The 71,514-nt window shown below is 46.8% G+C and overlaps 1 protein-coding gene and 2 pseudogenes across 4 annotated transcripts; 1 reads left to right on the top strand and 2 right to left on the bottom strand.

Moving 5' to 3' along the window:
* Positions 1–29,536: 29,536 nt before the first annotated feature.
* On the bottom strand, positions 29,537–32,764 carry LOC129053095 (large ribosomal subunit protein eL19-like; annotated as a pseudogene).
* A 96-nt stretch (positions 32,765–32,860) lies between these two features.
* HMGB3 (high mobility group box 3) lies at positions 32,861–43,106 on the bottom strand. Of its 4 annotated transcripts, none has more exons than XM_054545197.2 (5): positions 42,946–43,106; positions 37,822–37,976; positions 37,381–37,520; positions 36,330–36,504; positions 32,861–35,854 (listed from the first exon to the last, which is right to left on the bottom strand). In XM_054545197.2, exons 1-5 carry the CDS (start codon positions 42,998–43,000, stop codon positions 35,717–35,719), a joined length of 663 nt encoding a protein of 220 aa, XP_054401172.1. In that variant the 5' UTR covers positions 43,001–43,106; the 3' UTR covers positions 32,861–35,716. The 4 variants fall into 4 exon arrangements, with proteins under 4 accessions (XP_054401172.1, XP_024096701.1, XP_024096700.1 ...); XM_024240933.3 differs by lacking the exon at positions 42,946–43,106 and adding an exon at positions 40,213–40,319; XM_024240932.3 differs by lacking the exon at positions 42,946–43,106 and adding an exon at positions 40,010–40,279.
* A 24,024-nt stretch (positions 43,107–67,130) lies between these two features.
* LOC112131125 (U6 spliceosomal RNA) lies at positions 67,131–67,224 on the top strand (annotated as a pseudogene).
* The last annotated feature ends 4,290 nt before the right edge of the window (positions 67,225–71,514 follow it).

The following is a 71,514-nucleotide window of genomic DNA, read 5'->3' as shown; positions in this document are numbered from 1 at the left end:
GTGGAATGCCCAGCCAGTTAAGCCCAAAGGAAAATATTTCAATAAAGGATCATTTGACAAAAAAAAAAAAAAGAGAGAATTGACAGTATCATTAACAGCTTTCAAAGATGGCTTTTAGAATTTATTGTTAGCTTCTGCTAAATCACTTGCTTCTGGTAATGAGAATTGTAAAACTAATTGGCTTTCCCATTTTGCTTCGGCAGCCTGGAAATTCAGAGCCAACAACAATCCTTACTCTTAACTGTAGCTCTGATGTTCTTCATATTCATACAGTTCTTTACCTGGTCTTGATTTTCCACTGCTGTTTCTATTTTCTTTAGGCCTGATTCTCTTTTCCTCTTTTATTAAATTGTGTTTTATTGTAAGCAGCCTCAAATCCATTGTGGAATGAGGCCAGGTGTCAATCAATGAAATAAAGGCAGCTGTATACTATAGGGGTTTCATCAGACAGACCAGGATTCAGACCCTAGCTCTGCCACTTCCTAGTATGTTACTTTGGGCATTCATGTTCCCTTGGTAGGCCTCAGCAGGCATCAGTAAAATGGGGATAATAATACCACATTCACAGGGTTGTTTGAATAATTCAATAAAATACCATATCATATATACATCAAAACACCAAGCCCCATTCCTGAAATATAGCACGCAGTCAATAAAGATTTATATTCCTTTAAAGGAGGTATTTCATTTAGAAAAAACTGGTTGCCATGAGCTGCATACTTGAGTGGAAGAAAGAAGATTCTGGGGGAGAGGGCAAAGGTTGAGGCTGATTTGTGATTCCAAGTGTATTAGACAGGGTTCCCCGTAGAAATGGAATAGAATATGTATACATACAAATACATATCTATATATGTGTATATATACACACACATACATACAGTCATGCATCACTTAGCAACAGAGATATGTGCTGAGAAATGCATCATTAGGTGATTTTGTTGTTGCAAAACATCCTAGGGTGCACTTACACAAACCTAAATGATATAGCTTGCCACATGCCTAGGGTGTATGGTACAGCCCATTGCTCCTAGGCTACAGACCTGTACAGCATGTTACTGTGCTGAGTACTGTAGGCAACTATAACATAATGGTGAGTATTTGTGTACCTAAACATATCTAAACATAGAAAAGGTATAGTTAGAAAAACAGTATTATAATCTTAAGGGACCACTATTCCGTATGCAATCTGTCATTGTCATTCTGTGGTATGTATTTCTATAATAAATCTCATTTTATATATGTATATGTGTATGTATATATTATGAGATTTATTATACAAAATTGACTCACAGGATTATGAAGGCAGAGAAGTTCTAATATCTGCCATATGCCTGCTGGAGACCCACAAAGCCAGTGGTATAAATTCCCATCCAAGTCCAAAGGCCTGAGAACCAGGAACACCAATGATGTAAGTCTCAGTCCCAGGGCAGGAAAAAATCAATGTCTCAGCTCAAGCAGTCAGGCAGAGAGGAAATTCCTCCTCCTTCTGCCTTTTTGTTCTATTCAGGCCCTCAACAGATTGGATGATGTTCACCCGCATCTGCATTACCCAGTCCACCAATTCAACTTCTAATCTCTTCCACAAACACCCTCACAAAGACAACAAGAAAGAAGTGATCACAGCTCACTGCAGGCTCGGACTCCTCAACTCAAGTGATCCCCTTTCCTCAGCCTCCCAAGTAGCGGGGACTACAGGCACATGCCACCATATCTGGCTAATTTTTTTTAAGACAGAGTTTCGTTCTTGTCACCCAGGCTGGAGTGCAGTGGTATTATCGTGGCTCACTGCAACCTCTGCCTCCTGGGTTCAAGCGATTCTCCTGCCTCAGCCTCCCGAGTAGCTGGGTCTACAGGCACACACTACCATGCCCAGCTAATTTTTGTATTTTTAGTAGAGACGGGGTTTCACCACGTTGGTCAGGCTGGTCTTGAATTCTTGACCTCAGGTGATCCACCCACCTCAGCCTCCCAAAGTGCTGGGATTACAGGCATGAGCCACTGAGCCCGGCCACACCTGGCTAATTTAAAAAAATACATATTGTCAATGCCAACAATGCAGTCAGTGTATAAAAAGCAAAGCCAGCTAGGTGCAGTGGCTCATGCCTGTAATCCCAGCACCTTGGGAGGCTGAGGCAGGAGGATCACCTGGGTCAGGAGTTCGAGAACAGTCTGATCAACATGGAGAAATCCCGTCTCTACTGAAAATACAAAAATTAGCCGGGCATGGTGGCACATGCCTATAATCCCAGCTTCTTGGGAGGCTGAGGCAGGAGAATCACTTGAACCCAGGAGGCTAAGGTTGCGGTGAGCCAAGATCACACCATTGCACTCCAGCCTGGGCAACAAGAGCAAAACTCCATCTCAAAAAAAAAAAAAAATTGTAGAGACAGGTCTTGCTGTGAGGACATAGGCTGGTCTTGAACTTCTGGGTTCAAGCGATCCTCCTGCCTCGGCCTCCCACAGTGCTGGGATTACAGGTATGGGCCACCTCACCTGGCCTTCTTTTTTTCTTAATACTACAAGAAGAAACACATATTTGGCCAGGTGCGGTAGCTCACATCTGTAATCCCAGCACTTTGGGAGGCCGAGGCAGGTGGTTCATGAGGTCAGGAGATCAAGACCATCCTGGCCAACGTGGTGAAACCCCGTCTCTACTAAAAATACAAAAAAATTAGCTGGGCGTGGTGGCGCATGCCTATAGTCCCAGCTACTCAGGAAGCTGAGGCAGCAGAATCGCTTGAACCTGGAAGGCGGACGTTGCAGTGAGCCGAGATCGCACCACTGCACTCCAGCCTGGGCAACAGAGCGAGACTCCGTCTCAAAAAAAAACAAGAAGAAATACATATTTGATGTACAAGATTTAGAGAATGCAGATGAACAACAACAACAACAAAAGTGCTTATTACTCACCAACCAAACAGAGCCACAGTTAACATTTTCAATATGTCAATATGTACTAGTTAAATCACAGGAAATAGCTGTTTTGGGAAGTCAAAAATGATTGAATATGGCTCATGCTAATCACACATTTAGATATAAATATAAATACATATATATTAAAATCTTCTAAAATGGGATTATTTATAAATATTTATAACATTTTGTTACTTGAAATATATATGAACATAATTCCTTGTTAATATGTATAGAATCTACATCAGCATTTTTGGTGGCATCTTAGTATTTCAACGTATAGATATCCAATAATTTCTTTAACCAATTGTCTATTTTTGATCACTTACTGTTTCAGGTACCTATTTGTGCTAACAAACCACTTCACACCCCAATGCCTTAAAAGAATAATGATATATTCTGTGTCATGATTTTGCAGGTTGACTGGCTGTCCTGCTGGGCTTTGCTGGGCTCACTCACACAGCTGCTGACATCCCACAGCTGCTGACATCCTACAGCTTGAGTGGGGCTCGAGGGCCCCAGATGTTCTCATTCACATGTCTGCCAGTCAGTGCTGGCTGCGAGCTAGGGCTCCTCAGTTCTCTACATGCCTCTGTGTCAGCGGTCTGAAAGATTACCCTCAGGCTTGATGATTCACTAGAAAGACTCACAGGACCCAGAAAAGCTGTTATATTCATGGTTAGGGTTTATCATAGTGAAAGGATACTGATCAAAATCAGCAAATGAAAAAGGCCCATGGGACAAAGTGCAAGAGAAACCACCAATCACAAGCTTCCAGGCATCTCCTCACAGTGGAATCTCATGGAGACACGCTTAATTCTCCCAGCAGCAATGTGTGAGAACACATGCAAAGTATTACCAAACAGGAAAGCTCACTTGAACCTTAGTGTCCAGGGTTTTTGTTGGGCATTGGTCTTATAGGCATGCAGTGCCCATGTTATAGACCTCAGTTACTCAGACTCCAACCCCCCAGAAGTCAAACTGATACAGCACAGCCCAAAGCATCAGGCATATATAAACACTCTCAGGCAGAAGATTTATATCAAGCAGGCTATTCCAAAGTCTCAGAGGTTGTCTTCCCCAGAGCCAAAGGCCAGCCCTTTCTTTGGAGTATGCAGGTTTTGTGCAACTCAAGCCTGATAAATTAATCCTTTACTGAACATTTCTCATCTTCCAGTACTGGGTCTCTTCACAGCATAATCGTCTGGAGATCCCAAGAGGGTAAAAATTGAGACTGCAAGGTTTCTTAAGACCTAATCTTGGAAGTCACACAATATCACTTCTGATACATTCCATTGGCCAAAGCAAGTCACAAGGGCAATCCAGAGTCAAAGAGGAAGGAGCAGCAGTGTTACATTGCAAAAATAAGACCAACGCGGGGTGGTATAATTTACTGGAGACATTATTATAACAATCTACCGCACATACAATTTTTAGAATTATTTACTGCTATAAGCAAGGCCATGATAATCATCCTTGTTCAATAGTTTTTCCAGTTTATAATACATTTACCTTCTTTTTTTTGTCTTTTTTTCTTATTTATTTATTTTTGAGACAGGAGCTCACTTTTCACCCAGGCTGCAGTGCAGTGGCATGCCCACAGCTCATTGCAGCATCAACCTCCTGGACTCGGGTCATCCTCCCACATCAGCCTCCTGGGTACCTGGGACTACAGGTGTGCGCCACCATGCCCAGCTAGTTTTTTGTATTTTTGGTAGAGACAGGGTTTCACCATGCTGCCCAGGCTGGTCTCAAACTCCTGAGCTCAAGCAATCCCCCAACCTCGGCCTCCCAAAGTACTGGGATTACAAGTATGAGCCACAGTGCCTGGCCTGATTTTCTTTTTTTTAATGTATTATGAAGTATTCCATATACACAAAAAGTATTAAAACAATATAAAAAGCAGGTCAGTGTAACAGGTTTAAAGATGTGTAGTCTTATAACTGTGTAGACTTTTACTTTGCAATTATAGGTTTTACATATATAGGATATAGAGCAAATGTATTTATTCTCTATAGAACTGTCCATTTCTGCCACTTAATATACTTAATATGTAATTTGTATATTTCTACACTCCACAGTAAGGAAATATAAAATGGAAAACCTGTAAATGTTTTACTTGAATAAGTAGTCAGAAGATAAATTAGAAAGAAAATTTTTAACATTAATATAAATGTATTTTTGAATTGGTATATATATATTTTGAGACGGAGTCTCACGCTGTCACCCAGGGTGGAGTGCATTGGCATGATATCGGCTCACTGCAACCTCTGCCATCTGGGTCCACACGATCCTCCTGCCTCAGGCTCCCAAGTAGCTGGGATTATAGGCACATGCCACTACACCGGCTTGATTTTTTTGTATTTTTAGCAGCGATGGGGTTTCACCATGTTAGCCAGGCTGGTCTCGAACTCCTGACCACAGGTGATCCACCTGCCTCTGCCTCCCAAAGTGCTGGGATTACAGGCATGAGCCGCTGTGCCTGGCCTGAATTGGTATATTTTTGAAAGCACTATGGAAGTTTGCTTTTAATTAAAATTACCATCTGAATTTTAAAAATTTTTTAAAAGAAAAATATGATGGTATGCACTTATATTTTTGCACATATATGAGTGGTTTTCTTAAGGTACACTCCAAGAGTAAAATATATACACTTTTTTCTTTTTTTTCTTTTCTTTTTTTTTTTAGACAGTCTCACTCTGTCACCCAGGCTGGAGTACAATAGTGCAATCTCAGCTCACTGCAACCTTTGCCTTACAGGTTCAAGCGATTCTCCTGCCTCAGCCTCCCAAGTAGCTGGGATTACAGGCGCGTGCCATCACACCCAGCTAATTTTTGTATTTTTAGTAGGGACGGGGTTTCGCCATGTTGGCCAGGCTGGTCTCAAATTCCTGACCTCAGGTGATCCACCTGCCTTGGCCTCCCAAAGAGCTGGGATTATAGGCATGAGCCACGGATGCCCAGCCGTATATACGCTTTTTGAAAATTTTATACAAGTTGTTAAACTGCCCCCCAAACACACTATCATAATTTAATGTTGTGCATCCTTCTCAACATTGAGTATCATCATTCTTTTTAACTATTGCTGCCTTGATAAGTGAAAATATCTTTTTGTTTTAATTTGTATTTCTTTGAATATTAGGTTAAGTTTTTTTCATTTATTTAATAATCATCTGTATTCCTTATTTTTGTTAACTTTCTTTAATATAAGTTTTTCCCAATTTTATTTCTGCACTTGATCTTTTTCCCATTGCATTTGTTTGTTTGTTTTTTGAGACAGTTTCACTCTTGTAGCCCAGGCTGGGGTGCAATGGCACAATCTCGGCTCACTGCAACCTCCGCCTCCCAGGTTCAAGCGATTCTCCTGCCTCAGCCTCCCGAGTAGCTGGGATTACAGGCATGTGCCACTGTGCCCAGCTAATTTTGTATTTTTAGTAGAGACAGGGTTTCTCCATATTGGTCAGACTGGTCTCGAACTCCCGACCTCAGGTGATCCACCTGCCTTGGCCTCCCAAAGTGCTGGGATTACAGGCATGAGCCACCGTGCCTGTCTTCTATTGCTATTAATAGTTCTTTTTATACCAGGATATTACCTGGTTATCTGCCCATTCAGAACCTTAAAACTACTTTTTCCATGTAGGCTGATGAAAAGAGAAAAGGAAAAACAAGAACTTTAAAAGTACAGTGAGATGCATGATCTGATATTATCTTCACAAGGCTCCCATGAGAAAGGCATGAAGACGGTTATTCTTAACTCCATTTTATAAATGTGGAAACTGAGGCTTAGAAAAATATGTGCCGAGAATTGCTTAAACCCGGGAGGCAGAGGTTGCAGTGAGCTGAGATCACACCACTGCACTCCAACGTGGGCAACAGAGCGAGACTTTGTTAAAAAAAAAAAAAAAAAAGAAAGAAAGAAAGAAAGAAAAGAAAAAGAAAACAAAAGAGAGAAAGAAATAGAGAGAGAAGAAAGAAAGAAGAAAGAAAGAAAGAAAGAAAGAAAGAAAGAAAGAAAGAAAGAAAGAAAGAAAGAAAGAAAGAAAGAAAGAAAGAGAAAGAAAGAAAGAAAAAAGTACGTGCCCATAGTGACGGAGTGAGTTTGTGGAGAAGTTGAGGGCAGAACCCAGGCTTCCGTCTCCTAGCCCAGAGTGCTTTCTCAACGCCACTACAACACTGGGACTGAAGGAGGTGGTTTCCCTAGACCTTCTTGCACCAATGACATTCTAGAAGCAGGGGTGACCTTTTGGGACAATGATTTGCAGCTTTTAGCCCCAACAGGCCCAGTCCTCTAAGTAGAATATGAACAACATCACTGGGAGGGGGCCACCAGATACTGGCTTTCCCCTCCTGCTGGCCATAGTGAGAGATTGACTTTGAGGAAACAAGTGGACTGGCTGAAGGTCAAAGCTTGTAAAACTGAAAAAGAAAAGACCTAACATTTCTTCCCTCCCCCTAGCAACTCCGTTGAGTCTAAGCATGCTTTGCAGCTGGCTTGCAGAGGTCAAAGGGTTTGGAGAAGAGATCCATTTATCTTTACCTTTCTCAAGTGACTGTGGTTAACCTATCACCAGGGCAGAAGACCTTGCGCTCCTCAATCAGGACACCCACAACGTGGGAGTGGGGCAGTGGCGGCGGGGGGGTTGGGGTGTCAAATCCAGCTTTCAGCAGCTGCAACCTGTTTACCCATCAACACCCCACCAGTGTGTACGGGAGCGTGGCTCTGGTCTCCTTCTTGCCTGAGCAGCAGCCAGCAAACATTTGCCCTTCCTCGTCAAGACAGCCTTTGCCACATGCTTCCTTGCATGAGAAGAGTGTAAAGGGAAGAATGTTCTTCTGTTTTCTCCATTGTGTGGACAGCAGGACGAGCTCTGCCCTGCCCCCAACTCCACCACTAACATTCTGTGAGACTTCAGGAAGTTCCTGGCATTCCCTGAACCTTAGTTTTCACCTCTGAATGTTAAAGGTTTGGACTGGATACTCTCACAGGACTCTGTCAGTCGTGACATTCTGGGATTCTCTATCTGTTTGCTAACCTGGGTATCTGAGTATCAGATTTGGGTAAAGCCAAGATCCCCTCTGTAGAAAAGTCGTGGGTATCAAGAAGGCCTCAGATGGAACAAACAGGGGACAAACACTGTGAGGCGATGCCAGAGGACCCAGTAAGATTTCAGGGATTTGGTAGCAGCAAAGAAACTGACCCAGACAAACCAATAGGCCCAAGGTAGGGACAAAGCGGGTTCCCAAGGGGCCTGGTGGCTGGAATCAAGAACTAGGGCTGAGTTTCATGCTTATCTGCTGAGAGGCTCCTGCCTTCCAGGGAGGTAGCAGAGGTGTATTAGAAGGAAAAAGGAATATTGGACCGTGTAATGTGGAACAAGTCACTTACCTTCTCTGAGCCTCGATTTCCTTATCAGTAAAACGGAGTCAACAGTCCTAGCCAACAAGTGCATAAAAAGATGCTCAGGGGGCCAGGCATGGTGGCTTAAGCCTATGATCCCAGCACTTTGGGAGGCTAAGGCAGGAGGATCACTTGAGCCCAGGAGTTTGAGATCAGCCTAGGCAATAGAGACCCTATCTACACACACACACACACACACACACACAGAGAGAGAGAGAGAGAGAGAGAGAATTAGAAGGATCACTTTTTTAAAATTTTTTGTTTAAAAAAATTGTAAAAAGTGATTCTCCTGCCTCAGCTTCCTAAATGGTGACATGTACCTGTAGTCCCAGCTACTCAAGAGGCTGTGGCAGGATGATCACTTGAGCCCAGGATGTTGAGGCTGCAGTGCACTCCAGTCTGGGCAACAGAGTGACACCCTGTCTCAAAAAAAAAGAAAAGAAAAGAAAAAGAAAAACCTCAACATCATTGGTCATTAGGAACATGCAAATTAAAGCCACAATGAGATATCACCTAATACCCAGTAGGATTTTAAAAATAACAAGTGTTGGCAAGAATGTGGAGAAATTGTAACCATCATACATTGCTGATGGGAATATAAAATTATACAACCTTTGTGGAAAACAGTTTGGTGGTTCTTCAATAAGTTAAACACAGAATTACCATATGACCCAGCAATTGTAACCTTAGGTATATATACAAGACAATTGAAAACATTTGTCTACACAAAAGCTTGTAGACGAATGCTCATAGCAGCACTATTCATAATAGCCCTGATATGGTTTGGCTGTGTGTCTCCAACCAAATCTCACTTTGAATTGTAATAATCCCCACGTGTCAAGGGTGGGACCAGGTGGAGGTTAAGTGGATGATGGGAGTGGTTTCCCCCATGCTGTTCTTGTGATAGTGAGTCTCATGAGATCTGATAGTTTTAAAAGCATCTGGCATTTCCCCTGCTTGCACTCATTGTCTCTCATATGGCCCTATTGTAAGTTTCCTGAGGCCCCCCAGCCATGCAGAACTGTGAGCCAATTAAACCTCTTTTCTTTATAAATTACCCAGCCTCGGGTTATTTCTTCATAGCAGCATGAGAATGGACTAATACAGTAAATTGGTACCAGAAGTGGAGTGCTGCTATAAAAATACCCAAAAATGTGGAAGTGACTTTGGAACTGGGTAACAGGCAGAGATTGGAACAGTTTGGAGGGCTCAGAAGACAAGAAAATGTGGGAAAGTGTGGAACTTCCTAGAGACTTGTTGAATGGCTTTGACCAAAATACTGATAGTGATAAGGACAATTAAGTCCAAGCTGAGGTGTCTCAGATGGAGATGAGAAACTTATTAAGAACTGGAGTAAAGGTCACTTTTACTATGCTTTTGCAAAGAGACTGGCAGCTTTTTGCCCCTGCCCTAGAGTTCTGTGAAACTTTGAACTTGAGAGAGATGATTTAGGTTATCTAGCAGAAGAAATTTCTAAGAAGCAAAGCATTCAAGAGGTGATAGAGCACAAAAGTTTGAAAAATTTGCAGCCTGACAACACAGTAGAAAAGGAAAACCCATTTTCTGGAAAGAAACTCATAGGGGCTGCAGAAATTTGCATAAGTAACAAGGAGCCACATGCTAATCGCCAAGACAGTGGGGAAAATGTCTCCAGGGCATGTCAGAGACCTTCGCAGCAGCCCCTACCATCACAGGCCTGGAGGCCTAGGATGGAAAAATGATTTCCTGGGCTGGGCCCAGGGGCCCCCTGCTGTTTACAGCCTTGAGACTTGGTGCCCTGCACCCCAGCTGCTCCAGCCTTGGCTAAAAGGGGTCAAGGTACAGCTCAGGCCATTGCTTCAGAGGGTGCAAGTCCAAAGCCTTGGAAGTTTCCACGTGGTGTTGGTCCTGCAGGTGTGCGGGAGAAAAGAATTGAGGTTTGGGAACCTCTGCCTAGATTTCACAGCACATATGGAAATGCCTAGATGTCTAGGCAGAAGTCTGCTGCAGGGGCAGAGCCCTCATGGAGAACTTCTGCTTGGGCAGTGTGGAAGGGAAATGTGAGGTTGGAGCACCCACACAGAGTCCCCACTGGGGCACTGCCTAGTGAAGCTGTGAAAAGAGGGCCACCATCCTTTAGACCCCAGAATGGTAGATCCACCAACAACTTGCACTGTGTGCCTAGAAAAGCCACAGACACTCAATGTCAGATGTGAATGCAGCTGGGAGGGGGGCACTGTACCCTGCAAAGCCACAGGGGTGGAGCTGCCCAAGGAGGTGAGAGCCCTCCTCTTGCCTCAGCATGACCTGGATATGAGACATAGAGTCAAAGGAGACCATCTTGGAACTTGACTGCCCTATTGGATTTCAGACTTGCATGGAGCCAGTAGCCCCTTTGTTTTGGCCAATTTCTCCCACTTGGAGTGAGTGTATCTACCTAACACGTGTACCCCATTGCATCTAGGAAGTAACTACTTGCTTTTGATTTTACAGGCTCCCAGGTGGAAGGGACTTGCCTTGTCTCAGATGAGACTTTGGACTTGGACTTTTGGGTTAATGCTGGAATGAGTTAAGATTTTGCGGGACTGTTGGAAGGACATGATTGTGTTTTGAAATGTGAGAACATAAGATTTGGGAGGGGCCAGGCTCAGAATGATATGGTTTGGCTCTGTGTCCCCACTCAAATCTTGCTTCGAATTGTAATAATCCTTGTGTATCAAGGGTGGAACCAGGTGGAGGTAATTGAATGATAAGAGCAGTTTTCCCCATGCTGTTTTTGTGATAGTGAGTGAGCCTCACAAAATATGATAGTTTTATAAGCGTCTGGCATTTCCCCTGCTTGTACTCATTCTCTCTCCTGCGGCCCTGTGAAGAGGTGCCTTCCACCATGATTGTAAGTTTCCTGAGGTCTCCCCAGCCATGCAGAACTATGAGTCAATTAAACCTCTTTTATTTATAAATTACCCAGTCTTGAGTATTTCTTCATAGCAGCATGAAAATGGACAAGACCCAAAGTGGAAATAGCCCAAATGTCCATCAACTGATGAACAGAAACATGATATGGTAAATCCACAATCATAAAAAGAAATGAAGTACAGATACATGCTATAACATGGATGAACCTTGAAAACATGATGTTATGTGAAAGAAGCCAGACAGAAAAGACCACATACTGTATGATACCATTGATATGAAATGTCCAGAATAGGTAGATCCATAGAGAAAGAAGTCAATTTTTGGTTGCTAGGAGCTGGGGTAAATGGGGGTTTAGGTGAACGACAGCTGAATGACAGCTAAAAGATACAGGGTTTCTTTTTCTTTTTTTTTCTCTTTTTTTTTTTTTTTTTTTTTTGAGATGGAGTCTCTCTCTGTCACCCAAGCTGGAGTGCAGTGGCACAATCTCAGCTCAGTGCAACCTCCGTCTCCCAAGTTCAAGCGATTCTCCTGCCTCAGCCTCCTGAGTAGCTGGGATTACAGGGCTGCACCATCACACCCAGCTAATTTTTTTGGTATTTTTAGTAGAGACAGGATTTCACCATGTCGGCCAGTCTGGTCTTGAACTCCTGACCTTGAGTGATCCACCTGCCTCAGCCTCCCAAAGTGCTGAGATTACAGGCGTGAGCCACCGCGCTTGGCCAGGGTTTCTTTTTGAGATGATGAAAATGTTCCAAAATTGACTACAGTGATGATTGCACAACTCTTCATACACCAGAAACTATTCAGTTGTAAACTTTAAATGGGTGAATCGAATGATATGCAAATTATATCTCAATAAAGCTGTTTTCTAAGACAAAAGAGTCCTTGCCAAGTCATTCTTACAGGATTGGTGAAGGACTCAATGAAAGTAAAATCTTTTTTCCGTGCCCAGACCAAACCATACTTTTTTAGTTTGCTTTTTTATTATGAAATATAACACTTGTACAGAAAAGCAAATAAAGCTGAAATGTACAATTTAACAATTTATGTTAAAGCAAATGCCACCCTATTCAAGAAATACAAAATTGGAAGCATCCAGAAGCTTTTCCAAATGGTATTAGTTTTCTCGTACTTCGATAACAAAGTATTACAGGCTGGGGGGCTTCAACAACAAAAATGCATCATCTCCCAATTCTGGAGACTTGAAGTCCAAGATTAAGGTGTAGGCAGGGTTGGTTCCTCCTGGGTCCTCTCTCCTTGGTTTGTAGATGGTGTCTTCTCCATGTGTCTTCTCTTGGTCTTCTCTCTTAGTGTGTGTGTCCTAATCTCCTTTTCTTTCATAAGGACATCAGTCACCCTAATGACCTCATTTTAATTTAATCAATTCTTTAAAGGCTCTCTCTCCAAATACATTCATATTCTGAGGTACTGGGGATTAGGACTTCAACATATAAATTTGGGGGGGATATGATACAGCTCATAACACCTCCCATGGTAATAACCTCCCTCATCCCCTGCCAGGAGTGAACACTACTGTGACTTTTAAAGTAACCACTACTTGCCTTTCTTTATAGTTGAGCCATCTCTGTGTGCATCTCTATACAACAGAGTTTAATTTTGCCTGTTTATGAACTTTGTATGAACAGAATCATCTGGCTTCTTTCACTTAACATGATGCTTGTGAGATTCATCCATGTTGCTGTGGGTATCTGAAGTTATTCGTTTCCACTGTATGAACACACTACAAATTACTTATTTATTCTCTTGTCGATAGACATCTGGATTCTTTCCAGTTTGGGCCCGTAACAAACAGTGCTGCTGTGAAGATGTCTCCTGGACATCACGTGCCTACCCCTCTGTAAGGTGCACACTTAACTTGCTAAGTAATGCTAGGCTGTGTTTCAAAGTAGTCATACCAATGTAAATTCCCACGAATTTAAGAAGAGCAGCCTGCAAGCTCTCTTTGCTCCTTGTCTTCATCAATGCTTAGAAATGTCAAACTTGTTAATTTTGGTCCTTCTGATGGGTAGCTGATGGTATCTCATTGTGATTAAGTTTCATATTTGTCATTACTAATGAGATTGGACACATTTTCATATGCTTATTGGCCATTAGGTATCCTCTTTTGTGAAGTAATTGTTCAAACCTTTTGCCCATTTTTCTACAGGGTTGTCTTTTTCTTATTAATTCTTAGGCATTCTTTATATATTCTGGATGCAAGCTCTTTGCAGTTATACGTTACAAATTTCTCCCACTCGAGGTTGCCTATCACTCTCTTAATGATGTCTTTTAATGAACAGAAGTTCTTAATGTTGATGTAGTGTAATTTACCAGTCTTCCATGGTTAGTACTTGTTTGTGTGTCTTGATTACAAAGTCTTTCCCTACCTTATTTTAGGAAGATATTATCCCAATATTACCTTCTAAAAGTGTTCTTGTTTTATCTTTAGTGTTGCCTTAGTCTATAATCCACCTGCAATTTGTTTTTGTGTGTGGTGCCAGGCAGGGCTTTAATTTTTTTTATATGACTCTTTAATTGTCCTAGTACTGTTAAAGATTTGTCTGAGCACAGTGACACATTTGTCACATGTCAAGTATCTATGCATGCTCTTGGTGGACTCTGCACTGTGACTCTTTGTCCTAACCCCTGGAGGCAGCCACAAGTGAAGCTCAGCCCCTCAGCTGCTTCTTCTCGGGTCAGCAAACCCCAAACCACTCAGGGAAAAGGCATTTCCACTGCCAGGCTCACCTTTCAGGATTCCCTTTTTCTCTCAGATCTTGGTTCGTTATATTTTTGTAACTATCTAGTTAGCTCACTAATGTTTTTAAGGTGATTTTCCCCAGGTTTTTTTAAAACAGGAGGGTTGGTCCAAATTATCTAGTCTACTATTATCAGAAATTAAAGTATAGAACATGTACATCCTTTTCAATAAAATACATAACATTTTATTAAGGGATAACGTACACATAGTAATGTATTAGTCCATTCTCACAGTGCTATAAAATATCTGAGATTGGGTAATTTATAAAGAAAGGAGATTTAATTGACTCACAGTTCTGCATGGCTGAGGAGACCTCAGGAAACTTACAATCATGGCAGAAGGGGAAGCAAGGCACCTATTACATGGTGGCAGGAGAGAGCAAGAGGGCGGGGGAAGTGCCACACTTTTAAACCATCAGATCATGCTAGAACTGACTCACTATCATGAGAACAGCATGGGAGGAACCGCCCCATGATCCAATCATCTCCCACCAGGTCCCTCCCTTGATAGGTGGGGATTACAATTTGAGATGAGATTTGGGTGGGGACACAGAGCCAAACCATATCAAGCAAGGTGCAGAAAGTTTACTAATCTTAACTGTACACCTAGATGCATTTTATATATGCATACACCCATGTATCCTCTGTTCAGATAAAGACAAAAAAATGTTTCAAGCACCCCAAAAGATTTCCTCATTCCTTTTCCCAGTCACGACACCACTCCCAGGAATAGCCACTATTGCTATCAATATTTGTTTGTGTTTTGAGCTTCATATAAATGGAATCATATGTACTCTTTTTTTAACTTTCATTTAATTTTTTGAGATAGGGTCTCACTCTGTCTCCTAGGCTGGAGTGCAGTTGTGTGTTCATGGCTCATTGCAGCCTCAACCTCCCAGGCTCAAATGATCCTCCTGCCTCAGCCTCCCAAGTAGCTGGGACAACAGGTGCATGCCACAATGTTCAGCAAGTTTTCTTTTTTTTTCTTTTTTGTAGAGATAGGGTCATGCTATGTTGCCTAGGCTGGTCTCAAACTCCTCAGCTCAAGTGATCCTCCCACCTTGGCCTCCAAAATTGCTGGAATTACAGGCGTGAGCCACCATACATGGGCCAGTATGTACTCTTTTTTATTTTTTGAGACAGTTTCTCACTTTGTTGTCCAGGCTGGAGTGCATTGGAACGGTCATGGCTCACTACAGCCTTGACCTCCCAGGCTCAGTTGATCCTCCCACCTCAGCCTCCTGAGTAGCTTAGACTACAGGCCCATTCCACCACACCTGGCTAATATTTTGTATTTTTTTTTTAGAGATGGGGTTTCACCACATCCTCAAGCTGGTCTCAAACTCCTGGCCTCAAGCAATCCATCCTCCTCAGCCTCCCAAAGTGCTGGGATTACAGGTCTGAGCCGCCATGCCCAGCCATGTACTCTTTGTGTCTAGCTTTTTTCATTCAACTTTGTGTCTGCAAGATCCACCCATGTTATTGCATATACCTGTATCACATAATCTTTCACTGTTGCACTGTTTTCCACTGTATGAATATACCACAATTTATTTACACTTTATATCATTGATTAGCATTTGTATTATTTGTAGTTTTGGGCTATTACAAATGTGCCCATTATGATGGTCTTGTTCATGTCTTGTGAGTGTGTACCCAATTTCTCTTGGACATAAACACCTAGGAATGCAATTGCTGCATTATAGGAAATGTAAATGTTGAGTTTTAATAAACACTACCAAGCAGTTTTTCAAAACGAATCTACAATTTTATACCCTCACCAGCATTGTATGAGAGAGCGCCCCACTTGCTCTACATCCTCACCAACAGTTTTAAAATACATTTTCCTATCAGCTAATGAGCATATTTTCATGTGCTTATTGGCCACCCTGGTTTCTTTAATGGTAGACCTTTAATTTCCTTTCTAATCTGCTAATAATTATTTCTGTCCTCAAGTTTTCTAGTTTTTCTTGGGTCCATATAAATATTTTATATTTTACTAAGAAATCATACTTCATCTTCTATATTTTAGAATTCATTGCCAAGGAGTTTATAACAGTGTTATTGAGATATAATACACATACTATAAAATTCACCCATTTTAAATGCATAATTTGATGGTTTTTAGTGTACAGAGTTGTGCAACTATCACCACTATCTGTTTTTAGAACATTTTAATCACCTCCCCAAGAAAAACCTGTACCCATTAGTAGTCACTTTCCATTTTCTCCCCAACTTCAGCACCCTTCAGCTTTAGGCAACTCAAATGCTCATCAGAAAATAAATAATCTATGGTATATATGCACAATGGAATATTATACAGCAGTTAAAATGAATGAACTAAATCAATTCCTACAACATGAATAAATCTTTGTGATGTAATTTTATGTGAAAAAATAAACTTTAAAAGGTTGCATATATATATATATATATATATATATATATATAGACACACACACACACACACATTGGAATATTATTATTCAGTCTTAAAAACAGGGGAAATCCTGTCATTTGCAACAACAGGGATGAATCTGGAGGACATTATGCTAAATGAAATAAGGGAGGTACAAAAAAGCCAAATACCACATGATATCAATTATATGTGAAATCTAATAAAGTTGATCTCACAGGGGCAGAGAGGAGAAGGGTTGTTGCCAGTGGTGCGAGGAATGGGCAGGGAAGGAGGAAACGGAGGTAATCAAAGGGTACAAAGTTTCAGATAGACAGGGGAAATGGATTCTGAGATCTATTGCATCACAGGGTGACTATAGTCAATAATAGGGCATTTTACACTTAAAAATAACTAAGATAGTAAATTTCAAATGTCTCATCATAAAAAATAATAGATGGCTAGGTGTGGTAGCTCACGCCTGTAATCCCAGTATTTTGGGAGTCCAAGGTGGGAGGATGGCTTGAAACCAGGAGTTTGAGGCTGCAGTGAGCTATGATTGCAACACTGCACCCCAGCCTGGAGACAGAGCCTTGCTCTGACACCCAGCCTGGAATGCAGTGGCATGATCTTGGCTCATTGCAACCTACGCCTCCTGGGTTCAAGCAATTCTCATGCCTCAGCCTCCCAAGAAGCTGGGATTACAGGTGCATGCCACCATGCCTGCCTAATTTTTATATTTTTAGTAGAAACAGAGTTTCCCCATGTTGGCCAGGCTGGTCTCAAACTCCTGGCCTCAAGCAATCTGCCTGCCTTGGCCTCCCAAAGTATGGGATTACAGGAGTGGACCACTGCACCCAGCCAGACCCTGTCTCTTAAAAAATAAAAGATAGGCCGGGCGTGGTGGCTCACGCCTGTAATCCCAGCACTTTGGGAGGCTGAGGGGGGTGGATCACAAGGTCAGGAGTTCAAGACCAGCCTGGCCAGTATGGTGAAACCCCGTCTCTACTAAAAATACAAAAATTAGCTGAGCATGGTGGTACACACCTATAGTCCCAGCTCCTAGGGAGGCTGAGGCAGAAGAATCGCTTAAACCCAGGAGGCCAAGGTTGCAATGAGCGGAGACCACGCCACTGCACTCCAGCCTGGGTGACAGAGCGAGACTCCATCTCAAAAATAATAATAATAAAATAAAATAAAAAATAAAAAAGATAAATAAGCGAGGCGATGGAGATGATGTGTATATTAATTGGCTTGATTTAATCATGCCACATTGTAAACTATATCAAAATATAACATTGTATCCTATAAATGTATACAATTATGACTTGCCAGTCAAAAATAATATTAATAATACATTTATTTTTTTTAAATTCAAAGATTGTATATGGAATGGTGCCTTTTAATAAAGTTAATGCAACAAAAATTGTAAAATGTAGTACTTCGGAAAGTATACAAATATGTGTATACAATACATTTGATAATATTATATGGAAAGAAAGCAAGAGAATAATAAAGAATTTAGGATGATGCTTCCCTTGAGTAGAGGCAAATAGGAGGATAGACTGGCGGGGGAATATCATGTAGGTTATTGTCAAGATCATAGCTTTCCATTTGGTGTGGTAGGGTCATGAGTGCCAATTACATTACTAAAAATACATACATACGTAAGTTGTTCATTTATAGCCTAATGTTGAGTGTTTCATGAACCAAAAATTATAAGTAATTCAATTCTGTGTGCTTGAGACTCAATAAAACATAAAATAAAATAGGGAGGATTAAATAAGGTTATGTATGTAAAGCACTTACAACCAGGTGTGGCATATAATTAGTGTTCAAAAAAGTGTTTGCTATTGTAAATTTACCTTCTAAAAGCACTTACAAGTACACAAAGATATATGAACAAGGATGTTCCCTGAAGAATGTTTAATACATAGTTTTAAAATTTGATACAATCACTGGGCATGGTGGCTCACGCCTGTAATCCCAGCATTTTGGGAGGCCGAGGCGGGTGGATCACGAGGTCAGGAATTTGAGACCAGCATGGCCAACATGGTAAAACACCCTCTCTACTAAAAATACAAAAATTAGCCAGGTGTGGTGGTGCGTGCCTGTAGTCCCAGCTACCCGGCAGGCTGAGACAGGAGAATCACTTAAACCCAGGAGGCAGAGGTTGCAGTGACCCGAGATCACATCATTGCACTCCAGCCTGGGCGACAGAGCAAGACTCCGTCTGAAAAACAAAAACAAAAACAAATGGAGAATTATTTCTAGGCCTTGAAACATAAGCAAGGAACTCCCATAATTTACCTGGCTGAATTTCAGAATTGCTATGGATCAATGACTCTTTTGTGCCTCCCGTTTTCCCTGCTTTTTGAACAGGAATGTCTATAGTGGTTATCCCACCTTATACGACCATTGTATATTGGGAAATAGACAGGAATAACTTGTCTGTAGATGGAGAAGGACTGCACTCCAAGTGCTATAATTAAGGAACTATAGCCAAGGAGCTTCATCCACACCTGGACCTGGTTTAGATAATGAGAGTCTGGACTTGGAGCCAACGCTGTAATGGGATGAGAGTTTTAGAGATCTTTGGATAAGTGAATATTTTGCTTGTGGAAGGAATGCGAATCATTGCAGGCCAGGTGGCAGCTTCTGACATGGCTTCCAATGATCCCCACCTTCTGATGTTTATGCCTTTATGTAGTATTCTCTCCTTGAGTGAGGACTGGACCTAGTAACTTGCTTCTAATGAATAGAATACGGCAAAGGTGCTCAGATTTCACTTCTGAGATTAGGTTCCAAAGAGACTGTGACTTCCATCTTGTTCACACACACTCTCTGGATCTTCTCACTTGATCCTTCTGGATGAATCAAACTGTCATGTTGTGAGATGCCCTACAGAGGGGCCCAAGTGACAAGGTACTGAGGACAGCATCCAACCAACAGCAAGAAACTGAACACTGCATCTGTACATGTACTCCCTGAATCTAAAATGAAAAATAAAATAATCAACAATGAAAAAAATAACAATAAAGAAAAAGAAAATAAAAAGAAACTGGGCCAGGCATGGTGGCTAACCCCTATAATTCCAGCATTTGGGGAGGCCAAAGTAAGTGGATTACTCGAGCCCAGGAGTTCAAGACCAGCCTGGGCAACATGGCGAGACCTTGTCTCTACAAAAATAAAAAATAAATTAGCCAGTTGTGGTGACCTGGGCCTGTGGTCCCAGCTCCTCAGGAGGCTGAGGCAGGAGGATCTCTTGAGCCCAGGAGGTTGAGGCTGCAGCAAGCCGTGATTGCACCACTGCACTCCAAGCTGGACAACAGAGAGAGACCCTGTTGCAAAAAAAAAAAAGAGAGAGAGAGAGACTGGGTACAGTGGCTCACACCTGTTATCTCAGCACTGTAGGAGGCCAAGGCTGGCAGATCACCTGAGGTCAGGAGTTCGAGACCAGCCTGAACAACATGGTGAAACCCTTGTCTCTACTAAAAATACAAAAATTAGCTGGGCAAGGTTGTGCACGCCTGTAATCCCAGATACTCGGGGGCTGAGGCAGGAGAATCGCTTGAACTGGGGAGGTAGAGGTTGCAGTGAGCCGAGATCATGCCATTGCACTCCAGCCTGAGTGACAGAGGTTCTGTCTCAAAAAAAAAAAAAAAAACCAAAAAAAGAAAAAGAAAGAAAGGAAGAAAGAAAAAAGACAAAGAAAGAAAAGAAAGAAAGAAGGCCAGGCGCGGTGGCTCACGCCTGCAATCCCTGCATTTTGGGAGGCTGAGGCAGGCAGATCATGAGGTCAGGAGATAGAGACTATCCTGGCTAACACAGTGAAACCCCGTCTCTACTAAAAATACAAAAAAAAAAAAAATTAGCCTGGCGTGGTGGCGGGCGCCTGTAGTCCCAGCTACTCAGGAGGCTGAGGCAGGAGAATGGCATGAACCCGAGAGGCAGAGCTTGCAGTGAGCTGAGATCACGCCACTCCCCTCCAGCCTGGGTGACAGTGTAAGATTCTGTCTCAAAAAAAAAAAGAAAAAGCAAGCAACACAGATGGAAGGAAGGACGGAAGGAAAGAAAGAAAGGAAGGAAGGAAAGAAAGGAAAGTAAGGAAAGAAAGGAAGAAAGGAAGAAAGGAAGAAAGAAAGAAAGAAAGAAAGAAAGAAAGAAAGAAAGAAGAAAGAAAGAAAGAGAAAGAAAGAAAGAAGAAAGAAAGAAAAAAGAAAGAAAGAAACTGAACACTGCCTAGAATCATGTGAGTGAGCTTGGAAGCAATCCTCCTCCAGTCAAGCTTTGAGATGACAGCAACCCTGGCCAATACCTTGATTACAGCCTTGTGAAGACCTCAAACCAAAGGATCCAGCTAAGCAGTGGATTCCTGACACACACACAGCTGTAAGATAATAAATATTATTTTAAGTCACTAAAATGTGGGGTAATTTGTCACGCAGTAATAAATAATACAGTTCCCAAGAAAGGAAACTACCTGGACTTGCCCGGTACACACTGTGTTCCTCCTATGTCTTTGTATGTGCCCTTCCCATTGTTCTTCATTTGGCTAACCCTTCTACTTTTAACAAATAGCTCAGGTATCTCCTCCTCCAGGAAGACTTCCCTAATGGGCACTGCATAAATTGTTCCACTTCCTTACTATCTAGTTACTATCTAGGAGCCTTGGCTGACTTTTTTTTTTTTTTTTTTTTGAGACGGAGTTTCGCTCTTGTTGACCAGGCTGGAGTGCAATGACATAATCTCGGCTCACTGCAACCTCTGCCTCCCAGGTTCAAGTGATTCTCCTGCCTCAGTCTCCCGAGTAGCTGGGATTACAGGTGCCTGCCAACATGCCTGGCTAATTTTTGTATTTTTCATAGAGACGGGGTTTCACCATGTTGGTCAGGCTAGTCTTGAACTCCTGACCTCATGATCCGCCCACCTCAGCCTCCCAAACTCCTGGGATTACAGGCGTAAGCCACCGCACCCAGCCTTGGCTGACTTCTATCAGCACAATTATCACACTGTGTTTCAATTGTCTGTTTCACTGCAGCAGTCTATGAATTACTCGAGGGCCAGGATCATGACACAGTGCCACAATTTCCATATCCTCAGCTTCCAGTGGGAGGCTTGGCACATAGTATGTACTCTATAGACGTAGTTCACAGGCTTTGGAGTCAATGGGTATCAGTTTGAATCCTAGCTCTACTCCCAGCTATCTGTGTAACCTTAGACAAGTCACTTAACCTCTCTAGAACCCAGACTTTCTCATTCCTGGAGTTGGGAGTTTGGGGTATGAGCAGCATGAGGAAGGGGAATCCATATTCTTGCTCTTCCTGCTTTATAGGCACTGTACTACTTGATGTTTATTCTGCAATCCCATGGGACCTCTTAGTTTTAGGATGATCTTCAATACCTAAATTGAGGTAGAAACTTTGGGGATTATGCTCCTCAATCAGCTTCTTTTACTTAATAAATTAAATATATGCAGAAGAGAGTTCTTGATATAGAAGTTAAAAGCAGCTACAGCAAAACAAGATTAAAAAAATGATAATGGCTGGCTGGGCGTGGTGGTTCACTCCTGTAATCCCAGCACTTTGGGAGGCTGAGGCAGGCAGATCACAAGGTCAGGAGATCGAGATCATCCTGGCTAACACAGTGAAACCCCATCTCTAATAAAACTACAAAAAATTAGCTGGGCGTGGTGGCGGGCACCTATAGTCCCAGCTACTCGGGAGGCTGAGGCAGGAGAATGGCATTAACCCGGGAGGCGGAGCTTGCAGTGAGCTGAAATCGCACCACTGCACTCCAGCCTGGGCAACAGAGCGAGACTCCGTCTCAAAAAAACAAACAAACAAAAAAAAAATCATGACTAGCCCAGTATTTTTAAGTGACATATTTCAGCCTTCTGCTAATGTTTCATCACTGAAATATCAGCCCTTTTTCATGTAAACTAGTGAGGGTTTGGACAGAGGACAAAAGCATCATATGTTCTACACATCTTGCAATGGGAACTGTCAAATTTTGTGTTCAACATTGCCACAGTATCGCCGCTGACATGCTTCCAAAAGACTTTTCAAACAAAAACCCACCACAGGCCTGGAACAAAATACACAGCCTAGAAAAATGTGCATCTCATATTTCCTATGTGGATTGACAAAACCAACTGGGGCCTGAGGCCAAAAACAGAAAGGTTTTTTGAGCTTTTCCACAAATGCTCCCAGTTTAGAAACAAAAGTGTGAGTGTGGAAGGGGAAATCCCCCTTCTAGCCCAAAGGATTTAATTTCCCTCCAGGGAAATTTCTAGCTCTGACACCCTCATAAGACTGTACCATAGCAGACAGATCACACCAGGATGTAGAAGCAGGAGATTTCCCTAGAGGGAAACTTGTGGGAAATAGCCTGAAAATGCACATTCAAATCAAGTCTTAAGAGGGAAAGGGAGATCTGCTTAGACTGACAGCACAAATGGTCTGTGATTCCAAGTTACAAACCTTTCCCTCTGGAGAAGTGTGAACTTGGACCTGCTACTGTTTCTGAACACTGCGCAGTCTAGAGATGATCCCCCCTCAAACCTTCTCCTCTTGGCTCTTTTTTCTTTTTCCATTTTTTTGTTTTGTTTTGTTTGAGACAGGGTCTCACTCTGTCACCCAGGCTCGAGTACAGTGGTGGGGTCATAGCTCACTGCAGTCTTGATCTCCTGGGCTCAAGTCATCCTCTCACCCCAGCCTCCCAAGTAGTTGGGGCCACAGGCGCATGCCACCATGCCCAACTATTTTTGTTTGTTTTGTTTTTTGTATTTTTTGTAGAGATGGAGTCTTGCTACAGGCTGGTCTCAAACTCCTGTGCTCAAGCAATCCTCCCCACTCGGCCTTCCAAAGTGCTGGGATTACAGGTGTGAGCCACAGTGCCCTGCCAGGGCTCTATGTTTTTGAAAGACTCCACAATCCCTCCAGTGCCCCAGGAGAGAAAACTAGACTCTTTTTTTTTTTTTTTGAGACGGAGTTTTGCTCTTGTTGCCCAGGCTGGAGTGCAATGGCTCGATCTCGGCTCACCACAACTTCCGCCTCCCAGCTTCAAGTGATTCTCCTGCCTCAGCCTCCCAAGTAGCTGTGATTACAGGCGCCCACCACCACGCATAGCTAATTTTGTATTTTTACTAGAGATGGGGGTTTCTCTATGTTGGTCAGGCTGGTCTCGAACTCCCGACCTCAGGTGATCCACCCACCTCGGCCTCCCAAAGTGCTGGGATTACAGGCGTTAGCCACCGTGCCCGGCCTGGACTCACTTTTAACTTCTCCTTCTTCCTCATCCCCCATATCCAATCCCCCACCAAGTTCCAGCAATCCTTATTTCCTAAATGCTCTCTTGCCCTTTTTATTTTTGCAGTGTGAATAACTTTTTTAAAATTGTATAATTATTGTATATATTTAAGGTACACAACATGATGTTCTGATACACATATACTTAGTTAAATGATCACTACGCTCAAGCCAATTAACAAATCCATCATCTCACATAGTTAACTTTTTTTTCCTGGTGAGAACACCTAAAATCTACCCTCTTGACAAAATTCCAGTAAATAATACAATATTATTAACTATAGTCCTTTACTGTACATTAGCTGCTCTCTAGACATATTCATCCTACACAATGCAACCTATCACCTCACACCTGTTAGGATAGCTATTATCAAAAAGACAAGAGATAACAAGTATTGGTGAGAGTGTGGAGAAAAGGGAACCTTTGCAACCACAATGAGATATCACCTCGAAATTCTTAGGATCACTATTTTCAAAAAAACAAACAAACAAACAAACAAGAAATAAGTATTGGCAAGGGTGGAGAAAGGGAACTCTTGTACATTGTTGATGGGAATGTAAATTGGCACAGCCGTGATGGATGGAAAACAGCATGGCTCTTCCTCAAAAAATTAAAAATACAACTATCACATAACCCAGCAATCCCACTTCTAGGCATATACCCAAAGGAAATAGTCAGTACCTGGTAGGGATGCCTGCACTCTCATGTTCATTGCAAAAGTATTCACAATAACCAAGATATGGAATCAGCCTAAGTGTCCCTTGATCAATGAATGGATAAAGAAAATGTGCTAGGTGCGGTGGCTCACGCCTGTAATCCCAGCACTTTGGGAGTCCAAGGCAGGCAGATCACTTGAGGTCAGGAGTTCAAGACCAGCCTGGCCAACATGGTGAAACCCCCTCTCTACTAAAAATACAAAAATTAGCCAGGTATGGCAGTGCATGCTTGTAATCCCAGTTACTTGGGAGACTGAGGCAGGAGAATAGCTTGAACCCGGGAGGTGGAGGTTACAGTGAGCTGAGATCACATCACTACACTCCAGCCTGGGTGACAGAGATTCCATCTCAAAAAAAAAAAAAATGTGGTAAATATACGCAATGGAATATTATCCAGTCTTTAAAAAAAGAAAATTCTGTCCTTTGCAACAATATGAATGAAATTGGAGGGCATTATGTTAAGTGAAATAAGCTGGGCACAGAAAGGCAAATACTGCATGATCTCACTTATAGGTGGAGTATTTTTTTAAAAATACATAGAAACAGATAATAGAATGGTGGCTACCAGAAGCCAGGGGTGGGGGGTGGGTAAGTTGCAGTTATGTGGGATGAATAAGCCTAGTATCTCTTGAATCCATCTACTTTTCTATATCCTCAACGTTGCCATTCTTATACAAGCCCCCAGCATCTCTCATCTAGACTCCCACAAACACCCCAATCCTATCTCCCTGAATGGCAGAAACAATGCTATGTGTTCACAAATCCATTTCATTCTCTCCCTAAGCACACAGAATGACCACATCTCCAAACTGCTCTTGCAATTCAGCTGGGGACCATGGGATGTGGGCAAAAGTGATATAATGACATTTCTGGGGCTAGCCCTAAAACCCATTCTACAGTGGCATGAAGGACATGGGTTGAAGATGGTGGCACAACAAAATGGAAGAATCTGGGATCCCTAAATCACAATGTAAAAGGCTGCCTGCCAAATTTCCTATTGGACTGTAACATCACTGAGAAGTAAACCTTTTATTGCTTTAAGTCATTTAGAATGAGGATTGTTCTTTGTAGCAGTAGGCTTATCCTGAGAGCCTGCTTCCACTCTTGCGCCTCCCCATGTCTTCTAATCAGTTCTCCTCACAGCTACCAGAGTCATTTAACTACAATACATGACTGATCACATCACTATCCACCACTCCTCACATCCCCCCATATGAAAATTCTTAAATAAATGCTTTCCATTGATCATGGGAAAGTTCAAAATTCTTAAGATGGCCTGAAATGCCCTGCATGGTCTACAACTGCGGAACTTTCCCCGGACCTGTCCCTATTCATTCACTCATTTAATCACTTATTCAATAAATATTTCTTGAGCACCAACTGTCAGTAGCTATACTAGTTCTGGGAATAGACTAGGGAAAGGGGAAAACAGGGAAATCATCTGGGAAGCTGTTATATTCATCCAGACAAAAGACAGTAAGGACCTGAGCTACAGTATGTCTCCAGTTGTGACATCCTGGTAAGATGGCACCATAACAGATGTCACCAGGGCATGCATCTAAGCCAGAGATTCCCATGGAGGGTAAAAGCCTGAAAATGCAAGTTCTGGTCTATCCCTAACAAAGCATAAGACAGGGGAAAAAAAAGAAGAAGAAGAAGTAATGAAAAAGAAAATAATAAATAAATAAGAAAGCATGAGAGCCTGGCGGGGCGCAATGGCTCACGCCTGTAATTCCAGCACTTTGGGAGGCCAAGGCGGGCGGATCATCCGAGCTCAGGAGTTTCAGACGAGCCTAGCCAACATGGTGAAACCCCATCTCTACTAAAAATACAAAAATTAGCCAGGCATGGTGGCAGGTGCCTGTAATCCCAGCTACCCAGGAGGCTGAGGCAGGAGAATCGCTGGAACCTGGGAGGCAGAGGCTGCAGTGAGCCAATATCGCGCCACTGCGCTCTAGCCTGGATGACAGAGCAAGACTCCGTCTCAAAAAAAAAAAAAAAAAAAAAAAGAAAGAAAAAGAAAAGAAAGGAAGAAAGCATGGGAGAATTTATAGATGAGAGATTCACCTACACTGACAGCATGAATGAGAGGGGTAGATGCACGGTATTTTAGGAAACACAATTGGCAGGATTTGGAACTGACTATGAAGGGTGACAAAAGGAAGAGCCAGGCTGGGGTGAAGAAAACATTTGGGAAACGATGAAGATGATGAGCTTAGGTTTAAACATGTGGAGTTAGAGGTGCCAATGGGCCATCCAGGTGGTATCTCAAAGAGGCAATTGGATCTGTGGGTCTGGAGCTCAAGGAAGATTCCTGGTCTGGCAATGTACCGGTAATGTCCTCACTGATCACAACTTCTAAAGTCTCAGCTATCTTGAAACAAAAACAGGCCAGTAACCCCAGCACTTTGGGAGGCCAAGACAGGAGGACCATTTGAGCCCAGGAGTTCAAGACCAGCCTAGGCAACATAGTAAGACCCCATCTCTACAAAAAAGTAACAAAATTAGCCAGGCATGATGGTTCGTGCCTGTAGTCCCAGCTACTCAGGAGGCTGAGGTGGGAGGATCTCCTCAGCCCAGGAGGCTGAGGCTGCAGTAACCTGTGATTATGCCACTGTACTCCAGCCTGAGTGACAGCAAGATCCTTTCTCAGAAACAAACGCAAAAACAAGAACAATCAAACAAGCCACCCTGCTTCTGCTCCTCACTCCCTACCGTGCTTCCCCTCCCTCTCTCTCTCTTCACTCCCTTTCATGATCATACCTCCTAAAAGTGGTGTCTCCACTCTAGATCTACTCTCCCCATCCCCTCACACTAGAGTCAGGTCTCCATCTCCATCATTTTTTTTTACAAGGCAACACATATAATTCACATTCCATAAAATTCACCCATTTAAAGTGTACATTTTTTAGGCCAGACTCGGTGGTTCACACCTGTAATCTCAGCACTCTGGGAGGCCAAGGCAGGTGGATCACTTGAGGTCAGGAGTTTGAGACCAGCCTGGCCAATATGGTGAAACCCCGTCACCACTAAAAATACAAAAATTAGCTTGTCATGGTGGCGGGCGCCTGTAATCCCAGCCACATGGGAGGCTGAGGCAGCAGAATCACTTGAACTCAGCAGGCAGAGGTTGCAGTGAGCCAAGATCACACCACTGCACTCCAGCCTGGGTGAGAGAGTGAGACTGTCTCTAAATAAATAAATAAATAAATAAATAAATAAATAAGGCTGGGTGCGGTGGCTCACGCCTGTAATCCTAGCACTTTGGGAGGCCGAGGCGGTCGAATCACTTGAGGTCAGGAATTCGAGACCAGCATGACTAATATGCTGTCTCTACTAAAAATACAAAACTTAGCCAGGCATGGTGGTGCATGCCTGTAGTCCCAGCTACTTGAGAGGCTGAGGCAGGAGAATAGCTTGAACGCAGGAGGTGGGGGTTGCAGTGGGCCAAGATCACGCCACTGAACTCCAGCCTGGGTGACAGAGCAAGACTCCGTCTCAAAAAAAAAAAAGTTAAATTAAATTTAAAAATGTAAAATGTTTAGAAACTTCAGAGTTGTAAACCATTACCACTAATTATGGAACATTTTTATTATCCACCAAAAACCTCTGTACCTATTAGCAGTCAGTCTCCATTTCCCCCCAATAACTCCAAGCCTTAGGTAACCCCTAATCTATTTTTTTTCTTTCTTTTTTGAGACAGAGTCTCGCTCTGTCACCAGGCTGGAGTGCAGTGGCTCAATCTCGGCTCACTGCAACCTCCACCTCCCGGGTTCAAGCGATTCTCCTGCCTCAGCCTCCCGAGTAGCTGGGACTACAAGCACACGCCACCACATCCAGCTAAGTTTTGTATTTTTAGTAGAGACGGGGTTTCACCATGTTGGCCAGGATGGTCTCGATCTCTTGACCTCATGATCCGCCTGCCTCTGCCTCCCAAAGTGCTGGAATTACAGGTATGAGCCACTGCGCCCGGCCTATTTTCTTTCTGTATAGATTTACCTATTATGGACATTTCATATAAATGGAATCATGCAATATGTAATTTTTTGTGACTGGCTTCTTTAGCATAATTATTTCAAAGTTCATCTATGTTGTAGCATGTATCAGTACTTCATTCCTTTTTATGGCTGAACAATATTTCTTCATATGGATATACCACATTTTATCCACTCATCACTTGATGGACATTTGGGTTGTTTCTACTTTTTGGCTATTAAGAATTATGTACATGAGCCAGGCACGGTGGCTCACAACTGTAATCCCAGCACTTTAGGAGGCCGAGGCGGGCAGATCACGAGGTCAGGAGATCGAGACCATCCTGGCTAACACAGTGAAACCCCGTCTGTACTGAAAATACAAAAAATTAGCTTGGCGTGGTGGCAGGCACCTGTAGTCCCAGCTACTCGGGAGGCTGAGGCAGGAGAATGGCGTGAACCCGGGAAGCAGAGGTTGCAGTGAGCTGAGATCTCGCCACTGCACTCCAGCCTGGGCAACAGAGCAAGACTCTGTCTCAAAAAAAAAAAAAAAAAAAATTATGTACATGAGGCCAGACGTGGTGGCTCATGCCTGTAATCCCAGCGCTTTGGGAGGTCAAGGCGGGCGGATCACCTGAGGTCAGGAGTTCAAGACCAGCCTGACCAATATGGTGAAACCCCGTCTCTACTAAAAATACAAAAATTAGCCGGATGTGGTGGCGCGCGCTTGTAATCCCAGCTACTCGGGAGGCAGGAGAATCGCTTGAACCCGGAAGGTGGAGGTTGTGGTGAGCCAAGATCGTGCCATTGCACTCCAGCCTGGGTGACAGAGTGAGACTCTGTCTCAAAAAAAAAAAAGAAAATTATGTACATGAATATTCATGTACAAGTATTTGTTTGAATACCTGTTTTCAATTATTTTGGGTGTATACCTAGGAGTAGAACTGATGAGCCATATGGTAATTCTATGTTTAACTTATTGAGAAATCTCCAAGCTGTTTCCCATAGCGACTGCACCATTTTACATTCCCACCTGCAATGTACCAGGACTGTAATTTCTCTACGTCCTCACCAATACTAGTTATTTTCCTTTTTTATCTTTTTTTTTTTTTTTTTTTTTTTGGCAAGCAGATAAAGGCTTGTTTTATTTTAATGGCTGACCTTTGTAATCACAGAGGCCAGTATGTACAGACAAAAGGGGAGCTTTTATTTCTTGGTGTCTTCCTCCTTGAACAAAGTCTTGATGATCTCCTCCTTCTTGGCCTGGAGGCGCTCTTCACTGAGCTTCCGTGCTTCCTTGGTCTTAGGCCTGCGGGCCTCAGCCTGGTCAGCCAGGAGCTTCTTGTGGGCCTTGTCTGCCTTCAGCTTGTGGCTGTGTTCCAGGAGAATCCGCTTGTTTGTGAACACATTCCCCTGCACCTTCAGGCACAGGCTGTGATACGTGTGGCGATCAATCTTCTTAGATTCACAGTATCTTCTGAGCAGCCGGTGCAGAATCCTCACTCTTCATCCACGTGACCTTCTCTGGCATTCGGGCATTGGCTGTACCCTTTCAGTTATCTATGCGTGTGTGCCTGCCCTTTCAGTGGGCCAAGGTGTTTTTCTGGCATCGAGCCCGGGAATGGACCGTCACAGGCTTGCGGATGATCAGCCCATCTTTGATCAGCTTCCATATCTGCTGATGGGAATTGGCATTGGCGATTTCATTGGTCTTATTGGGGTCCAACCAGACCTTCTTCTTGCCACAGTGAAGGACACTAGAGGCGAGCCTCTTCTGAAGCCTGAGCATACTCACGGCTGTAGTCGCAGCAGCGAAAGGAAAGAGCTCCCTTTTTTATCATTATTATAACCGTCCTAGTGGGTGTTAAGTAGTATCTTATTATAGTCTTGATTTAAATTTCTTGATGACTAATGATGCTGAGGATCTTTTCATGTATTTATTGGCCATTTATACATCTTCTTTGGAGAAATGTCTGTTAAGATCTTTTGCTCATTTTTTAAATTGGGTTGTCTTTTTATTGCTGAGTTGTAATAGTTCTTTATGTATTTTGAATACTAGATCCCTATAGGATATACGATGTTCAAATAGTTTCCCCCATTCTGTAGGTTGTCTTTTCACTTTCCTGGTGGTACAGTTTGAAGCACAAAAGTTTTGTTTAATTTTAATGAAGTTCAACTTATCTATTGTTTTCTTTAGTTGCGTGTGCTTTTGGTGTCCTAAGAAACTATTGCCAAATCCAAGGTCATGAAATTCACACTTATGTTTCCTACTAAGAATTTTATAGTTGTAGCTCTTACATTTGGGTCTTTAATCTATTTTGAATTGATTTTTGAATGTGCTGTGAGGGAAGGGTCAAAATTCATTCCTTTGCACATGGATATCCAGTTGTCCCAACATCATTTGTTGAAAATTATTTCCCCCATTGAATGTTATTTTTATCCCTATTGAAAAATCAGTTGGCCACAAATGTCTGGGTTCATTTCTGGACTCACAATTGTATTGGCCTATATGTCTGTCCTTATGCTGGTACTACACCGTCTTGATTACTGTAGCTTTGTTGTAAGTTTTTGGGTTGTTTGTTTTTGTTGAGACAGAGTCTCACTCACTCTGTTGCCCAGGTTAGAGTGCAGTGGCCACAGTCTTGGCTCACTGCAACCTCCACCTCCTGGGTTCAAGCAATTCTCCTGCCTCAGCCTCCGGCCCATAGCTGAAACTACAGGCATGCACCACCATGCCTGGTTTTTTTTTTTTTTTTTGTATTTTTAGTAGAGATGGGGTTTCATCATGTTGGCCAGGCTGGTCTCAAACACTTGACCTTAAGTGACCCACCTGCCTTGGCCTCCCAAAGTGCTGGGATTACAGGCATGAGCCACTGCACCTGGCTTTGTTGTTAAGTTTTCAAATCAGGCCAGGTGCGGTGGCTCACAGGTGTGCTGTAATCCCTACACTTTGGGAGGTCGAGGCAGGAGGATCGAGTCCAGGAGTTTGTGACCAGCCTGGGCAACACAGTAAGACCCTGTCTCTAAAAAAAATTAAATTAGCCAGGTGCGGTGGTGCATACTTGTAGTCCCAGTTACCTGGGAGGATGAGGTGGAAGGACGCCTTGAGCCTGGGAGGTTGAGGCTGCAATGAGCTGTGATTGTGCCACTGCACAATAGCCTGGACAACAGAGCAAGACTCTGTCTCAAAAAAAAAATGTTTTAATAAAGTAGTTTTGAAGTCAAGAAATGTGAATCCTCCAACTGTTTTCAAGATTGATCTGGGTATCTCCTGCATCTCTTGAATTTCTATATGACATTTAGAATCAGCCTGATTGCTACTAGAGGAAGCCAGCTGGGATTCTAATAGAGATTGTGTTCTGGATCAATTTCAGGAGTATTGCCATTTTAACAACATTAAACCTTCCCATTCATGAACATGGAATGTCTATTTCCTTAGGTCTTTAATGTTTTGTACTTTTCCCCACGTAAGTTTTGCACTTATATTGTTCATTCCTAATATTTTATTTTTTGATGTTATTGTAGATATTTAAGAGAATGTTTTCTTAGTTTCAGATTGTTCATGGCTAGTATATAGAAACACTAGTTTTTGTATGTTAATCTTGTATACTGCAGCTGATCAATTCATTTTTCTAGCAGTTTTATTTGGAGATTCCTTACGGTTATCTGTATACAAGATCATATCTACAAATAGACATAGCTTTGTCTTCTCAATTTCAGTCTGGATGTTTTCTCTTTTTCTCTTGCCTAATTGCCCTGGCTAGAACTTCTAGTACAATCATGAATAAACCCATGGGTTTTCCTAAACGTCCTGTATCAGGTTGAGGAAGTTCCCTTCTACCCTTGTTTTTATCATGAAAGTGTCAAGGTTTTTGTGTCTATTGAGATGATCATGTGTGTCTTTTTCCTTTTATTGATATGGTATCCCAGCTTCTTTTGAAAGCTGAAATCGTAGGATGCCCAACTTATAAAACAGGGTGGGAGGCTGCTCTGGTTGAAGCAGTAAGGGAAGCTTGGGGCTGCCAAGCTGGCTCAATGGCCTTTCCTTACCAGGTAGCCTTGGGCTCCACAGAAAACTGAGCTGAGAGCCAAGAACAGCAAGCGGTCCCTGTGGCTCTCATCCAGAACTCTTTGTTGGGCATGGCTGAGTCAGCCAACTAAGCCCAGACCCTTGGCCTCGAGGAGCCCTGTGGGCAGGGCTGGCTGATTACAAGCACCCAACCACTTTATCAAATAGTAGCTCGTTAGCATCCTGCAAATTGCCTATTTATCCTGGTCCAGGGCTTCAGAGCCAACTCCCCCTTATGCCTTGGGCCAGGAGGTTGATCTTGGGGCTTTGGAGTCCTTAACACTTGAGTCATTTTGATGGTATCATTCCACTAAATGTTAGTAGTTCAGATCTATGGTTACCACAAAGTTTGTACTTCTAAAACCTTGATGATAATCAACCAAAAGTACAGTTTCAGTATCTCAGACAGATCGCAGACAGCCCACTGATTACTTTTTGGGAAGAGTGATTAAGAAATTTTATTACAGAAAATGAATGCATCCAACGTCCCCAGATACATTTGTGACAAGAACAGACACACACAGGAGACACAGACAATAGTCACTACATCACAGCCTTGTTCTTTCTGAAGGATAAAATGTCATTCAAGAATGGGGTGAGGTGGTTAGAGGGAGTAGGTACTATCCTTTTAAATTGAAAAAAAAAAAAAGGCAACATGTTGGCATCTTAAGAACCCATACAGTGGGCCCAGAAATCAAGCTAAGCCTAAGCCTTAGGTAACATCATGCCACTTACATCATCTCAGAGAAACTAGGGCATTATTCCACTAGAAGAGCAATCTTGTGACAGTGTGAAAACGTTGAGTAATGATCTTGCTGCCCCAGCTAATGGACCAAGTGGCCTCAACTTGACAGCCTCTTTAAAACTCAATGTTTGCCTAATCAAAGATCATTTGGCTAAACTGCTTCCCCACTTCTGCTTAGCTACTTTGGAAGCACAAAAGTTACCCCTTTCCATCCTTTGTCCTTCCCTGGTTGGTACATGTAGTTATGAGATAGACGCGCACCACTTAACAAATCACTCCCTTGTGACTGCAGGTTGTTTCTCTTCCGTATTTGACGAGGCTGGCAACAGCTCCTGAATCTTGGCCTAGCACATCACGAATTGGGAAGCTGAAGCTTTAGCTTAGAATGCCAAGTGACAAGGACATGGCTGAAGCAGGAGGGGAAATTCTGGAACAAGTGCCTCTGGGCAAACCTCACAACCGAGTTTTTTAAATTAGTGGTCATTTTCTAGAACTAGAGGAACAAATTCAGGACAAACAGTTCTGATGGGAGAGCGAATGGCTATGAATACATAGAGATCAGGCTGTGACCGTGACCATAACTCGTACTCATCCAGGACCCGACAGGGTGGAGAGGACACCGCCTCCAGACATGCAAGTTTCTCAACAGTGAATTTTAAGAAAAAGCTGCTTTCTCTTAAAATTAATACCACAAAAACACTCCTGCGTGTTTCATAGCTTCAAACATACACACCCAAATATTAATGCTGGGCAATAGCAACACTCACCCACAACACAGTACTGTATCCTTCATTGCTACAGACAGTAATGTAATGATGTATATACACAACAGCCTTCAAAATGGTATTTAGTGTCACCACTTGCTACTGTGGCCATCTCCCCTCACCCCAACCTGGATAAAATGTTACACTACCCACTAATATAACCACTGACACACAAACCAAGCTTCTTCCAGTTTAACATTGAACATCAATCTACATTTCCAGTGAATGAGCTAAACTTACGAGTAGGCCATTCAACTTTTCATGATACACTTGGTGCTTAGAAATGGTTGATTCCATTAGCCTGCCCTATAGCTCAGGTGGCCCAAGATGGAGCCTATCATCTTCCTTGGGGTGTTTGGTGTTCTGAAGGAGTAAAGTAGGAGCAAAAAAAAGATACTGTCCCCTACCCCACCACCCCATCCCACATACCCTCACAGGCATCCAGGAGACCAGCAGCAGGCTCAAGACCCCAAATGTTGGGCACCACAAATAATGTGATATGTGCCAGAAACACGGTGGGGTAGGGGTGAAAGAGAAAAAATAAGGCCTTAATTTTTGACACACCATACACTCTGAAATTGCTGTTTAGCAATGCATCTGGCCCCACAAAATAGGGGGTGGAGGTGGGGCAAAAGTTAAACCTAGATAGCCTCAGTCCTAATCACCCACCTTCCTATACCTTGGAAGGCTGCTGAACCTTGCCTATGTCCTTCTCCTAGCTCCTCCAGACTTCATCTGAATGCCACTCAGACACAAACAAAATCACACAGTAGCTTCAAGCAGCCCTCTCCTTCATCTCAGCCCTAAGTGAGCTGGCCACTGAGTAATAAAAGAAGCTACCACATTTATAGGGAGGCCAGTCTCCAAATACAATGGAGTGGGGGTTTGTTCACTGCTATGAGTCAGAAATTGACTGTTATAATAGAGAACAGTTTTAAAAATGTAATACTGTTTATTTAACTTCAAAAACATTTCAGCATTCTAAACATACAAAAAAAATAACAGAACGTTGCAAATCGTGTTTAAGTACAGGAGGTTCTTCAACTTTCATTGATGCAGTGACTCTTTGCTTTGCTGACAATTAAGAGTTCTACAGTTTGTTTAAAAACAAAGTTTAAAAACTACTGCACTTAAAAAAAAAAAATTCTCATGCCAGCTGACCCCCCTTTGTCCACAGCTAAGATGGCAGCAGAATGCTATGTCACTATATACAGAAACAAGACAATCTGAAGCTAAATGGATGCCCCCTGCAGTCAACAGGTCCAGCCTCACAGTGCACGCCCTGAGCTACAGCCTCTCCAAAAGGCATCTTCCCCACAGCCTCAACGCCGAGCAAGGAGCATCAAGAGTTTGTCTCGGTTGTTTTGTTCTTTTTACAAACTATAGATATATACAGTTGAAAACTCAGGATTTCTAGCCAATAACCATAGTTAACACCACCTTACAAATAAAAAAAAAGCCAGAAACATCTTTAAATGCCTTGTCACACCAACAGCAAAGTGCACAGAGTGAGGAGAACACGAAGAGTGCCTTTTCATTTTAAAAATGTTTGGAAATATGTACAACTTTGATACAGTTTCGGGGTGCTCCAGACACCCATGGCCACTTCATGTAAACCACTGACAATTTCTAGAGCACTTTGAGAGACTACAATATGATCGTGATCAAATTTTGTAATTAAACCTAATGAGGGCAACAGACACTTCTCAAATAAGAGATGTGTCAATTACGGCGCTCCCCTACTCTAAGTATTCACAAGGAGACAGATAAACAGTTTCTTTATTCATCCTCCTCCTCCTCCTCCTCCTCTTCTTCCTCCTCCTCTTCTTCATCTTCCTCTTCCACCTTTTTCCGGGCAACTTTAGCAGGACCCTTTGCACCATCAAACTTTCCTTTCGACTTATAGTCGGCAACATCCTAGAGGAAGAGGGACACATTTCAAATGAGTATACGGCTGTTCTAACACAAAGTAGAAACATGCAGTCCTCATCTCAGGTAAGAGGACAGGAATTAAAATCAAGTAAGACAGTGCTGCTATCATATATATTTGAAGTGTTTCCATATATGAATTTGGTTCTTAGCCATTCTAATTTAAAAGTTAGTGGGTGTTCAAGTGTCCTTCAAGTCACATTAGTAGCACTATCAAATCCTCTGCTACCATTTTTTTTTTTCTTAAAGAGTAAGCAAAATTTTTCAAGCCTGAAGTTGTCCCCAAAACAAAGACCTGTCAAAAGAAAGCACGAACACCAGCACCCATAGCTACCTTGCAGGGGGATGGGCCCTTGAACGCTATGCTAAGTACTCAGCCCAGCAAAGCTGCCACATGCCCTGCAACCTACTGATAGCAGAGCCACTGCCTGTTCACCAGTCCAGGCTACCAGCCCCACCTTACCTTCTCATATTTCTCCTTCAGCTTTGCCGCCTTAGTGATGTAAGGCTGCTTTTCACTGTCATTTAAATTATTCCACATCTCACCCAGCTTTTTTGCCACGTCTCCAATAGAGATGCCGGGGTTTGTGGATTTGATCTTGGGGCGGAATTCCGAACAGAACAGGAAGAATCCAGACCTTGGAAGAATTACATACATTACATGAGAAACCACAAAAAATTTGAGTTAAAGTTGAAATCCCACATTCCTGAGTAGCATCTCCCTCCTATCACTATGACTTCTCCCTAAAGTGATCTATGACACCATACACAATGCTACAAAGTTGTAGGTTCTACAACGTATAAGGTTACAAAAATATATGCTGCTAGGCCAGACGCAGTGGCTCACACCTGTAATTCCAGCACTTTGGGAGGCCCAGGCAGGCGGATCACCTGAGGTTGGGAGTTTCAGACCAGCCTGACCAACATGGAGAAACCCCGTCTCCACTAAAAATATTAAAAAATTAGCCGGGCATGGTGGCACATGCCTGTAATCCCAGCTACTCAGGAGGCTGAGGCAGGAGAATCACTTGAACCTGGGAGGTGGAGGTTGCAGTGAGCTGAGATCACGCCTTGCACTCCAGCCTGGGCAACAAGAGCGAAACTCCATTTCAAAAATACGTGTGTGTGTGTGTGTGTGTGTGTATGCATATATAATATATATGCGTATATATATGCGCATATATATATGGTGCTGTCCCAGTCTTTCAGTTACTGGCAAAGGCATAAAGAACATACTTCAAGGACCCTGACAACCAAAATTAGAGTGCCTCCTTCACAACGGAAAGGCCAACAGACAACGCACAGCCCACAAACACCTCAGCCTTAACCACAGACAACGCTGGCACTGCGTCGTAAAGCCCAAGTACAGAATGGTTTGCAGAGGTATCGCCATCTTTTAAGTATCTTTTAAAAAATATTTCATTCTGAAATGAAATACAGGACGACCAAAAAACCAAATCCTCCAAGCAGAAGAAAAGGTATTAATTGTTATCTTGAATCCTATAGTCACTTACGGTGGCCTTTTGGGAGCATTAGGATCCTTCTTCTTCTTGCCTCCCTTAGCTGGTCCATAATCCTTCATTTCCCGATCATAGCGCACTTTATCTGCCTTTGCCATTTCATCAAATTTAGATTTTTCTTTCCCGGACATCGTCTGCAAAGAACAGGACTCGTTAAATCCCTCGATGCAGTGAACACATACCTATTCAGTTTCTTGTGATTAAACTGGCAGTTGCTAGAACCACTTGCAAAAGGGGGTAGGTAAAGGCCTGAAACCTGTGCAGGGCCTTAAAAAAATAAAAGCACACACACAAAATTCTTAAGACAAGCAAAAATGATTCTAAGTAAAAGTAAAAGAGGAAGCAAGCAGCTATCTGGGAGAAACTCTGAAGGTAAGTAACCCCAAAGTGAGAAACCCAACTAAGACTAGTTTGAAGGGTACAAAAGAAAAATACCTTCCACCTCTCAGAGCACTTCTTGGAAAATTCCGCAAAATTGACAGGGACCTCTGGGTTTTTCTTCTTATGTTCTTCTCTGCACGTCTGCACAAAGAAGGCATAAGCGGACATCTTGCCCTTTGGTTTCTTGGGGTCACCTTTAGCCATCCTGACTGTGATAGAAGAGAAACAAAGAAATACAATGAGGAAAAGCAAGGAGGAATTGACAAGAACTACAAGACGTACCAAAGGCAGAGCAAAATTAAAACTACACTTGCTGTTAGGAAGTCCCCTTCCCCCAATGCCGGACACCAGTGGCAGAAGGCAGAGTAGGAAAGAAATCAGCTTCACTGTCGCTTGTCATTTAACTTTTGACCAGCACGAAGCGCGCTGGTTTGCGAGTTACTTCTCAAGAGCGATCGAGTTCTCCAAATGGAGCCGACCCAAGTAGGGTACTCAGTGTTACGTTTACAGAACTGCTATGTTTCGGAAACTACAATCACAAAGTGGGAAGGGCACGGAGAGGACACATTTGGTGGGGGTGATAGAAGCTTGAAATCTATGACTTAAGACTATCTGGTCATCTGCTAACTGTTAACGCAATTAAAAACAACAACTTTTACCACTGCTGAACACAAGACCAAAGCAGAACTATATGTAGGGGACATCTGAAATTGTCACTATTGTTGATGCGTTTTGGCTTACAAAAAAATGCCTTTACAACACGGGAGATCTGGAAAGTGAGCAGGTACCCCCGTACTATTAGTTCAATTCATCACTTCGTCACTATCTAAAGGGAGAGGGTGTATCAAAAGGGCTAGTCGTACTCATCTGTAACCCAGAACGCAGGTCCAGCCGAGAACACTTTCTCCAAAGTTTCCAAATCAAAATGCAGCTGCGGCATGTCATCGTCCCTGTCCCACCCCCCAGCTTCCCGCCATCTTTTCCTTTTCCCACACCCAAGGTCATCATGTAAAACTAAAGAGCTCCCCTCGGCAGCAGCCGCCCGCGAGGCTGCCCAACAGAGCCCCGCAGCGGCGGCCCGGGCGGGGCGGGACCGGGAGCGGGGGAGTCCCGGCCGGCAGCAGGCAGCCCGCCTCGGCCCCCGTGCCGGGTCACCGGGACACCCGTAATTCACCTTCCATTTTGTCAAAAGCCTCCTGATGAAAGAAAGTGCCCCTGAAATCCGCCGCTGTCATCCCCGGGGAACACGCAGGGCCGGGGGCGGCGGCGGTGGCGGTGCGCGGGGGGTGTGCGGCCGGGCCGGCGGCAGCCGCGGCACTGGTGGCGGCGTCCGCCGCGCCTCGGAGTCCCACTCGCTAAAATGGCTGATCCGCGCGCGGCCGGCGCGGGCGGCGGCGACGGCGGCGAACAAAGCGGCCCGGGCCCCGCCGCCGCCCGCCCGCCCGTCGGCCCCCACCCCACCCCGCCCCGCCCCGCCCCGCCCGGGCCGCCCGGGGGCTCGGGGGCCCGGGCCGGACCTCCCCGCCCCCCGGCGCGGGGCGCACTCCTCGGGATAACAAAGGCGCCCGTGCAGCCATGACGCTCGGCCGCTCCAGGGCCCGCAGCGGCGCCCCCGGCCCTCCGCGCTGCCCGCCCCGGGCCGCGGGCGCCGGGGCCGAGGCCGGAGCCCGCCGGGCGCCCCGCCGCCCGCTCCGCCCGCCTCCTCTGCCCTCGCCGGAGGCCAGCGCCGCGCCAGCCATGTTAGCGGCGGCGGCGGCGCCCGGCGGGCGGGAGGCGAGCGGGGGGCGGCCAGCCCGCGCCCCCCCGGGCCACCGGGCGCTCCGCGACGGCCATGTTAACGCAGAGCCAGCGGCGTAGCCTGCGGGCCCGCGCAGCGCCGGGCCGAGCCCGGGAGGGAAGTTTGCCCGTGAGGCGGCCCCCGGCGGGCACCAGCCGCGCAGCCCCCGGCGGGCACCGGCCGCCCGTCCCCCAGCGGAGTCCGTCGCGGGCCGGGGAGCTCCCGGCCCCCTTCCTGCTGCCGCCGCCCAGCGCCGGGACGCGCGCCGCCGGAACCCAGAGCCCGCAGCCCGCAGCAGCCCCTCTGCTCGCCCAGCCGCCGCAGCCGCAGCTGCCCGAACATCTGGCCTCGGGGGCCCTGGGTTCCCGGTTGCGGCACCTGGGGCCGCCACGGGCGGGAGTCCGCCGAGGGGGCCGACCCCCGAAAGCGAGGAGCTCGGGGAACGCGTTGGAAAAGTTGAAACACCTGAATTGCTTCTTCCTTCCCGGCCGCCTAGCAGGAGGGAAGGCGGAGGGGGCGGGAAGGGAGCGGGGAGTAGAGGCAGAGGGAGGCGGCGGCAGGGCGCGCTCGCGGCGGCGCGGGCCGGAAAGTTGTGCGGGCGCTGCGGCGGCGGCGGCGGCGGCGGCGGTGGCGGTGGCGGCGGCGGGAGCGGGCGGTGCGAGACGTACCTGTATTGTTCGCTAGTCTGGGCAGCGCAGGGCACGACGCGCGGCTCAGCGCTCCCCAGCCTCGCGCTAGCTGCCTCCACGAGAGCCGCCTGATTGGCCAGCGGGCTCTGCCGTTTAAAACAACCTCCTCGCCTGGCCATTGGCTGCGGGCCTCATGCATATTAAGCAGGCGTGGACGCCCATTGGGCGCGGCTGCTGGGATCATTCATTCAAACAGAACGACCCGCCGGCGCCGGCTACGGAGGCCAAACAGGGAAAGACCTAGTCTCGCCTGCCCGCCCCGCCCACCTTGCCAGCCCCCTCGGGGAACAGAGCTCAGATCGCCAAGGGTTTTGAAGAGGTGGCTCTGCGATTCCCGGAGGCCTCGGCCTCTGGCGTAGGATGGTGAAGTCCAGCCCCGCTGCGCTGCCCTCTGCTCCCGCCGCACCGCGGCCTCGGCGCCCCTGGCCTCCAGTCAGCTCCCCTGCCCGGGGAAACACCCCTGGGCCCACCACGGAGGGCCGATGGTAGACCACCTCTACCCGGTTCGACCGCGGCGCCGCGAGAGAAACGCCGCTGCAGCTCGCTCCTCGGTGTCTGGCGGAGGGCAGCTGCTTCCTCGCCAAGACCTCGGGATTTGGCCCTCGGATCTCGCTGCCCATCCGAAAGGCACCTGATTCCGCTTCTGCGGATCGTGCTCAACTAGGCTCTTTCCACTAAATGCCAGAAAGTCTTTATTTACGCCCGAAATTGCGGAACTGACGGGCTAAAAGAGGAAAACAAAATTTGGCAAGAGCAGAGAATTTGTGAGAAATTGTGGTTTTGTGGGCAAAGAATAACACTTTTCTTCTTACCCTCTTCACTTCCTCGGTTCAAGGCTCTCATTCCCTCTGCTCTCCTGACACACCCTAGAGCGAAGAATTAAAGCTTCGGGAATGAATGAGTGAATGAATGAATGGGATTTGACTTGATCTCAACTTTAGCACTGGCTGGTGGTATGGCCTTGAGCTAGTCACTTCTTTGGGGATTCAGGCAATGTTTTTCAAAGTATAGGAGCCGCAGTGTCACTTCTGTAAGGGATGTTCTGAAATTCGTGGGGCCTGTGCCTGGATGACTGGCAGGTGTTGCTGGAATTCAATAAGAGGAAGGAACGGCCAGGGATACTAAATATCCTACATTGCATAGGACAGTCCCACGCAAGGAAGAAATATTCCACTTCAAATGCAAGTATCAGCCCTATTTGGAAAGAACGTATCTGAGGGCCTTTGCCTGCAAAGAATGAAAGGGTGAGGAAAAGAGTAGTTTAAAGATTGAAAGTTGGAGAAAATAATGCAAAGGAAGAGATGTCATGAGTTTGGTTTTTCTTTTCTTTGAAAGGCCAAGAGATCCAGCTATTTATGAGTCCTATATTCAGAAGTAAGCCCCACCAGAACATGAATTTTCCAAATGCTGCTTCCAGAAACCGTGGCTGAGTTTGAGGTGTGCAAAGGTTCTGGCTTCACAGGGCACCTGCTTCTTCACCCCTACCCCCCTCTTACCAACTCCTTTGAGCCTCCCAGCCAAGCCTGAGCCCCTGCAGCTGGTGCTGTTGGCTCCCATCATCAAGGTTCCAATCCAGATCAAAAGGCAAGGATAGAGGCCAAGCGCGGTGGCTCATGCCTGTAATTCCAGTACTTTGGGAGGCTGAGGCGGGCAGATCACGAGGTCAGGAGTTCAAGACCAGCCTGGCCAATCTGATGAAGCCCAGTCTCTACTAAAAATACAAAAAAATTAGCTGGGTGTGGTGATGCACGCCTGTAGTCCCAGCTACTCGGGAGGCTGAGGCAGGAGAATCGCTTTAACTTGGGAGGTGGAGGTTGCAGTGAGCCAAGATCATGCTACTGCACTCCAGCCTGGGCAACAGAGCAAGACTCCGGAAAAAAAAAAAAAAAGGCAGAGATAGTGCTGCTTTTGACAAGAGCAGGCAGGTATTGTGTCACTAACCCAGGTCCACACTACAGACTCAGGAGTTCAGAGATCTTAAGGCCACCTCATCCATCCCTCTGTCCTGTTAGAACCAGCTGAGTGGTTGCCTGCCTTCTGCTTGCATACCTCCACTCATAGGGAGCTTACCGTCTTCCTTCATGGCAGTTCCTGCCATCTCCAGCCACCTCTGAGCCTTAAGGTCAACATCTCCACACAGGGTAATCCCTCACCCCTCAGAGAGTTCATGGCAGGCCAGGCCTTTTCTCCAGACAGACAGCCCCTCCCTGCTCCTTCTACAACCAGTTTCCCAGGGCCTGACCTGCCCAAGCCACTCCCTCTTCCCCTGTCTCCACAAGGCCTAGAGGGGAGCAGGGTTACCACAAGTGATCTGACCAATACCTCGCCTCTGCCAGAGCACCCTAGCCTCTCAAGGTTGCCAGGCCTTTCTAGACCAGAGATTCAAGTTGGGGTCCAGCAACTGCCCAAAGTGGCAAGTGACACGGCACAGTTGGCAGGCACCTTGGTGGGGGAACCAGGGTGGTGGGCCCTTGGATGGACGACAAGGGTCACACAAGCCCATGCCAATTCACAAACAGCACATGTATACACGTACTCACATATGGGCACACCCAGGGCATTCCCAGAGGCAGCAGCTTCAATGGCAAACCAGAGAAATAAGAGCATTTCCCAACCCAAGCTGGCCCCCTCAAGATACCACCCTCAAGATCCACGCTTCCCTGCCTCACTGCCCCAACCCTGCCCATTGACCATCTGTTTCTCCCCACATACTTCGAATGATGAAAGGATTGCGCTTACGCGCGGGAAGTATTTCCATCCTTTGCATAGGAAATATTTCGATCTCTGCTCTCAAGAAAGCTACCTCTTATATGGAGCTGAAGCACTTGGCCTGAAGCTGAACTACAAACTGGTCATTGTCAGAACATGAACTCACAGAACATGACTATGACATCACTGAGTGACAGAGATCCAAAGGTGGCTCCCTGCTCCTCCCCATCCCCCTAGCCGCCCACTCACCAATGGAGGCTCCTCACAGCCAGATTTTCTCCTTAACACCCGCCTGTGTGCGGCGACATGCCTGAGCAAGTCCTGTGGCCCAGTGGGCTCCTGCCTTAGCAGAAACTTTCATGTATATGTATTGCATGTCTACTAATCAGTAACAGAAGGGAGATGAGACGGAGTGGGGAGTAAGGCTGGAAGGAAGGGACAAGATAGAGGCTTTAGGCTTTGTCACTGATTTCCTGGTATGCCTTTTCACATGTCACCTGAGGGCTCCGAGCCTCAGTGTCCTCTATCAAAGGTAATTCCACCCGCCTCATCCTCCCAGACCAGTGCCAGTCTTGGTGGTGAGGGAGACTGAGTGAAGACAGTCTGCTTGTCACCAGTCAAAGGCCAACCAGGAGAGGCCTAAAGACTAGTTTGGAAGGTAAAAAAAAAAGAAAGAAAAGGCGACAGAAAGCCAGGGATGCCTGGGCACACCCTGGACTCAGGGAGCCCAAGGCAGGCTGCCTTCTCTGCAGCAAAGCTCAATGCCCGTTGGCTTGAGGGTACCTCCAGCAGCAGCATCCAGGTCAGCGTGCAAGGGCTTGAGGGAATGAAGGATACTCTAGGCCTCTGCCCTGGCCCTACCTGGAAACAGGCAAAGCCCATCCACACAGGAGAACCTCAAACCAGAATCCCTTAAGCTGCTTGGCTGCCTAGAGAAGTTACGAAAACATTAAATAAGAAATGGGATGAAGTGTGGCAAATGCTATTTAAAGAGATTTTCAGTTCCTGTCGGTTCAAGGCCCCTAAAAGACTAAGGGGAATCCTCATCGTTCAACAAAAATGAAACCCTGGTCCCCTGGCCCACCGCCTACCCACTCCACCCATCCTCCCACAGTTCCCAAAGTCTTCATTTGGGTACCTTGGGCCAACCCAGCCTCCTTTTAAGAATCATGCCTGGCCGGGTGCGGTGGCTCATGCCTGTAATCCCAGCACTTTGGGAGGCCAAGGTGGGCACATCACCTGAGGTCAGGAGTTCAAGACCAGCCTGGCGAACGTGGTGAAATGCCGCCTCTACTAAAAATACAAAATTAGCCTGGTGTGGTGGCACCCGCCTGTAATCCCAGCTACTCAGGAGGCTCAGGGGGGAGAATCGCTTGAACCTGAGAGGTTGAGGTTGCAGTGAGCCGAGATGGCGCCACTGCACTCCAGCTAGGGTGACAGTGTGAGACTCCGTCTCAAAAAAAAGAAAAAGGAAAAAAAAAAAGAATCATGCCTGTAGGCCGGATGCAGTGGCTCACGCCTGTAATCCCAGCACTTGGGGAGGCCAAGGTGGGTGGATCACCTGAGGTCAGGAGTTCGAGACCAGCCTGGCCAACATGGCAAAACCCCGTCTCTACTAAAAATACAAAAATTAGCTGGGCGTGGTGACGGGCACCTGTAATCCCGGCTACTCAGGAGGCTGAGGCAGAGAATTGGTTGAACCCAGGAGGCAGAGGTTGCAGTGAGCCAAGATCGTACCACTGCACTCCAGCTTGGATGACAGAGTGAGACTCTGTCTCAGGGGAAAAAAAAAAAAAAAAAAAAGAATCACGCCTGTAATCCCAGCACTTTGGGAGGCCAAGGCAGGAGGATCACCTGAGGCCAGGAGTTTGAGACCAGCCTGGGCAACATAGTGAGACCCCCATCTAAAAATATCAGTGGAAGTGTAGACAGAGTGGATTTGGGGGGTAGGGGTGGAATGGGATTGTTGAACAAAATATATTAAGGGAAGCCAGTTGTAGTGGCACCCACTTGTAGTCCCAGCTACTTGAGAGGCTGAGAGGCTGAAGTGGGAAGACTGGTTGAGCCCAGGAGCTCGAGACTAGCCTGGGCAACACAGTGAGATCTCATCTCAAATATATATATATATATATATATATATATATATGAACCAGATGCAGTGGCTTACATCTGTAATCCCAGCAGTTTGGGAGGCTGAAGCGGGAGGATCACTTGAGGCAAGGAGTTCCAGACCAGCCTGGGCAATATAGCGAGACCTTGTCTCAAAACAAAGAAATAGGCTGGACGAGGTGGCTCATGCCTGTAATCTCAGCACTTTGGGAGGCCGAGGTGGGGAGGCTGAAGCACGAGAATCGCTTGAACCCGGGAGGTGGAGGTTGCAGTGAGCCAAGATCGTGCCACTGCACTCCAACCTGGAGTGAGACCCTGTCTCCAAAAACAAACAAGCAAAACAAAACAACAACAGCAACAACAAAACCAAAGAAATAAAATAAAATCGTATATATAAGTATTAAGGGAACTTGCTGTAAAGACCCTACAACGAAACAAGATCTTTCAATATGGCACCTAGGAACCTTTGTAAATTTGGAGTCCTTGTAAGCACAGATCTTCAGGGACAGGGAGTCTTGACTGGCTTCCAGGCCTTCTCAGGGGCCCTGCCACACAGCCTTTAGCCTCCTGTGAACTACTTCACCACCAGGTGCCTCCCCTCACCCCTCCCTGTTACCACGCCCCGGGTCCCCTCTCCTCACCATCTGCTCTTTGGTGGGAATTGCATTCCAATTTGACTTGTTTTTCCCATAGAGGGGAAAACCTTCTCAGAGGTGGTTCTCTATTAGAATGGCTCTGCAGAGCTGCACCGCTGGGAAGACTCTTCCAGGCCCTCCAACCCAGCCTCCTCGTGGCACAGAGGACCCAGCGCCCTGGAGATTTGCCCAAGTCCCCACATGGGTCAGTGGCTGAGCCAGGGCGGGAACTCTGGTCTCTTGGCCTTTACTAGGTGCCACACTTGTCCTCTCTTGATAGCTTAGCTCCACTGTGGGTGCCGCAGCCTTTGGTGAGCTGGCGAGAGCAGCCAGCACCCTTGAGAAGAGGTTTTCTGGTTTCAAACAGCAGCGGAGAGAAACCCGCGGGGAACCCGGTGGCTGAAGCCGGCCTCCACCACCTCTCCTACCAACATCGCACAGTTCAGGCTGCGGGTACCTAGAGCCCCGACGGTGCCTCGGGCCCCAAGTGACGCGGGTGTCTGCATTTCTTTCTTTCTTTCTCTCTCTCTCTCTCTCTTTCTTTCTTTTTTGAGGCGGAGTCTCGCTCTGTCGCCTAGGCTGGAGTGCAGTGGCCCAATCTCGGCTCACTGCAAGCTCCACCTCCCGGGTTCACGCCCTTCTCCTGCCTCAGCCTCCCGAGTAGCTGGGACTACAGGCGCCCGCCACCACGCCCGGCTAATTTTTTGTATTTTTAGTAGAGACGGGGTTTTACCGTGTTAGCCAGGGTGGTCTCGATCTCCTGACCCCGTGATCCGCCCGCCTCGGCCTCCCAAAGTGCTGGGATTACAGACCTGAGCCACCGCAACCGGCCTCTTTCTTTCTTTCTTTGAGACGGAGTTTCGCTTCTGTCGTCTAAGCTGGAGTTCAATGGCGCTATCTTGGCTCACTGCAGCCTCTGCCTCCTGGGTTCAAGCGATTCTCCAGCCTCAGCCTCCCGAGTAGATGGGATTACAGGGGCCCACCACCACGCCCTGCTAATTTTTTTTTTTTTTTTTTGAGACAGAATCTTGCTCTGTCGCCCAGGCTGGAGTGCAGTGGTGCGATCTCGGCTCATTGCAACTTCCGCCTCCTGAGTTCAAGCTATTCTCCTGCCTCAGCCTCCCGAGTAGCCACCGCGCCTAGCTAATTTTTGTATTTTTAGTAGAGACGGGGTTTCACCATGTTGGCCAGGCTGGTCTTGAACTCCTGGCCTTGTGATCTGCCTGCCTTGGCCTCTCAAAGTGCTGGGATTACAGGCGTGAGCCACCGCGCCCGGCCTAATTTTTGTATTTTTAGTAGAGATGGGGTTTCGCCATGTTGGCCAGGCTGGTCTCAAACTCCTGACCTCAGGTAATCCACCCACCTCGGCCTCCTAAAAGGTTGGGATTACAGACGTGAGCCACGGCGCCCGATTGGTCATCTGCATTTCACCAGATGGCTGTGCCCGTTGCCACTCCCGAATTCCCTCACCCCCTCCCCACCAGACCCCGACCGGGGCGACTCCCTCCCACAGCACTGCTCTTGCCCAGGGCTGGGACAAGGAAGAGAAAGGAGCGCAGAAGCCAAGGCTGTTCAGCATGACACAGGCCTCTTTAGCAGCACCAGCGCCACCGCGTCCCTGCTCTGGGCTCCTTTCATACTGAATGAAAAGCGGGAAGTGGGTCAGTGACCAAAGGATTTCCTACTTTTTACTCTCCACGCCGGTGCCTTGTGGGAATACAATCCTAATCTACAAAAGCCCATCAAGGGCCAGTGATGTGCCAGGCCGGCCGGGACCTGTGGCGAAGATGGAGATGAAACTGAAGGGCCCTTGACCTTCTAGGCACCGGTCTCCTTCAGAGGAGGGGAAGGGAGCAGAAGAGAGGGGACTCTCCAATGGGATAGCTCTCACCGGCCATCACATTACCGAACAGCCCTGCCTTGTCCCGCATTGAAGTCTTCACCATGCTGCTGGGTTACCCAGTCTAGATTCTCACCTCCAAGCCCCATCCCATCCAGAAGGCCTGCAGACGCAGCAGACTGTAGTCCCCACCCTCCACCCACAGCAAGTTTCCATCTGGCTAGTGACTGAGGCCCTTCTGTGTCTACCCCGTGTAATGTGTAATGTAAAGGTACAAGCTGTTTCTCTTTACCTGAACTGAAAGGATTCCTGCAGTGGGGAGAGGAGGAGCCACTCTCTAAATGGGATTGCAGTTGCCATTTTAAAAATTATTTTTAATATTATTTATTTATTTTTGAGACAGAGTCTTGCTCTTGTTGCCCAGGCTGGAGTGCAATGGCAGCAATCTTTGCTCACTGTAACCTCCGCCTCCCGGGTTCAAGCAATTCTGCCTCAGCCTCCTGAGTAGCTGAGATTACAGGCACCCGCCACCACACCCAGCTAATTTTTGTTTGTTTGTTTGTTTGTTTTTGCTTTTTTAGTAGAGACAGGATTTCACCATGTTTGTCAGGCTGGTCTCGAACTCCTAACCTCGTGATCCACAACAGTTGCCATTTTTAAAATGCTCCTCATTCCTCATTCCCTCTTTCTGGGCCTGATTCCTTTTTTTTTTTTTTTTTTTTTCCTTTTTTGGAGAAGGAGTCTCGCGCTGTCTCCTAGGCTGGAGTGCAATCGCGTGATCTCACTCACTGCAACCTCCGCCTCCCGGGTTCAAGCGATTCTCCTGCCTCGGTCTCCCGAGTAGCTGGGATTACAGGCATCCGCCACGACACCCTGATAATTTTTGTATTTTTAGTAGAGATGGGGTTTCACCATGTTGGTCAGGCTGGTCTGGAACTCCTGACCTCAGGTGATCCACCACCTCGGCCTCCCAAAGTGCTGGGATTACAGGCGTGAGCCACTGCGCCCCACCTGGGCCTGATTCTTATCATTAAAAGGGGAACAGGAGCTGCTCTCCGGGGTCTCTTACAGCATCAGCATTCCTTTTTTTTTAGAGATGGAGTCTGGCTCTGTCACCCAGGATAGAGTGCAGTGGTGCGATCTCGGCTCACTGCAACCTCCACCTCCCAGGTTCAAGCAATTCTCCTGCCTCAGCCTCCTGAGTAGCTGGGATTACAGGTGTCCACCACCACGCTGGGCTTTTTGTATTTTTAGTAGAGTCGGGGTTTCACCATGTTGGCCAGGCTGGTCTCGAACTGACCTCAGGTGATCCACCCACCTCGGCCTCCCAAAGTGCTGGGATTACAGGTGTGAGACACCGCGCCCAGCGCCCGGCTGCATCAACATTCTTCACATTGCTGGTGGGGCTTCACAAAGGTACCCCCAAGGCAACACGCCAGTCCTGCCTCCACCCACCTCCCCCCTCCCTCGCCACCAAAATAAACCCCACAAACAGCAAACAAGTCTGAAAGGTGGCCTTGCAAAGGTCCTTTATGTGTGACTCTAAAAAGGATGGCATTTGTCATGACCATGAGTGCCAGTCCCTCTTCCCCAATTTCACTCCGCCCTGGACACAGTAGTCAGACGGGTCCTGCTAAATCAGACCTTGTCCCTCCTCAGGGGGCTGGGATGAAGGAAGTCCGGAGTGGACCCGGGGCACGGCTATTGGATAAAATGCAGATGCCTTGCCCTGGGGCCCGAGGCACTCTGGGGACATAGAGGCAGGGCTCAGGACACTGGGGGCTCCCCATCTCCTCAAGGGAAGCCCCCGTCTTCCCAATGGGTTTGCACAGGTTGCCCTCCCCCCCACCCCCTCAGCACACACACGTGATTCTATCTCTCCTCACCCTGTTGTCAACCTCGCTCAGGAACAGCCACCTCAGGACCTTGCTACCTTGCTGCTTGCTCTGCCCTCTACCTGGGACACTCCCACACATCTGCCAGGATCCTGCCCTCACCTCCCTTCCATCTTTGCTCAAATGTGTCACCTTCCCTGAGCACCCTATTGTGAATCAAAATCCAGCTCCATATTGCCTGCCTCTCTTTTCCTTGCTTAGTTTTTCCACACCCAATTCACGCCCACTATGGTACAGCACCTTCACACTGGCTCCCCAGGAGACAGTGAGCACCATGAGGGCAAGGACCTCAGTCTGCTGTTTTCCACTGTGTCCCTCTATGTGGCACGGAACAGGCATTCCATTACAATTTGTTGAACAAGTGAATGCATTTTCCATTGGCCTTGACCACTCCTTTACCATGTTCTAAGTAGGCCCCAAGGCAAGAGTACTTCCATAGATTCCCAAGGCACACTCCCCACCCTCAAGAAACTTGCAATGGAGGGAGGGCAGACACACCTGCAGTGGAGTGTGCACAAAATAAATGCCAGTGCCAAATAGAGGGACAAGCAGGCAGAGCCAGCAAAGGCTGAGAGGAAGGCTTTATGTCTGATTGTGGGTGGCGTAGGGTCTGGGAAGGCTTTATGAACAAAAGAGGTAATTTTGAAATGGATGCAGAGAATTAGTGAGGTTTCCATGGGCAGTAAACGAGCCAATTACCCCAGGCTGTGGGCAAGTTTACTGTGAACTGGTGGGAGGACCCAAAGGCTGGAATGTCAGGGGAGGGGTGCAGTGAGAGCTGCTCTGGGGACATAGAGGTGGGGCACAGCCTGGACAGACCAAGGCTGTTCATGGCAGAGGTTGTCATCCACTGCTTCTCACCAGCAGGCAATGGGAAGCCATGACAGGATTTTTCTTTGAGAGAGACAGGATCTCAGGCTGGGTGCGGTGGTTCATTCCTGTAATCCCAGCACTTTGGGAGGCCGAGGTGGGTGGATCACTCGAGGTCAGGAGTTGGAGACCAGCCTGGCCAGCATGGTAAAACCCTGTCTCTACGGAAAATACAAAAATTAGTTGGGTGTGGTGGCGTGCGCCTATAATCCCAAGTACTCAGGAGGCTGAGGCATGAGAATCACTTGAACCTGGGAGGCACAGGTTGCAGTGAGCCGAGATCATATACTGCACTCCAGCCTGAGTGACAGAGCAAGACTCCATGTCAAAAATAAATAAATACATCAACAAATAAAAATAATAAGGAGGTCGCCAGGCATCATGGCTCACGCCTGTAATCCCAGCACTTTGGGAGGCCGAGGAGGGCGGATCACCTGAGGTTGGGAGTTCAAGACCAGCCTGACCAACATGGAGAAACTGTCTCTACTAAAAATACAAAAATTAGCCGAGCGTGGTGGTGCATGCCTATAATCCCAGCTACTCGGGAGGCTGAGGTAGGAGAATCGCTTGAACCTGGGAGGTGGAGGTTGTGGTGAGCAGAGATAGCGTCATTGCACTCCAGCCTGGGCAACAAGAGCGAAACTCCATCTCAAAATAATAATAATAATAATAGACAGGATATCGCTGTGTTGCACAGCCTGCACTGCAGTGATATGTGGTATGATCATAGCTCACTGCAGCCTCCAACTCCCAGGCTCAAGAGATCCTCCTGCCTCAGCCTCCGGCATAGCTGGGACCACAGGTATGCCTGGCTTTTTTTTTTTTTTAATCAGCTGAATTTAAGACTCTTCTTTTTTTTAACTTTGAAGTTCAGGGGTACATGTGCAGGTTTGTTACGTAGGTAAACTTGGGTCATGAGGGTTTGTTGTACAGATTATTTCATCACTGAGGAATTAAGCCTAGTACCCATTACTTATTTTTCCTGTTTCTCTCCCTCCTCCTGCTCTCCACCCTCCAGTAGGCCCCAGTGTGTGCTGTTTCCCGCTTTGTGTCCATGTGTTCTCATCATTTAGCTCCCACTTACCTGTGAGAACCTGCAGAATTTGTTTTTTGGTTCCTGTGTTAGTTTGCTAAGAACAAGGGCCTCCAGCTCCATCTATGTCCCTGCAAAGAACATGATCTCATTCTTTTCTGTGGCTGCATAGTATTCCATTATGTATATATACCACTTTTTCTTTTTCTTTTCTTTTCTTTTTTTTTTTTTTTTTTTTTTGAGACGGAGTCTTGCTCTGTTGCCCAGGCTGGAGTGCAGTGGCTAGTTCTCGGCTCACTGCAAGCTCCACCTCCCGGGTTCATGACATTCTCCTGCCTCAGCCTCCCGAGTAGCTGGGACTACAGGCGCCCACCACCATGCCCAGCTAATTTTTTGTATTTTTAGTAGAGACGGGGTTTCACCATGTTAGCCAGGATGGTCTCGATCTCCTGAACTCGTGATCCGCCCGCCTCGGCCTCCCAAAGTGCTGGGATTACAGGCGTGAGCCACCGCCCCCGGCCCATGACGGGATTTTGAGCAAGGATGTGACCCAGTCAAGACTGTATTTGAGAAAGCTCTCCCTACTGCTATAGGGGATGGGCCAGAGGCAGAGAGATCCTTTAGGAGAGGTTGCAGGCCAAAGCTGGTGTGGGCTTAGATTTGGGATATTGGTAGTGAGGGTGGGGAAAAGTAACTGAATTTGTTCCCCACCTACCTCCCAGCCACCCTCCGGCCAATAGCAAGCATGACCTTTCTTCAAATGTAATTCTGAGCATCATGTTAGTTTTCCAATGGCTTCTCCTCTCATTGCAGTAAGGACCCAGACACGGCCCTTCCTGTCTCTGTAGCCTCTTGTTCACTCTTTTTTTTTTGAGACGGAGTCTCGCTCTGCTGCCCAGGCTGGAGTGCAGTGGCGCGATCTCGGCTCACTGCAACCTCCACCTCCCGGGTTCTTTCTCCTGCCTTAGCCTCCCGAGTAGCTGGGATTACAGGCATGCGCCACCATGCCCGGGTAATTTTTGTACTTTTTTAAAATAGAGACAGGGTTTCACCATGTTGTTCAGGCTGGTCTCGAACTCCTGACCTCGTAATCCTCCCACCTCTGCCTCCCAAAGTGCTGAAGTGCTGGGATTACAGGCGTGAGCCACCGTGTCTGGCCTTTTTTTTTGCTTTGTTTTGTTTTTTTTTAGAGACGGAGTCTTGCTCTGTCGACCAGGCTGCAGTGCAGTGGTGTCATCTCGGCTCACTGCAACCTCTGCCTCCTGGGTTCAAGTGATTCTCCTGCCTAAGCTTCCCAAGTAGCTGGGATTACAGGCGGGTGCCACCATGCCAGCTAATTTTTGTATTTTTTGTAAAGACGGGATTTCGCCATGTTGGCCAGGCTGGGCTCGAACTGCTGACCTCAGGTGATCCACCCGCCTCGGCCTCCCAAAGTGCTGGGATTACAGGCGTGAGCCTCTGCGCGTGGCCTCTTTTTCACTCTTTTTTTTTTTTTTTTTTTTGAGACTGAGTGTCACTCTGTCTCCAGGCTGGGGTGCAGTGGCACGATCTTGGCTCACTGCAACCTCCACCTCCTGGGTTCAAATGATTCTCCCACCTCAGCCTCCCGAGTAGCTGGAATTACAGGAACGTGCCACCACGCCCGGCTAATTTTTGTATTTTTAGTAGAGACGGGGTTTCACCATGTTGGCCAGGATGGCCTTGATCTCTTGACCTCGTGGTCTGCCCACCTCGGCCTCCCAAAGTGCAGGGATTACAGGCATGAGCCACCGTGCCTGGCCTCTTTTTCACTCTTAATACCAACTCGGCCTTCTCTCCTTTCCCTCATCGGGGGCGCATACCTGCTGTTTCCACTGCCTCAGGCCCTCTCCCTCCTCTCTCATGCCTAAACAAGTACCACCCACTCTCCAGACTTCAGCCCAGTCCCCAACACCTTCCCTGGGAGACTCCCCGACTTCTGGCCTGCATTTTCCTTTCTCCCTCTGGTCTTTTTGTGGTGCTTCTCACAGCCACAGCCATAGCCACTGTCTGGGTGATTACTTGACTGTCTCACGTGGGCTTCCTTGCAACTAGCACAACAGGGCCTGGGGCCCAGGAGACACCGGGAAACATCTGCTGAATGAAGACCTGAGCAAGTAAAGGAAAGCCTGTGTTCTTGGATGCTAGGTGTGGAGGGCACACCCTCTCAGAAGGAGGCAAGCCCTTTGTGGGCTGTTTCAGCCAAACAAGGAAGAGGACCTGGCTGAGGGGAGGGGGAATGAGGAAAAGAGAGGACTTAATTCAGTCGAGCAGTGGATTCAAGGCATATCCACCCCTTTCCTAGAGGGAGGCCCAAGGGCACTCCCCTTTGGCTGCCACAGGGCCCAGCTGGGGACCTGGAGGGAGGTGGGTTCCAGGAACACCCTCCTCTTTATTTCTAAGCACTAGAATCCTGTGACCGATATGCAGTGCTAGCCAGAGCTTTGACTTGCAAAGGGAGCACTAAAGTCCGAAGAGCACTGCCTGTAGGTCAGGCGGGTGTGGTGAGGAAGAGCAGGAGCTGGCTCCGCATCCTGTCACTTACCAGGTATGTGACTTTGGCAAGTGACTTCACCTCTCTCCACCCCAGTATCTTCTTCTTCTTCTTCTTATTTTTTTTATTATTATTTATTTATTTATTTTGAGATGGAGTTGCTCTGTCGACCAGGCTGGAGTGCGGTGGCATGATCTTGGCTCACTGCAACCTCCACCTCCCGGGTTCCAGCTATTCTCCTGCCTCAGCCTCCCGAGTAGCTGGTACTACAGGTGTGTGCCACCACGCCTGGCTAATTTTTGTATTTTTAGTAGAGACAAGGTTTCACCATGTTGGCCAGGCTGGTCTCGAACTCCTGACCTCAAGTGATCCACCCATCTCAGCCTCCCAAAGTGCTGGGATTACAGGCATGAGCCACCGCGCCTGGCTAGTTTCTTCATTTTCACAATGAGCCTTGTAATAGTACCTACCTCATAAATGGTGGGGATTAAACAAATTAATACACATGAAGTATTTAGAGCAATGCTTGGCACAAAAATAAGTGCCCAAGAAGGGTTCAGTGTTCTAACAGAGTCACCTTTGATTTCACTCTTAATTCTTCAGACAGTGCAGAAGAGCAGCCACTGCAGGAAAATCCAAACCTCAGTAGCACAAGCTTTGAACTGTGTTTTTCTACAACCAAGAGAGTTGCCTTTGCTGGGAATTGCATCTGTCTGTGACCTGAGCTATAGAAACAAGGCATCATGGCTGGGTGCATCTGAACACACACACCCACACCCACGCTAGCCCTACTTCAACAAATATTCATGCTGCAACACCTGGTGGGGTGCTGGTCCTGTGTATCTTGTCCTGTGCGGGAAACGGTGAGGGGTACTTGGGCCATCGCGCTGCCAGGGTCCGGCAGCAGCTCCTCCAGAGCAAGGACTGAGTTCCATTCATCTCTCAATGGCTCCACCTCCACAGTGCCCCGCCCAAGCCCTGGCACAAAGTACAAGCTGGGTGAGTGCTTGCTGTGTGGGAGAGTTTTGTCTCCAGCAGAACGGACCTGCATTTGGGAAGTAGACACGTGAGGGTCACCCGCATCCTTGCATTCTGGCTGGACAGGTGATGTCGCTCCATGAAGTATCGGGCAAACAGCTGTGTTGCCAAAACCAAACCAAGAAAGGTACAGTAGAGGGACTAGTAACCCAGGAGCCATAGGATGTGGCTCTGCTCTCTGCTCTTCTACAGCTTCAAGAGGCTTTGGCAAATTCCTGAGCTTCACTGGTCCTCAGTTTCCCGTTCTGTACAGTCAGCGAGTCTTACTAGATACTGGATCATCTCCAGGGCTCTTTCTTGTACTAATAGCCACTGGAGCATAAACTCCTTAAAAGAGGGAAGAAATTTTGTTTTGGTTTGGTTTGGTTTTCCTCCTAATGTTTCCCAGATGCCTTGAAGAAAGTCCATTGTATATGCCCAGTGAATAGTTGCTGAATGAATAGATGAAGACGCTGTGATTGTAAGGCCTTGTAGTGAACTGGAAAAGGTATGGTTTGTTTTTGTTTTGGAGTTTTTGGTTTTTTTGAGATGAGGTCTCACTCTCTCACCCAGGCTGAAAGTGTAGTGGCGTGAACACAGCTCACTGCAACCTCAAACTCCTGGGCCCAAGTGATCTTCCTACCTCAGTATCTGGGACTACAGGGGCGTGCCACCACACCTGGCTAATTTGAAAAGGTATGTTTGTGTTCATAAACAGATCCCCTTTGTTTGGTAATCATCTTTTCTAGTGATTCTGGACAGTTTGGTGTCAGATTCACTGTGCCTCTCAGATCAGCCTGCCTCAAGATGTTTCAAGTAAAAACCTTGCTTTTAAACATGATTTATCTAGACTATCATCTCAACTTTCCATTTACTTTTGGTTATGTTTTTACCTGGTCTGCATGATTCACTGGTTATCAGAGAAAAGTACAATCAGATAAAATGATAAGAGTAAGGAACTGTAAACAGAAACAGCAAATGGCCCAATTCAAAGCAGAGAACATGATGTGAATGGTAATGATGCCACCTTGCATTTTGTTCCTTAACAGTTTGCCTGGTGCTTGCGTATCTACTGTCTGACTTGCACCCCCTAATGATCACGTGGGATGTTTTGGCATATTTTGGAAAAACTGAAACCCAGAGGAGGCAACTGTTTTGTCCAAGTATACCAGGCCATCTGTGAGAAAACTGGAACTCTGCCTCTCTGTCTTTTTATTTTTACTCTTTTGAGACAGGATCTCACTCTTTTGCTCAGGCAGGAGTGCAGTGGTGCAATCATAGCTCACAGCAGCCTCGAGCTCCTGAGTTCCAGTGATCCTCCCCTCTCAGTCTTTGTAACAGGCTTTACTGCCTGGTTGTTTTCAGTGAGCAAACAAACAAGGAGAGGGTTAGATGCACAGAGGGCATTTCCGGTGTCAGTGACCATTCAGGACTCTTCTGCCCGCGGACAGCCAGAGAAAAGGGCAGCAAAGGTGAAAGGGCCTGAGGGCAATTGCTGAAGTCATCAGTTACGTGACCTGCCACTATCTCACCTCAGTGTGTCCCAAACTAAATTCCCCAACCTCGGCCCCGGCCCCCATATCCGTGCTTAGAGAACGGCACCACCATCCCCCCAGCGTCCCGCCTGGCTCTTCCCTCACCCTCACTTCCCATATCCAGGCTACCAGCAAATCCTAAACATGTCCGAATCCAGCTGCTCCTCCCCACCTCTCACTACCAAGCAGAGATCATCTATCTGTCTCTCCCTTAACTCGTCTCCCTGCTCAGCCATCTCCTATCATCTGGAGGGAACTTTTTACTTTTTAAACATTTTTATTATTTTGAATTTTTTTGTAGCGACAGGGTATCCCTTTGCTGCTCAGTTTGGCCTCAAATCGCCTGGCTTCAAGCAGTCCACCCACCTCGGCCTCCCAAAGTGCTGAGATTACAGGTATGAGCCTCCACACCTGGCTGAATTTTTATAAATACACATTTTTCTGTCTTGTTTAAAATTCTGGCCCAGCACAGTGACTCAAGCCTGTAACCCCAGCACTTTGGGAGGCTGAGGCGGGTGGATCACCTGAGGTCAGGAGTTCGAGACCAGCTTGGCCAACATGGTGAAACCCCGTCTCTACTAAAAATACAAAAATTAGCCAGGTGTGGTGGCCGGCGCTTGTAGTCTCAGCTACTCGGGAGGCTGAGGCAAGAGAATCGCTTGAACCCAGGAGGCAGAGGTTGCAGTGAGCTGAGATCACACCATTGCACTCCAGCATGGGCAACAAGAGTGAAACTCCATCTCAAAAAATAAAATAAAATCCTTCATGACTCTTCATCACCTTGAGAGAAAGCCACAGAAAGACCCTTCAAGGCAGGGCACAGTGGCTCATGCCTGTAAAATCCCAGCATTAGGAGGCTAAGGTGAGATGATTGCTTGAGCCCAGGAGTTCAAGACCAGCCTGGGCAACATGGCAAAACCCCATCTCCACAAAAAATAAAATAATTTTAGCTAAGTGTGGTGGTACATGCTTATAGTCCTGGCTCCTTGGAGGCTGAGGCAGGAGGATCACTTGAGCCTGGAAGATTGAGGCTGCAGTGAGCTATGATTGCACCACTGCACTCCAGCCAGGGCAACAGAGTGAGACATTGTCTCAGAAAAAAAAAACAAAAACAAAACCTCCAAGATTCAGTTCCAGCCAGGTTCCTGCCACCAACCTCCCCCGCCCACCAATTGCACACACATTTCATGATCCCTTTCAGCACTTCTCTGTCTCCAAGCACTTTGCTCACACTATTCCTGAGGACCAGAATGCCCTTTCTCCTTTATCTCTATGGAGATTCTGCTTACTCTTCAATCTCAAACAGCACCTTCCTCCTGAGGCCTCCCTGATGCCAATGCCTGCCTTAGATTGAAATGAGCCAGCACAGCAACACAGCGCTTGATTGGCAGCTCTGCAAGAGCCCAGAGCTGAGGGCGGGCTGGGCGTTCCAGGTGGTTTGGTACCTGCCGGGCTGTTCCACCAGACCTGGCGCACCCCCAGGGTGGGAACAACCTCCCAGAGCTCTCTAGACCACCCATTGCCCTGCAGAGGGTTTGTTCCTTACTAGGAGCTCCCAGTAAAATTGGAACAGAATTAAATTAGCTTGCCGGTGTTCGGGGATGAGGGGCAGCATCATTTGGTAATAAGTGCAGCAACCTGAAAGCTCTGAGGGAAAAAAAAGGGTGAAGAGAGAGAAAGAAAGATCCACAGTGGCCTTGCTACTGCTGCTGCCGCTGCTGCAGTGGCCTCTGGGAAGTGTCTCCCTCCAGCTTTCTGCCTTTAATCCTAAGAACTGGGTGATGCTGGCCCAGGCGCGGTGGTTCACGCCTGTAATTCCAGCACTTTGGGAGGGCGAGGTGGGCAGATTGCGAGGTCAGGAGATCGAAACCATCCTGGCCAACTTGGTGAAACCCCATCTCTACTAAAAGTACAAAAATTAGCTAGACGTGGTGGCACGCGCCTGTAGTCCAAGCTACTCGGGAGGCTGAGGCACCAGAATTGCTTGAACTCGGGAGGTGGAGGTTGCAGTGAGCCGAGATCGCACCACTGCACTCTGGCCTGGTGACAGAGCGAGACTCCATCTCAAAAAAAAAAAAAAAAGAACCAGGTGATGCTAATGATGATGATAAGCTAAGGATTCGACAGAAATCCAGCTTCTGGAACATTGACTGGGGGATCTGGAGGGAAGTGAGTACCAAATCAGGCATTGCCCTCTCTCCTCTAGATCTTGTTCCACTAACGTGACACCTGATTATGTGATGAGCTCAGCATATGTTGCTAGTTAATTTAAATATTTATGGTTGGTTTTCAAATGAGCTCTTAACATGCCAGAGTGTTGAGACTCTATGAATCAAACAACTTTCCAAGTGGAAGGACCATTAGCATCTAATGTAAACTTTTCCTTTTCTAGATGGGGAACTGAGTCCCGGGGAGGGCCAGAAGCTGGCTCAAGGTCGCATGAATGTGAGTGGCAGAGCTGGGCCTAGAACCCAGGGCTCCCGCCTCATGGCCCAGGGCTCTGCCCACAGTACCACACTGCCCGCCTCTTTCACCAAAATGAAAACTAGAAAACTTCGGAGCAAACTCCAAAGCCCTTGATGCCAATGCCTGCCTTAGATTGAAATGAGCCACCACACCAACACAGCGTTTGATTGGCAAGCATGCTGCTGTGTTAGTTGTGAGCTGTGTTGGTTGTGAGCTATGTTTATACAGCATCGGGGAAAAGGAGGCACATCATTCTCTAGGAAAGGAAGTAAAGAAAGTGGATGTAGGTGGCGAGATAGTTCACTTAAGCCTGAGAGAAGTGTAAGTGATCTCCCACCATCTCACCTGTCCGCTATCCCAGCAAAGCCACTCCATAGAGTTGGTGCCATTCCTGTTGACCTGAATGTATGAACTGGCCTTTGGAATGTACCACTCTGCCCCTCCCTCCAAATGGCGAGGGTGGGGACAGACTTCTCAGGCCCTGCTGATGGATCTCGTTTTACCCAAGCCTCTATTTTTGTTTTGTTTTGGAGAGATGGGGTCTCACTTTGTTGTCCAGGCTGGTCTCCAACTCCTAGGCTCAAGCGATCCTCCCACCTCAACCTCCCAAAGTTCTGGGATTATGGGTGTGAACCACAGCACCTGGCCTCCCAAACCTCTTGATCAATTTGTATCCAGATGAGTACCCCACCAGCTGCACTTCACCTCCAGAAACTCAGAATGGTGCAACAGCCTTGCAGAATGAGACTCTGAGCAGGCTGGAATATAACTGAGTCCAGGTGAGGATACGTCCTGCTGGGGATATGTCCTGGTGGGCATATAGTCTTGCTGTCATATTGTCTTGAGAGCTTTGAATACAAAATTGTGCTGAGGGCATGTGGTGGGTGCAGAGGTCAAAAGCACAGGCTCCCAGCCTGGGCAGTATAGTGAGATCCTGCCTCTGCCAAAGATGAAAAAATAGCTGGGTGTGGTGGTTCATGCTGTAGCTGTAGTTCCAGCTATCAGGAGGCTGAGGTGGGAGGATTATTTGAGCCCAACAGGTCAAAGCTGCAGTGAGCCATGATTACGCCATTGCACTCCAGCCTGGGCAACAGGGCAGAGACCCTGTCAAAAAAACAAAAATAAAAAATAAATAAAAACACACAGGCTTTGAAGTCAGAGAGACCCGGGTTTATGCCTCAACTCTGTCTGTTCCTAGCTGAGCACCCTTGGGCTGGTTGCTGACCCTCTCTGTATGTCAGTTTCCTCACTGATAAAATGGGTCTGATAATACCCACTTCATAGGATTATTGTGACAATTGTAGGGAAAAAGTATGGAGTGCACTGTATCAAGGTCCAGGCACATAGGAAGCATTCAATAAATGTGATTGTCCTAGAAAGGTGAAATAACGGGATAACGGGCAATCTTTTTTTTTTTTTTAGACGGAGTCTCGCTCTGTTGCCCAGCCTGGAGTGCAGTGGCACGATCTCGGCTCACTGCAACCTCCACCTCCCAGGTTCAAGCGATTCTTCTGCCTTAGCCTCCCGAGTAGCTGGGACTACAGGCACCTGCCACCACGCCCAGCTAATTTTTTGTATTTTTAGTAGAGACGGGGTTTCACTATGTTGGCCAGGCTGGTCTCAAACTCGTGACCTCGTGATCCACCCACCTCGGCCTTGCAAAGTGCTGGGATTACAGGCATGAGCCACCGCGCCTGCCCAACAGGTGATCTTTTATTCTATTTCTTTTTTCTTTTCTTTTTTTTTTTTTTTGGAGGTAGAGTCTCTTTTAAAATTCTACTTCTTTATACTATTTGATACTAATCAGGAATTACTTTCATGACCAGAAAAAATACAGTATAAAGGGAGAAAAAAAACCTATGCAACAAACATTTTTCAAATAGATCCTAGAAGGTACAGGTACCTGTGAGGTAATTCTGAGGATCTGGGAGTCCTCACATATGTCATCCCCACTATCAGGGGTTGGACAGGATGTTGCCAGGTTACAGGGCAAAGGAAAGAGCTTAAGCTGGGAAGCAGGTACCAAAACCTGTGGTTCTAACTTGTGCCCTGGGGCCAGCATTTGGTGTTTCTCTTTATATTGCCCTGTAGTTATGCATGGTACATGCTATCTTCTGGCAGCAAAGCCAACCAAAGCAAAACAAAAACCAACTCATAATTTCCACTAGACTTGTTGTTGTTGTTGTTGTTGTTGTTGTTGTTGAGACAGGGTCTCGCTCTGTTGCCCAGACTGGAATGTGGTGGTGCGATCTCAGCAAGGCACCTCGTGCCTCAGCTTCCCAAGTAGCTGGGATTACAGGTGCGTACCACCATGCCCGGCTAACTTTTGTATTTTTAGTAGAGACAGGTTTTTGCCATGTTGGCCAGGCTGGTCTCAAACTTCTGGCCTCAAGTGATCTGTTCGCCTCAGTCACCCAAAGTGCTGGGATTACAGGGATGAACTGCTGTGCCCAGCCTCCACTAGACTTTAGCAGAAATAAAAACATCTCAGCTCAGGCGTAGCTCTCAAATCTACAATCTTTCATGATGAAGGAGTCAAGTTTGGGTTCCCTACTCCTGAGTTAAATAAAAGGTAATGCTGTACTTTTTGGTTTTGTTTTTTGCTTTTTTTTTTTGTTTTTTTGTTTTTTTGTATTTTTTTTTTTAGACAGTCTCACTCTGTTGTCCAGGCTGGAGCGCAGTGGTATGATCTCGGCTCACTGCAACCTCCGCCTCCCAGGTTCGAACAATTCTCTGCCTCAGCCTCCCGAGTACCTGGGATTACCAGCACCTGCCACCACGCCCAGCTAATTTTTTTGTTTTTAGTAGAGACAGTGGTTTCACCATGTTGGCCAGGCTGGTCTTGAACTCCTGACCTCATGATCCACCCACCTTGACCTCCCAAAGTGCTGGGATTATAAGTGTGAGCTACCATACCCAGTCTTCTTTTAGGTTCTTTAAGACATAAGAATGTATAGAAAGCTACTGAGATAGGAATTATTTGGGGGAAAGGGGATCTTAGAACCTTATTTTTGAAAGGGCCTGTGGTAGGCTACAAATTGGTCCCCCAATAGAGATCCACGTTCTAATCACCAAAACCTGTGAGTGTTAACTTACTTGTTTTGTTTCCTCTCTCTCTTATTACCCACACTAATGTTAATTTAAATGGCAAAAATAAATAAATAAATAAAATGAGGTTTATGTAGATGTGATCATGCTTAGGATTTTGAGATGGGGACACTATTCTGGATTATCTGGGTAGGTTCTACATGCAACCACATATATCCTTATGAGGGAGGCAGAGAAAGATTTGATGCACAGATGAGAAGGTGATGTGAAGCTGGAGCAGAGACAGATTTGAAGATGCTGGTCTTAAAGATTGGAGTGATGCATCCTCAAGCTGAGAAATGCAGGAAGTTGCCAGAAGCTGGAAGAGACAAGGAATGGATTCTCCCTTAGAGCTTCCAGAGGAAACAGGGCCCTGCCAGCACCTTGGTTTCAACCCAGAGATACTGATTTTAGACTTCCGGCCTCCAGAACTGTGAAAGACTAAATATTCCTGTTGTTCAAAGCCCCCTAGTTTGTACTGCTTTGTTATGGCAGCCCAGGAAACTAACACAGAGTCCTTAGAATTCATCTAGTCCAAGGTATGGGCTTTTCGTTTGTTTGTTTGTTTTTGAGACAGGCTCTCCCTCTGTTGCCCAGGCTGAAGTACAGTGATGCAATCATGGCTCACTGCAGCCTCGACCTCCCAGGCTCAAGCAATCCTCCCACCTCAGCCTCCCAAGTAGCTGGGACCACAGTTGTGCACCACCATGCCCAGCTAATTTTGTTTTGTTTTTAGTAAAGACAGGGTCCCAGTATGCTACCCAGGCTGGTCTCAAACTCCTGGGTTCAAGCAATCCTCCTCGGCCTACCAAAGTGTTGGGATTACAGGCATGAACCACCATGCTCAGTCTCTAATGATTTTCTTAGCACCGAAATCAATTACCTTTCAAATGAAATCATTGCCTATAGAAACAACAGATGCAAACAGAGGAGTGATGATTGAAAAACAAGGTCCAGATCCCCACCTGCTAAATCCCCTCAATAGTGGCTCCTGAAGCACCTCCCAGGACCTTCCACCAACAGAGTGTGAAAACACTTGTCTAGTTTCAACCTCATTGTACAGATGAATAACTTGAGCCTCTAGGGGCTGAGTGATTGGCTGAAGGCCTCCCTTAGCAGGCAGCAAGGAACATTTATGGGGAGGAAAACAAGGCAAGTTACTCCTGCCTGCTCTCTCATCTTCCCTTGCCTGGTTTGGCCAAATCCCTGTCTCCCAAGCAAACAACTAAGAATACGTTGCTGTCTCTAGATGAATTTTGTTTTTAGCACTAGTTTCAGTTTTGAACAGGGACTGCCAACTGTGTCAAATATGGCGAGGCTCAAATGAAATATTTGCTCATGAAGAGCACAGACCTGGAGCAGGCTGTTAAGGCATCTTCGGAGATGAAAAACTACTGCCTGATTCCTCACCTGTATTTGCAAATTGAGTCTCGTGGGTATGACTGCAACAGTGGGTGTGAGGAGGAGGGCAGGAATGAATAGCAAAGTTAAGCAGCTGTCGGTGAACCCGGAAATATGAATCCCTAAGTGGATCAAGAAGAGCCCAGATAAGAGCACAGGTGAATGCCACATCACATTTTTCTTGTTGTTGTTAGATTTTAAAACATTTAAGGTCAGTTCTGCTAAAAGGCCTTTGTGGAGGATAAAGAAAAGGTTACAATAAAATATTACTCCCCTTTTCCCTCTGGCCTTGGTACTAACAGACAAGACATTAAAAGTCAGGTTCTCTTTCCTTCCCAAGCATACTCAAGATAGGATGGCATTTTCTCCCTCCTTCCTTCCTTCCTTTCTTTTTTTGATGGAGTCTCACTCTGTCGCCCAGGCTGGAGTGCAGTGGTGTGATCTTGGCTCACTGCAACCTCCACCTCCTGGGTTCAAGCCATTCTCGTGCCTCAGCCTTCTGGGTAGCCGGGATTACAGGCGTGTGCCACCATGCCTGGCTAATTTTTGTATTTTTAGTGGAGATGGGGTTTCACCATGTTGGCCAGGCTGGTCTTGAACTCCTCGGACAATCCTCCCACTTGGCCTCCCAAAGTGCTGGAATTACAGACGTGAGCCACCGTACTCGGTAGGGCGGCATTTTCAAAGGGAATTTTACAAGGAACTATGAGGAACCCGATAGGGCATTAAACAAACAAGATCCAAACCCTCTCCAGGGGTTAAAAATGGCTGACCATTTGCCAAGCTGATTCAGAATTCACCACTGTTTAGATGCCTATTTCCAGGGCCACTGGCCTCATCCCTGCTACTTGACCAAGTGGCATTGAGAGAAGTATTGCATCTGGAAAGAGGAAGGCCAGGGTGTGTTCCAAGAATGAATAAAATAATGGGAAGCCTAACCAAGACCAGTGGATGAGCCAACAATGCCAGCTGCCTGCTCAAGGCTGCTGGGAGGGAACACTCAGTGCAGCAGATGGAACACAACTGGCAGGCAACAACAAATGGCATTAGTGTGGCTTCCTTTGTTCCTTGGTGTTGCTAGGGAGGATGTCCTCTCTCCATTCTGGAGGCCACATGGTTCCACCCTCCCCAAACAGTAGGGAAGGATGAAGGTCCCTAGCTGCCACCCACTGCTGCTACAACTGAAGGAACAATGTGTCTTTTTAATTTATTTATTATTTATTTATTTATACCTATTTATTTATTTTTTGAGACAGGGCATGGCTCTGTCGCCCACACTGGAGTGCAGTGGTACCATCATGGCTCACTCTAGCCTCGACCTCCCAGGTTCAAGAGATCCTCCCACCTCAGCCTCCTGGGTAGCTGGGACTTCAGGCATGTACCGCCATGCCCGGATTTTTTTTTTTTTTTTTCCGAGACAGAGTCTTGCTCTGTCGCCTAGGCTGGAGTGCAGTGGCGCGATCTCTGCTCACTGCAACCTCCGCCTCCCAGGTTCAAGCGATTCTCCTGTCTCAGCCTCCGGAGTAGCTGGGACTATAGTCGCGCTTCACCACGCCCAGCTAATTTTTATATATTTAGTAGAAATGGGGGTTTCACGATCTTGACCAGGCTGGTCTCGAACTCCTGACTTCAGGTGATCCACCTGCCTCACCCTCCCAAAGTGCTGGGATTACAAGTGTGAGCCACCATCCCTAGCCTATGCCCAGATCATTTTTAATTTTTTTTTTTTTTTTTTTTTTTTGTAGAGACAAGTCGTTACCTGCTGTGTTGCCCAGGCTGGGGGACAATGTGTCTTTATGCAAAACACACCAGGCACTTCCAGAGGTGGCCAGCTTTCCCCAGAAAGGACCTCTCACAGACTTTTTCTTTCCATTTGTTTGTTTGTTTGTTTGGCTTTCAGGTAATGTTGCTTCTCAATTCATGATATCACCATCATTGGTCTGTGAGATTCTTCTCTGGCTGAATCAATCTATCCATCTCTCCAGTCCTTTTCATTACTGTTTTCCACTCTAATTCTCCTCCCCTCGGTGGCAACCTCTCAAGTGTGTGCTCTGTCAAACTGTGTAGAGGTGTGTGTGTGTGTGTGTGTTTTCAGTAAACATAAGTGGTAGTGGCCTGGAGAGTGTGTTCAGTCTCTTACTGGGTGCTTTTCCACTGAGCCCCGTGTGTGTTAACTGTCCATGCTGCTGTGTGCTCCTGAGTTGCTTGTAACCACTCATTTGCTTCTATTTTTCCCCAGTAGTGGACACCTGGATTGTCTCCAATTCTGTCTTAGCATAAGCACTGTACAATAAACATCCTTGCATGGGTCCCTATAGCAGGCTGAAGATGGACCCCAAAGGTATCAAGTCCTAATGTTTGGAGTCTGTGAATGTTGCCTTATATGGAAAAAGGGTCTTCGCAGATGTGATCCTGTTGAGGATTTTGAGATGGGGAGATTTTCCTGAGTTATCAGGGTAGGCTGGAAATGAAGTCACATGTTGTATTGGTTTTCTGTGGTTGCTGTAACAAAGTACTGTACCACAAATTTGGTGGCTTAAGACAATAGAAATCTACTCTCTCACTGTTCTGGAGGCCAGAAGTCTGAAATGAAGGTGTCAGTAGAGCCACAGTGCCTCCGAATCCCCTCCTTGCCTCTTCCGGATTCTAGTGGACTCAGGTGTTCCTTGGTTTGTGGCAGCATCACTCCAACCTCTGCCACATCTTCGCATGGTCTTCCCTGTCTGTCTGTCCTTTTGTCCTCTTATAAGGACAGCAGAAATTGGATTAAGGGCCGCTCCTACTCCAGTATGACCTCATCTTAATGAATTACATCTTCAAAGACCCTATTTCCAAGTAAGGTCACTTTCTGAGGTTCTAAGTGAATGTGAATTTGGGGGGACACTATTCAGCCCACTACTCTTGTATCCTTATTAAAGAGAGGCAGAGGTGGATTTGACACTCACACAGAGAAGGCGGGGTGAAGGGAGAGCAGAGGAAGATTTGAAGATGCTGGCCTTGAACATCAAAGTGACGCAGCTGCAGACCAGGGAAGGGCTGGCAGCCACCAGAAGCTGGAAGAAGCAAGGAGTGGAGACCCCCCAGAACCTCCTGAGAAAGCATGGCCCTGCTGACACCTGGGGTTCAGCCAAAGGATACTGATTTTGGATCTCTTGACTCCAGAAGTATCAGAGAATACATTTCTGTTGTTTTGAGCCATTGAGTTTGTGCTACTTTGTTACAGCAGCCACAAGAAACTCAGTCCCTTTGTGGGCCTGCAGGAGAATCTCTTGAGGTTATACCCAGGAATGGGCTTACTGGGACAGTGTGGGCACAGACACGATTTGGCTAAATGCTACTAGGTGGCTCTCCAAAGCGCCTGCATCCGTCTAGCAGGACTCCCAGCAGCGGCACACAATGGTTCCTCTTTCCGCTTATTCTAGCCAACACTTGGCATCATACAGCTGATTTTTGCCAATCTGACATGTGTGTATCCTATGTCATTGTTGTCATTTCCATTTCTCCGATTACTAATGAATCTGGGATCTGAGCATCTCTTCACATACTTACTTGCCAGCCTTTTCAGTTTCTTCTCCTGAGAATTGCCTATGCATATGCTTTGCTCATTTTCCTGTTGGGTCTTTTTCTTGTTGTTTTGCAGAATGTTCTTGTATATTTTATCCATTAATCTCCTCTTGCTTTTAAACAGCAAATATCATCTCCCCATCTGTTGTCTGTCTGTTAATTCTATCTGTGCTGTCCTTCATGGAAAAGAATCCTCAATTTTGCTGTAATCAAACTTAATTTGAGTGCTCATTTCAGCAGCACATATACTAAAGTTGGAACTATATAGATAAGATTAGCATGGCCCCTGCACAAGTTCACGAAGTGTTCCATGTAATTAAAACAAATAAAATACAATAACAAATCTAATTCAAGGCTGACAACAGAAGGGTGGATGGGTCAGGCACTATTGTGCAAACAGAGTAAGTGCTACCGTGTGTGTGTGTGTATGTGTGTGTGTGTGTGTGCTGTGCATGCGTGCAACCTCTAACTGAATGTCAACTCCCAGGGATGGGTCCATTACCCAAACTTTAGGCTTAACTGCTCCCCTGCTCCCTGCACTAACACACACAGTTCAGTACAGCAGTTCTCAGATGTCCCTGTGCACTAGAATCACCCCAAAGGCTTGCTAAAACCCAGATTACTGGGTGCCACCCCCAGAGTTGCTGAGTCAGCAAATCCGGAGTGGAGGCCCAAGGATCTGTGTCACAGATAAGCTCCCAGTGACACTGATGTTAGTGGCCCAGAGGCTCACTTGGAGAACCACTCTAGAGTATGCAGGGAATGCCAGCATGTTGCTGAGGCTCTGAAGAAATAGAAAGTATGGCTGCTTGTTAGCTGGCCAAGCAGCACCAGGAACACTGAGGAAGATAGGAAAGTCACTCGTAATCACCGAATGCCGGTGCTAAAAGGCACCCCTGTGGCCACAAAGGCCAAAATATTTGACGGAGGTCAAAAATGAGACCCAAAGGGTGTCAGTTACTTGACCAAGGTCACACAATTAAGTGGTGGCTGAGGTCCTGTGTGGTGGCTCACACCTGTAATCCCACACTTTGGGAGGCTGAGGTGGAAGGATTCCTTGAGCCCAGGAGTTTGAGACCAGCCTGGGCAACATAGGGAGAGTCCATCTATAAATAAATAAATAAATAAATAAATAAATAAATAAATAAATAAATAAATGATGGCCGAGGCCAGACTGCCTGGTATCAATGCTGTTTTCTCTTCACATTCCCCACCCTAGTTCTCCTAAGAGACACATGTGTGCCCCTTCACAGCTTGAGGACTTGCTTTGAAATGGTGGAGGGGCGCCCTTGACAGTCACCCCATAATATTTCCCACCAGCACAACCTTTATCACAGCTTGTCCAGCAGAAAGAAGCCACGCAGTGCCTAGAATGCATCCATGTGACATGCAGCCCTGCCATCCCTCGTTCCTTCCTTTTTGGGCATTCTGAGCAGCACCGGGGGCCATTGGGTGTGTATAGGAAAGGAGCGTGGAGTGGTGGATGGGGAGGCGTAGACAGATCTGCCCCAACACCCTGGGAGATTCTATCCCTGCTTGTCTCTGTCACTCACACTGGCAGTAGGCTTCCTGGGGCTAGGGCAAGGGCTTCCTCCTCCTGCCCACTGGCCCCGCATTTGGGACCCAATGCCTCTCCCCAGCCCCCAGGCAGGAGGGCAGGAGAGCAGGAGGGGAAGGGGACTTGATCCTAGCCTCCTCCTCCATCTGGCAAGGGAGATAGCACATTTTCTGGGCCGGCAGTGAAGAATGGGGAAGGAGAGTGGAGAAGCTAAAGCCAGGGGAAGCAACCCCTATGCTATGCAGCTCAGCTAGGGGACAAGGCCCCCTCCAAGAGAGGAGACTAGCTGCGGAGGAAGGGAAATAGAGAGGGGAATTGGAGGTTGAAGAGAAAGGAGGGAAGGGAGGTGGGGAGGTGGTGCAAGAAAACAGAGAAGAGGGGGGGACAGAGGTGAGAGTGGTATGGAGCGGGAAGGGAAACTGAAAGGGGGAGGAAGAGGACACAGGGGAGGGAATGGGCAATAGGCTTGGAGATCGAATGACTGAAGGTGGCTCCTCCAAGAGGGACCCTGCAGGGAGGCAGCGGGGTGAAGCAGAAGAGCCTCTGGTGCCCCAGCCACAGCAGGTAGTGGGGGATGGCTCAGTCCATGGGGAGCGGGAAGCTGGGGCCCTGGGGGCTCCTGTGGATGGGGAGATGACATGGGAAGGGCTTTGCAAAGGGTGATATGCTTTCTGAAAAAGAAGCAGTACAGTGGGATGGCCCTGACACCACCAGCCCCCACTTTACCCCTACCCCTACCTCCCCACCCCATCTTGTCTGTTTTTGTGTTTTCTAAGACTAGCTTCACTTTTTCATTTATTTATTTATTTATTTAGAGACAGGTACTCACTGTGTCACCCAGGCTGGAGTGCAGTGGTGCGATCACAGTTCACTGCAGCCTTGAACTCCTGGGCTCCAGTGATTCTCCTGCCTCAGCCTCCCGAGTAGCTGGGACTACAGGCACACACCACCGCGCCTGGCTAATTTTTTTTTTTTTTTTGAGAGAGATGAGGTCTCACTATGTTGCGCAGGCTGGTCTCCAACTCTTAGCCTCAAGTGATCCTCCCATCTCAGCTTCCCAAAGCACTGGGAATACAGGCATGAGCCGTGGCACCCAGCCTTTCCACCCCACCTTGCATTCTCCCTCTTACCTTTCAGTTCTGGAAGTCCAGCCTCTCCTGTTTTCAGCAAAACGTCAGCCAGGCTGGGGAGATTGGCAAGGCATTCAGAGACGCCAGTGCCATGGGTTGCCTACCGTGCCCATCAGACATTCCACTACTCACTGGGTCACTGGGCACCCAGCTGCACCAAGCCCCACTGGCCTTGGGGCCACAGAGTGGAGTCAGGCATAGGCCCTGCCAGCTGGGCTCAGGCCTCAGTGCTTGACCACTGTCAAAGGGCTGCTTCGAAACTTTACCCTCACTGTGCGTCTTTCCGAGGCCTTTGCATCAAATATCGGGGAATGGGCCAAGGAAAAGGGGCAGGAGGACATAGCCGGGAGTGACCCTTAAGCCCTTTGGCCTGCCAGCCTCTCGTCTCTTGGGCTGCCCTGGCTGTCCATGGCCTCAGCAGCTGCCACCACCACCTGTCCCTGAGCTCACAGGATCTCATGTATGACCTCACATGTTCCTCACAGGCTTTCATTCCTTCATTCAAATGCATTTAGAGAGTCCTCACAACTAGCCAGGCACTGAGCTGAGCCCTGGGGTTTTCAGAGGCCCTGCCCACAGGGCGCTGCTATGAATCAACCCCTCATTTCCACAGTAGGGAGGGTGCTGGCACCACTCCAGCATTCCTGAGTTTCCCCACGCCCTGGATCTGCCTCTCCCAGTGCTGCTCTTACCAGGTTTCCTGGGGGCTGGCTCTGAGCAGTCTCTCTTTCAAAAAGCTGTCAGCTCAGCCGGACCTCTGGCCTTCAGCATATGCTCCAGCCCCAGCCAGAGAGGAGGGTATTGCCCTTCTCCTGCCAGCAAGTCCTCCAGCCCTGCCAAAAGCCCCATCTTGAACCCCGGGTCCCCACACATGTGCCCTCCCCACCTCACCACCCCAGCTACTGCTACACACCAACTCTACCCACTCCCAGATGGCTACATGTCCACACCTTGCCATGCCCTCATCTCCCCCAGGCCTCAAGTGCCTGGCCAGGCCCTGCCCTTGCCCCCTGCCCTAGACCTAGCCCTCTGACCAGTCATCCTGCTAGCAGCTCATGCTGCTCACCACTTGCTGTGTCTCCTTGGCTTCCAGATTTTCCTCCTCCCTGCCTGCTGCTTCTCCTGGTCTCATTCAGACTCATCCTCCTTCACCTATCCTTCACGAGTTGACATCCGGATACCAAATGATGGGGAGGATGTGGGAACATAGGAACCCTCAGACACTGCTGGTGGGAATGTAAAATGGTGCAGCTGCTATGGAAAACAGTGCGATTCCTCAAAAGGTTGAACATAGAATTACCATATGACCTAGCAATTCCATTCCAGAGTATATACCCAAAAGAACTGAAAACAGGAACTCAGGAGTTGTATATCAAAACAAGAACTGCACACAAATTTCATTCCGCATTATTCACAATAACCAAAAGGTGGAAACAATGGAAATGTCTATCAACAGGTGAATGAATAAGCAAAAGGTAGTCTAGCCATACAATGGAACATTATTTAGCTATAAGAAGAATGAAGCCCAGGTGCAGTGGCTGCTTGAAACCCAGAGCTTTGGGAGGCCAAGACAGGAGGATCACTCGAGTCCAGGAGCTTGAGATCACCCTGAGCAACCTAGTAAGACCCCATCTCTACAAAAACATTTTTATTTTTTTGGGATGGAGTTTTGCTGTTGTCGCCCAGGCTGGAGTACAGTGGCATGATCTCGGCTCACCGCAACCTCTGCCTCCCAGGTTCAAACACTTCTCCTGCCTCAGCCTCTTGAGTAGCTGGGATTACAGGCACGTGCCACCACGCCAGGCTAATTTTCTTTGTATTTTTAGTAGAGATGGTGTTTCACCATGTTGGCCAGGCTGGACTCGAACTCCTGACCTCAGGTGATCCGCCCGCCTTGACCTCCCAAAGTGCTAGGATTAC

The sequence above is a fragment of the Pongo abelii genome, chromosome X, assembly GCF_028885655.2.
Source record: "Pongo abelii isolate AG06213 chromosome X, NHGRI_mPonAbe1-v2.0_pri, whole genome shotgun sequence".
Lineage (NCBI taxonomy): Eukaryota > Metazoa > Chordata > Mammalia > Primates > Hominidae > Pongo > Pongo abelii.
The sequence above is the reverse complement of the archived record's forward strand: the minus strand, read 5'-3'. Positions and strand labels throughout refer to the sequence as shown.

Bases quoted from the DNA above. Each gene is read 5' to 3' on its own strand.
- HMGB3 (XM_063721106.1), bottom strand. From the start codon at position 39,002: ATGACAGCGGCGGATTTCAGGGGCACTTTCTTTCATCAGGAGGCTTTT. The intron at 37,521-37,821 runs GTATTTTTCTTT...TGTTCTTTGCAG, and splicing joins AGTGCTCTGAGAGGTGGAAG to ACGATGTCCGGGAAAGAAAA. The intron at 36,505-37,380 runs GTAAGTGACTAT...AATTCTTCCAAG, and splicing joins AATGCTCCCAAAAGGCCACC to GTCTGGATTCTTCCTGTTCT.